This window comes from Odontesthes bonariensis, chromosome 10, assembly GCF_027942865.1.
Source record: "Odontesthes bonariensis isolate fOdoBon6 chromosome 10, fOdoBon6.hap1, whole genome shotgun sequence".
Classification (NCBI taxonomy): Eukaryota; Metazoa; Chordata; class Actinopteri; order Atheriniformes; family Atherinopsidae; genus Odontesthes; species Odontesthes bonariensis.
In genome coordinates, this window is record NC_134515.1 from 33,862,024 (window position 1) to 33,922,971 (window position 60,948).

Here is a 60,948-nt window from a genome sequence, read left to right on the forward strand (position 1 = left end):
GTTTGTTGTTGTGTATCGTCCACCTGGCCCCTATTCTGAGTTTCTGTCTGAATTCTCAGAGTTTTTATCCCAGTTAGTGCTGAGCACAGATAAAGTCATTGGAGTGGGTGACTTTAATATTCATGTAGATGTTGAAAATGACAGCCTAAATATTAACTTTAATTCTATATTAGACTCTATTGGATTTTCTCAGTCTTCACAGACCTACTCACTGCCTTAATCACACCCATGATCCTGTGCTAAATTATGGCATTGAGAGTGAACAGTTAACAGTGTTTCCTCTTATCTGACCATTATTTGATAACCTTTGAGTTTACATTACTTAACTATACGGCTTCTGAGAAGAAATTTACATATAGAAGGTTTCTACCAGAGGATGCTGTAACCAGATTTAAATAGTTAATTCCATCATCCTTTTCTTCACTGCCATGTGCAAATATTACAGAGGACGGCTGCCTGAATTTTACTCCAGCAACACTTGACTCTCTTGTTGACAGCACTATAGTTTCAATGGGTACAACACTGGACAATGTTGCCCCTCTGAAAAGGAAGGTAATCAGTCAGAAGAGGTTAGCTCCTTGGTATAATTCACAGCTGCGTGCTTTAAAGCAGGCTGCAAGAAAGCTGGAGAGACAGTGGCGTTCCTCTAATTTAGAGGAGACTCAATTAGTCTGGAAAGATAGTTTAATAATGTAACACTGTAGCCAGGCTGACAAAGAGTCCGAGCTCTGCTGAGCCAGTTATTCCTTTAACTCTCAGCAGTGATGATTTCATGAGCTTCTTTATTAATAAAATAGTTTCTATCAGAGAGAAGATTGATGGAATCCTTCCTACGATTATCAGTGATGTATCATCAAGTACAGCAGCTTTAGAGTTATCTTTAGAACCTGATTTGTATTTAGACGGCTTCTGTCCAGTTGATCTCTCTGAACTAACAACAGCAATAGTCTCTTCTAAACCATCAACTTGTGTTTTAGACCCAATCCCAACCAGACTGTTCAAGGAGGTTTTCCCATTAATTGACACTTCCATATTGGATTTGATCAATCTGTCTTTGTTGACAGGATATGTACCTCAGCCTTTTAAGGTTGCTGTAACCTTCGTAATATTGCGAAAATTAGGAACAGCCTGTCTCAGAGTGATGCAGAAAAACTAGTCCATGCATTTGTTACTTCAGGATTGGACTACTGTAATTCTTTATCATTGGGCTGTCCCACATATTCTCTGAAAAGCCTCCAGCTGATCCAAAATGCTGCAGCCAGAGTTCTGATGAGAACTAACAGGAGAGATCATATTTCTCCAGTTTTAGCTTCTCTTCATTGTCTCCCTGTTGAATTCAGAATAGAATTTAAGATTCTTCTCCTCACATATAAAGCTCTTAATGACCGAGCTCCATCATATCTTAAAGATCTCATTGTTAGATATTTTCCTAACAGAGCACTTTGCTCCCAAAATGCAGGTTTACTTGAGGTTCCCAGAGTTTCTAAAAGCAGAATGGGAGGCAGAGCCTTCAGTTATCAGGCCCCTCTCTTGTGGAATAAGCTGCCAGTAAATGTCCGGGAAGCAGACACCCTTTCCACTTTTAAGACCAGGCTTAAAACTTTCCTTTTTGATAAAGCTTATAGTTAGGGATGGCTCGGGTGATCCTGAAACATCCCATAGTTAAGCTGCTATAGGCTTGGACTGCTGGGGGGCCTCATCTGTCACACCTTTCCTCACTTTACTCTCTTTTTCCCCCGTTTAATTTCTCAAATGATATTATGTACATGTGACATTATTGTGGTCATTAACTTGTGTTTCCCTGTTGCAACAGATATCCTTTGAATGGTGTTACAGTGTTTGTTGTCCCCTCTTTTCTGTCTTCTCAAACCCCAATTGGTCGAGGAGGACGGCCACCCTTCCTGGTTCTGGTTCTTCCAGAGGTTTCTTCCTGTTAAAAGGGAGTCGTTCCTCTCCACAGTCGCCTCAGGCACGCTCAGGACGACAAGTTTTGGAGCAATCTGTAGGTTTCCTTAGCTAGGAAATTGTTTTTGAATTGGCTCTATATGAATAAATTGGATTATTTTTAAATTAATTAATTGGCTTTCATTGGATCATGAATGAACTCCAATTGGCTTGAATTGGACTATATTATTTAAGTGCCTTGAGATGACATTTGTTGTAATTTTGTGCTATATAAATAAAACTGAATTGAATTTAATTGAATCACAACAGGATGTACAAGGAGTGAAACTGGAAACATTTGGTGCACTAAGCGACAAAAATTACAACAAATGAGACCCAAAATTGGTGAACTGCTGAAATGGCAAAGTAAGCATGAAAGAGAAACACATCTCTTTTCAATATTAGAGCAACTGGTCGCTCGTCAATGATTTGGACAAACCTACTCATTTAAAATGAATGGGCAGCTGGTTTAACCACATTTTTAACCTGGAATATATATTTACAGTACTGGACAAAAGTCTTGAGCCACCCCTCATTTTATATTTTGCTTCAAAGAACCAGATATTCTTCTCATATTTTCTGGAGCAATATACCTCCAAACTTAAAGGATTTTCAAAGTTTTCCTTTGGGATGTTGGCTTCTTTTTAAGTGCAGTCCTTTCACCAAAGCATTTTCAGAGAAATGTGTTATTTTGTTTGTCAAGCTATTTAATGCTGACCCATAAATCATTTAATAAAACGGACACTTAACTCAAAGGAGGAATCATTATTGTGTAAACATAGCAAACAACTTAGAAAAAAAATAAAATAATTTTAAACAGATTTTTTAGGGACTTTCTCATCAGCGGGTTGTCGGAATGACACAAATTTTTTAGGTTGCATCTACAAATAATGCCAAATTACTGTTTGGCATTATGTGGCACAAGTTCAACAGACATAAAATACTGTTTTTACATCTACAAGGAGATTCCTTTACGCTCCATTGGACAGATGAGCCATGTCCACCAACGCGGGTGATGGTGGTGCGGTGAGTGAGTTTACTTTATTTGAGTTAGTTAGAGTTAGAGTTAGAGTTCTTTATTGTCCATTAAACTTACATGAAATGGAAATTTCTCTTTGGTAATGGCATAAAAACACACAAAGACAAACACATATCACACTCAACATAATAAATAAATAGATACGGGTAAGAATAAGATAAAAACTATAGAATAAAGACACATTACTCTGTCCATTTCACTCAAATATTAAAACCATATAAAAGTTACCATACTACTGCTGAAAGACTGTTTAAGGTGCACTTAGAGCTTATCTACACTATGTTACTTTAGAGGTAGATCTTCATTGAGAATGGCCACAGCTGATGGAACAAATGACCGCTTGTAACCATTCTTCCTTGTCATTGGGACTTTTAGTCTTCGTCCAGATGGTAACAGCTGGAGAGCACAGTTCAGAGGGTGAGTGGGGTCCTGATAGACTTGAAATGCCTTCTTTGTTAGGGCCTGTGTGTATAGATGTGAAAGTTGTAGTTGTTTGTGTCCAATGATCTTTCCAGCCTGGTTGACAATCTGTGCCAGTTTATTTTTTTGTTTGACAGAGAGGTGCCCATACCATGACACGATGTTAAATGTCAGCACACTCTCGGTCAGGGATTTGTAGACCATTGACATGGTGCGCTGACTGGTGTTGAGGCCCCTGAGTTTCCTCAGAAGAGCCAGGCGCTGTCTTCCTTTCTTGAATGTGTAGTCTACATGGTCTTGAAATTGTAGCTGACTATCTATGACTGTCCCAAGGTATTTGAACTGTGACACCTGCTCTACCTCTTGACCCTTCATGCTGATTGGCCTGAAGGTTTGCCCAGTGTCTTTATTGCCTCCCTTCTTGCTGCTTCCCAGCCACATCTCCTTGGTCTTGGAGATGTTAAGATCCAGGAAGCTGCTGTCAAACCATGCAGATAGGGTGTTGATGTACTGCAGGTAGGGGGAGCTGTCTGTGTCCCCTAGGCAGGCAATTAGGGCCATATCATCTGCATACTTGATGAGGGAGAGGTCATTGCTGTTGCATTGCAACTCATTTGTGTATATGGAAAAGAGCAGGGGTGATAGCACACATCCTTGAGAAACACCAGTGTTGAGGACTAGAGAGTCAGAGAGGCAGTTGTTGATGCACACACGCTGGGGCCGGTTTCTCAGGAAGTCCCTGATAAGGAGGACTAGGCCAGAACTGACTTTCATGTCACAAAGGCGCTGTAGGAGGAGGTGTGGTTGCACAGTGTTGAAGGCTGAGGAGAAATCCATAAAAAGAACACGGGCGTGAGTCTTTGGTTTATCCAAGTGAACATATATATTATTTAGGAGAGTGAGTGTGGCATCCTCCACCCCTCTGTTGGTTCGGTATGCAAATTGCATAGGGTCTAATTGACCTGCTACCTGGCGGGTCAGATCGTTGCGAATTAGACGCTCCATGCATTTGCTGAGGATGGGTGTGAGGGCAATGGGTCTGAAGTCATTATTGGTTTTGGCGTGGGGAGTTTTTGGTACAGGAATGATGGTTGCTGTCTTCCAGACTTTAGGGTAAAAGTTGCCATTTGTGTTAGTAAAATTGAGTAATAGATATTACTAATATCTATTGAGCTGATATTAGCTTGATTGGCTGCCGTTGGTTGAATTGAGACAGGGATCGATTGCTTCTCCCTGTTTACCCGGATGTTGAGTCTGGTTCTTTTTCCACTGAATTTTTAGATGTTGAATTTTTTTCCATCGAATTTTTTTAAGTTGATTTTTTTTCCACTGAATTTTTAGATGTAGAATTTTTTTGCACTGAATTTTTTTTTAGATGTTGAATTTTTTTACACTGATTTTTGTTTTTAGAAATTGATTTTTTTTTTTACACTGTTGGTTTTTCAAATTCAAAGTCTGATTTTGATGCTGTAAAAATTCAATATTAGAAATTCGTATTCAAAATCTGATGGCACAGAAAAACTTCCACAGTCATCCCTCTACACTGGATTAAATTCAACATCCTCAGCGACCTACAGGAGCCGCTTGACCTTCCACTGAAGCGCTCCCTCCGCGAGTCTCTATCGCGCATGTTTGTGCGTGGCTCGTCACGTGACTGAATGCATTACGGTTACACGCTGATTTAATTGCGATCAGCAGCATGCTCGAGTAAGTAAGTATCAATTTGCATATGGATTAGGTTGGGTCTTTTTTCGGCCTATCTGTGATTTCATTGGGAGGTGAGGCCGTCTCCAGCACCAGAGCTGTCCCTCTCTGACTGATGCTGCTGCCGCGTGAACTGGTGATGCTGCGTTGGAGCTGCTGACATCCTCCCTCTCTCTCTTACTCTGCGTGTATCTCTTACACAGTCCCTTCTTTTACACTCCCTCCTCGCTCCGCTCCTCCACACGCACAAAACGCTCTGTCATGGCGTCTTCCAACCATGTTACCCCCACCAACTGTAGCTGGTGGCCCATCTCTGCGATGGATGAAGACGGAAAAATTACAGATGGGGAGGAGTGTGATGAACCGACAGCAGAGCCCAAACCCTTCAACAAAGACAGGCTCGTTTTGTACCACTGGACGCAGTCTTTCACCTCCCAGAAGGTAAAAAAAAAAAGGAGCAGAGCTTGAAAATTGAGATGGCTCCCTGTCTGTTTGCATGATTTTACAATGTAAGGCTCACTTTGTTTGTTTGTTATGGCCGAAGCATGTGTGCATTCGTGCTGTTTCGTCCACATATAACTCAGGAATATGCAGATCTCCTTACGCTGCAGCAGGGCGCACAATTCCTCGACATGTAGCAAAATTTGCTTTTTCTATCCTGTCATGAATAGCCACATAAATCAGGCCTCGTGTCTTTTCTGCTTCCGCGTTAAATTCACATGCTCTATTTTCTGTTCTTACTGCCAGTGTGAGCACTGACACATGACATCCTGAATAATTGATTATAATATTGTGCAAAACAAACCAAAGGCCATCTTCTCCCTTCTGTAGCTGAATCACACCACATGGTGCTGTTTTAATGCCTTTCTGGGGCCCACCATTGATTGCCATGACATCTAACAAATAACCGAGGTTGTTCTGAGCATGTGTAACTAAGATGTTGTATTTTAGCCACCTAAAACTATGAAAAATACACGTTTATACTGCGGAGTAATAAGATGCATGCAGCTACAATACTGCTTTCACATGACATGAACGGTGGCATACATTAAAGGGATACTCCACCAATTTCACACATAACAATTAGTTGAATTGCATTCCTTTTGCAAGAGCTTTGTCAAGTTTGAGGATCACCCCTGTGATGTCAGTGTGATGTCACCAGGACTGTATGAGCTTGGAGACTTCAGATGATTTGTCACTGAAATTCAAGTTAGACCTCTACAAGGTTAGGCATGGAGATCCCCATGACTGAATAATCAAAAGAAAATGTTAATGAAAGCATCCTATAACATCTCCTCACCTCACTGTCATAACATTTAGGCAGAGGAGCTGAGGTTTGCATGTTTTGAGATAGCTTTAGCTGTCTGCCTTCTCAAAATATCAGATTAAACGTGATACGAGAACATCGTATATACATTTTTATAGCAAGAATCTAATTGGAAATTATATATTCAGAGTGAAAAAAGACAATAGGAGCAGCAAAAAGAGTTTTTGAATGTTATTGAAATCAATTCAGATTCCCAGATTCAATTCCCATATTTGAATCCTATAATGTGCTAAGAATTTTGAGAGCTTTGGTTGCTAAGCAGCATCTTTCACAGGTAAATAAAGTGTAAATGTCAGCGTGAATACCCTGAAGAATGATGATGACCATAAATGAAACCCACATAGTTATCACGTGATCCAGAAAACTCCCTTGTTTCCCTTATAGGCAGCTAAGAATATCATGTAAGGGAAAAAAAATCAAAGTTAGCATAGAATGTGAAAAATGCTTCCAGAGTTAGTGATCCATTTTGAATCCACATACTGCATTAAAGGTAGGTTCTAGTGTTTTTAAGAACTTACGACTCGTACTGTGGAGTAAAACTCAGGACATTTTGGCTTTTATTAGGCTTTTATTAGGCTTTTATGTGCTTTTATTATGTCTATTGTCACACAGCCAAATTTAAGTAGATCAAAAATTGAATTGCTGAACTTCCACTTTAAAAAATTTAGCTATTAATTGACAATCTGCATTGTTCACTGATCTCGACTTAAGGGTAATTTGAATCCATGAATTTCATGCTTGTGGCTGAAATCTTCCTCTAACAGAGGATTGAGAGTTAGGTTGATTTATACTGAGATTATTTGCATGCTTTTTGATTATCATTCAAACTGATGAAGTTCTATAGCTTTTCAAAAGTCAAAGGGACTTGATTTAAAAAAACAATCAAATGAGAACCATTGTGATACACCTAATGATTAATCAATTACGGCAAAAACTACTAATAAATAGAATAACTGATCATAAATGTATGGTTAAAGAGAGCTTTGCTTTGTTTGTAGTTTGATCTCCCAAAACATGAGCATTAGAGGTGATTAAACACATGCATCATCCCTACATATTACACAGTATGGAATCTCAGCTACAGCAATGTTTATGAACTTAGGTGTGGTGTCTCATCACTATTCCTCTCCACTGTAGCTCAACAACCTTGAGTTGAGGCTCAGTCTCAGGTCTGTGTGTCAGTTATAAGGCTAGATTGCTGGCTCCACAGCCACTTGCGTCTGAGCTGCTGATTATGCCGGTTGTCACTCAGCAGAGGGTAAACACCAGACTAACTGTCATGATTATCACCTCAATCTTTGAGCTGGAGTGACTCCATGATCATGTGTGACAGTGCTGTCAGTGAACTCACTACAACATGGGAATCCTTCTCAGAAAAAAAACACACCCAGAAATCAGCTTAACAGGAAACTTTTCTAGGAACCATGTTTCATTTCCTGCTCCCTCCATTTCAACTGCTGGAAAAAGGTGCTCAGCATAGTTCTGGGAGACAAATGTCAAATCCACAAGTGGCTGTGGTAGAGAGGTAATATTGTAGAGATTAACTGGAACCTTTGGGGTGGGGCTTGCAGTGTTGAATCCTTCTGATTGGTTAGATATTCCCAGCATTACATTTCTACCTTTCTTTTTGAGTCACTTCAGGTTTAATATCCAGCATATTACATTCCAGCATATAACGCTAAGCTGTACCACATGAATAGTTGTTACTGTTTGTGAACAAAACAGTCAAACTCAGCCATTCATGCCCTCTTTAATAAGATGAGGAAACGGTTGTGATGGTGGTCAAGCAGGCACCAGAATAAAAGATTGCTCTGAATGTCATAATGAAAGCAATCAAATCAGAACAATAAAACATTATTGTTTCACAGTGGTCATGCATTTAAGGAACAAATTAAAACACCCAAAAACCCATAGAATGTGTAACAAACACATTTTCAGCGAATGGAACTGAATCATATTTTGTTGTTAGGAAGCTATTGTTTTAAGCAGGACATCAACTACCCACCCAGAAACAGCAGAAGCAGCAGCAGTCATGATAACACAGAATTTTTTTTTTCTCACAATAAAACATCGCCAGCTAAATGCAACTAATTCAGTGCACTTCTAGTACACTTTCTGTACGGACTCAGCTCTGCAGTCCTGACACTCTGGTGAGTGCTGTTGAGGAGGAGCGAAATCTTTAACAGACTTAATCTGCTTAATCTATTACAGAAAAATACACCTCCTGCAAACTCAAGGCCCTCAGATTAGAGATTTGCATTTTCACTATTTAGACCAGGGGTCTCAAACTGATCCGTGAAAGGGCCAGTGTGGCTGCAGGTTTTTGTTCCAACCCTGCAGCAGCACAGCTGACTTGTTTCATTCAATCAACTGGCAGACAGTTCAGTTGTGAACGATGTGAAAATAGTCCTGCTTTTATAAACCCTTTATGAGTAAAAGTGCAGAGATACTGCAGAAAAGTGGAGTCATCCCAGCCACCTTTGGGTGGGAGACAGGATATGCCTTTAAGAGGTCACCAGACCACGCGTGGCCAAAACGGAGACAAAACAACTGTGCACACTCACACTCTTTGCAAGGGTCAATTGAGAATCACCAATTAACGTAACATGCATGTCTTTGGATTGTGTGAAGGAGCCAGATTGTCTGGAGAGAGCCTGGTTATGTACGGAGAGAACATGTATCTTCCACACAGAAAGTTCCCAGTCAAGGTTTAGACCAAAAGCCTTCTTCAGTCATGCGACAGTGCTAACCCCCTCACTGCCATGCAGGTGTGTTTGTGTAAAACTTTATCGAAAAAATAATGGTAAGTGTAATTCATTTCCAGAATTTGACTTCGGTGCAGCTGAACGGTGGTGTGGTGGTTAGCACTGTCGCCTCACAGCAAAGCAGGTTCCAGGTTCAACTCCCAGCTGGGGCTTTTCTGTGTGGAGTTTGCATGTTTTCCCATGTATGCGTGGGTTCTCTCCAGGTAGTCTGGCTTCCTTCCACTGTCCAAAAACATGCATTTTAGGTTAATTGGTGACTCTAAAATTGTCCTTAGGAGTGAGTGTGTGTGTGGTTGTTTGTCTCGTGTGTGGTTGTGTGTCTCGTTTGTCTCTGTGTGGCCCTGTGATGGACTGGCGACCTGTCCAGGGTGTACCCCGCCTCTCGCCCGATGACCCCTGGGATAGGCTCCAGCCCCCCCGCGACCCGACCAACGGATTCAGCGGGTATAGAAAATGGATGGATGGATGGACTTTGGTGCAGTACTCATCTCTGTCTCATACATATTTAAGATAGCTGTAGCACACACACAAAAGGCAGTTGACTTGTGAGATGTCTTTTTGGACGAGTGGCATTAAGCAAAAGTCTCAAAACATGAACTTCCCCTAATTCTTGCCAGGCGGGACTGTCTCCTGGGTAAAAGTTTTAGGTCTTAGGGATCGGTGTCTTTCTCACTAATTTTACTGGATGTGTAAGCATTCAGGAGGCCATATAGTTTTTGCCTGTTGGGAGCTGGTAATGAACTGTTTTATTAATTGTATAATTGCAGTTTTGCTGACATTAGCTGTTTGTTTATCTCCTTAGATAGCCATGTCAGCAGTGTAGTGTCAAGAATTGTATCACTAAGCCCTATAAGTTAAAATAATATGCTTAAAAGAAGACTTCTTTATGAGCTGCGACTTTTATAAATTACAGCTACTGTAGACATATTGTACGAAACTCGTGACAGCTGAGACCGGGCCAGTAGTACACCTCCACAATCTTTTTCTGTTCGTAACAAAGCAATGCAAACCCTCTGAATATTGAACATTTTCCTTTGGGCAGATGGCTCCACCTAGGAACTTGACTCTGCCAGACACACCTTTGTTCTGGCCCCCTAGATGTACATAAGGATACCTCCATTAAGGCAAATCACAGAAACCCATCTATAAAACCACTGCTTCGTAAGAAAAGCCATGTTACAATTTTCTAACTTTCATGATGAAAGAAGTGTTTTGAAGTGTTTTTGAGCTACTGACCTTGTTAGTTACTAAATATTTGTCTAAGAGGCTGGGTTTCCACCTACTGTATCATGTTGGGTAAGAGCAGCTTACTTTTTGCAGCCTAAGCAGCTGGACTTCAGGGCATCATCACCAGGGAGTGACTACTATTATTACATACCAAAGTCTTGTTGCAACAGTGAGAGTTTTATTTGTGGGCATCATAGTGGGTCGCCCCAGCAGTATAAAACAGTGACCTGAGATATTGCACAGCTTAGAAAGAATTGGTTAACCTGTGCTGATAGAGACGTTAAGATGTTATATTCTTTGACAGTGCAGCTGACTTGATTTGTTCCAGCTGTCTAAACCACTGGTCCTACCTTAATTACTGTACTTGAGTTACAAAGTCATGCAGTTTTGTTCATCTCCTCCATGTCATCCCATTTCTTTTCATTAAACTCAGTGGCGGCTCCTGACATTTTTTTTAGGTAGTGCAATTTGCAGTCTGTGAAAGCTGCATCAGAGTGTGCTGTGCGAAGCTGAACCGATTGCACTGATGCAAACCTGTTATGCTCCCACACATGAAATAAAATGTCCAATCGTCCAGAAACTCCTTGTCTTCCTTAAATAAACACAACGCAGAGTCGAGGGGTTATTTGGTCTTCCAAATAACCAAAGTGACTGCAATTTCCCCCGTTATGTCCATAAGTACCATAAAAGTCCATAGGACTGAGGTATATTTGTCTAGGTAGCAGAATTTATTGTAATAATTTTAAATATTTTTTTGTTATTTTTTGCATAATTTGCCAATCAGTTAATATTACACCTTAACCATTATTTATTTATTTTCCTCATATTGTTCCAGGATTCTATGAAATAAGTAAACACATAAGCTCTTAATGATAAGATTCATTCAATTTTCATTCTAAAGAATGTAATTAAAATGACAGCATATAAATCCAAGTCAAGTGTTTATTGAAGTTTTGGAAAATATGACTTAGAAAAGCATAACCAGTTGTCAAACATGGTTAAGTGCAGCTTACTTATGTGAGATTTCTCTCTTTTTTAAATATAATACTGCACCATTAACAATGAATGTGTCATTATACAGTCTGCTATCATTGTCAACATTATATAAAAGATTTAAATCATTACAAGTCAATGATTGAACACAAAAGGGTAAGTTATTTAGCTACATCAAATACTACCTGGAAAAATAGCAGGGTTGGTGGAGCCCTGGGTTTCATCTTTGCCTCGCAAGGCGAGCCCGAAAATCCTGCAAAATTCTTCCAAACTTCCTTCTCCGCATTAGTACGACGACTAAAGGGTACTTCTGTCAGAAACACTACCGTATTGTTGCACTCGACACTCACCATCTTCTTCATAGAATGTTTTTTTTTTTTTTTTTTTTTTATTGAAAACCACAATGTTACAACAACAAGTAGAATGTTCATGGTCCCGCGCAACAGACATATGACGAAAGCACGTTGTGCGTCGTTTGTGCGAGCACATAAACTCTCATAGAGAATGCATTGGGAGCAGGATTTTTGAAAAAAACCGAGGTCCCATTCATGTCAATGGGAGCTTCCTGGTGCAAATTCGACCCTGACAGAAATCGCACAAAATGGGCGTAGCAACACCAGGCGCGACCTTAATCTGATTGGACAATGACATATACAACCAGTTTGCCTACAGCAGATCAGTCCCACCTTAGCAACTAGATTAAAAAAAAAAAAAAAAAACTCCGTGTTTGGTAGTGCGTCGCACAAATCGCCCCTATGGAGGAGCCGCCACTGATTAAACTTATTCTAATTGATATCTTTTTGTGTACCTTCACTCCCTTTTAAACACTGTAAAGGGTCTGATTTGATTGGTCACTCTTCTCATCAAGAGCCGTTGCCAGATTCGTTATGCAGTATTTTCAATCTACTCCAGATAAAAAAGAACTTCCTTTTGTATTTTCTTTACCCTTTGGAGAAAGTTTTGACATTGACAAACTCCTCTTAATTTCAACCTGCATATAACCTGCATATATTGCAATTTATATGAAAAGTTTGATATTTTCTTGTGATTTTTAGGTACGTTTAGTCATTAATGAGAAGGGTCTGGTCTGTGACGAGAGAGATGTGAGTATGCCGCTGCAGGAGCACAAAGAGCCTTGGTTCATGAGGCTGAACCTGGGAGAGGAGGTACCTGTGTTCCTCCATGGAGAGGCCATCATCAGTGACTACAACCAGATCATAGATTACCTGGAAAAAAACTTTGTGGGAGGTAAGGCGCACAAATGCTAAGGCTTCTGCATGACAACGTGGTCTCCCCGTTTTCTCTTTACTTTCCCAGCATAAATAGATAGACCTGCTGTGGAACTCTGCAGCAGAAATAAGTTGTTGGACCTCCACTGCCTGTTTATGAAACAATTGCTGAGGAGACAATCATTATTCAGCAACCTGAACAAATTTGAAATTTTATTTCACTTTGAAACAATGTGTATGTTGGTGTGATGAAGCCTTGTTCACATGTACAAGTCCGTAAAAATATTTCTGAAACAAAAACACCTTTGCCCTGAAGAGCATTTTGGCATCAGTAGTCCAGGCAAGCATAGAATAATATCAAGTAAATATCTTTTCATTAATGACATTGAAAGTTGACAAAATTACTCATCCCCACTGCATGGATGATATTTTAATCATTTTGCTGGTGACAGTACGCGTTTTATCCCACACCATTATGCATTCCTTGTACCTTAGGTGTAGAAACTGCAAAGTTACTGCCATTTCTTATTTTGAAATGGTTCATTATGAGTGAAAAACCCTGCCTGATTTACCTACATGCAAAATCATGTACACACTATGTAACATTATATACCATTTCAGTTGATAATCTCCTTAGTAGAAGATTCTGAAAATAAATCTACAGTTGCATCTTGTAGAGATCTGGGCCTGCTTTTCCCTGTCACTGAGCTACAGAAATATAAGGCCACATTTATGGGGTTCGTTAAAGCTGAAGCAACAGAGACTATTGGAATACGTTCAAGGCCATCTGTCATGCTTGTGTGGAGTGTGTCACTGTGTACTACAATGTGACACTATGCTATTGTAACTAAGTTGTTGTAACCATGTTTTTGTGCCAAGATTAATTTTTATTAGATTAGACACAACTGGAAACCCAGAACAAAATCTTTAAGTCACACACATACACAAACACAGGGGATGCTGATTACTTAGCATGGAATTGTCATTAAAACATTGAGTCCAACTTGATTGGCATACTTGATTTGGTGTGGGACAAACAGCGAGCTCAATAGAAAAGCATACAGAGGAGAGTATCTGTGGAGACGCTGAGGCAATGACTTTGATTAAAACATAACAGGCATGCAGTTCCAAGTAAATGTGAAGATGCACACACAGAATCTTATCTTCTGTATTGGTATCTATGGTGCTTTGGCCTAAAGGACTGTTAGCTGAGACATTATGTAACATGCATGCAGTCCCAGAGAGGCCTGAGGCATGATTTGTGGGCACCAAATTATTATTATTATTATTATTATTCAGATCCATTAGGTTTAACCATTCAATGGTTTGTTACATACTGGCGAGTTATTTAGTAATTAGTTAGTAGTTTGTAATTAATTCTTTGCATCACATTGACCCTTTTATCATATCTAAGACATGGAAACTTGGCTTGAAAGTTTTTGTTAAATACTTATGTTATGGCCTTTTTATTTTCAGTTGGCTCTGGCTCTGAGTCTGATGCTATCTATAGCCCCTTTCACACTGCGACCCGCTACCTTAGCGGGTCCAAATTGCACCTTCGACCCGCGTCGAGCAGTGTGAACGCTTGGCGTGTTGGTGACCCGTGTCGCCTGAAGCCGAGTTCAGGGGGCGTTGCCTAGTGGCAGAGCGTCACACGAAACACATAAAATGCTGGGCGTGTACAATGACGTAGGCACAAGCCATGCGTCGGAGGTAGGGTTAAATACACCTTGAGGACTCGTTTTTGCAATTGTATATGCAGTTCATGGAGATGTTATTTTACGGGGTGTGGATGGTTACAACGTGGGATGCCGCCGAAGAACATATGCGGAGAATACAAGAGCACTATAGTGCCCGAAATGTGGCGGTAAATAACGTCCTCTGCTCGGAGGCTGAGGAGCTCGCGGACCTCCTTGTCTCCCCAGTTGGCCATATTAAAAAAATGTCTCGAACTTGATGTAGGCTAAAACAGAGTAAAACTTGTCCTCACCTGTCGCTGTTGTTCTGAATCAGCTGTCCATTCTGTCTTTCAAACTCCTCACGTCACGCCACGCCCACGTCCGACCCGCGTCGATTGCGTTCACATCAAACTCGACTCGGCAAAAAGACTAGGGTCCGACGCGGGTCGAAAGGCGAGTCGAGTTGACGTGGCAGCCCGGGTCGGCAGTGTGAACGCAACAGCGGACACGCTAAATTTGCAGATTAAACGCGGGTTATTCGGCAGTGTGAAAGGGGCTTATGTTGTTGTTTTTCTTAAAGGCCATCTTTCGCTGGAAACCACTTTTGTGTCACTCATTTTAAAATGTGGTAGGTCACAACAAGTCATATGAGTATGCGCCGCGCCAAAGTGTAATTCGATCTACTTGGGCTGCACTGGTCATTGAAGGGTCAACCCACTTAGAGACACAGACAAATGAGCACGTGAGAGAAGGCGAAACTTTGATTCGTCACTCGGTCGTAAGCCTCGCCCATAGCCTTGTATGGCATGGCCACAGCTACGTTATCTTTTTATTCACTCACAGGGTCAGATGGACGTTCCGGCTACAGCTGAAACGTCTGTCTGACCCTGCAATGAGTGAATAAAAAAGAAAAGAGAGAAGAAACTTGAGTGCGATCCATTCCCTACTTGTTTGATTACTTCAGAGACGCACCAACAATAAGGAAGAGCGCGGTGTGTGAAAGATAAATTAACGTTATCTGACTGATGAGAATGAGATTAGTAGCCTATGCACGGTTGGTGGACACATATTTAGCTGAATGTTAACCCTATGAATTCGCATTATAATGCTAATTCAGCAATCTGACAGCAATCTGCCAGACTACAGTGACTGACAGCATAAAGATAGGATCATTGCTAATATCTTTGTCAACGTTAATTGCAATTTCATGCACGATAATGATGGAGAGTTTAGGGAGAGATCAATTAATTACCATTGGGATACGGTCATTGACAAACGAGGAGACATTTGTTGTTGTTGTTGCTCGTCGTCTTCTTCGTCCTCGTCCGATTCAGGGTTGTAAATGTAGGGTTGTATCTCCGAAGACATGATTTTATCCGCCAACTTTCACAAATTCACAGCAATGATTGCCAATCGTTGCAGTACAGCAAGAAACTCCGGGCACAGTTCAAACATAGCGCGCTGCGGGCTGGCAGTGGCACAGCTCAGCTGGAGGTCTAGGGGGTGTGCCCCGTGACGTTTTTTTTTTTAGAAACCAATCAGAGGTGCCTTATTGTCACGTCGCGGATATTCATGAGGAAAACCGGAAAAGCCAGTCGTTTGCCACACAGGCCAATTCTAGCTCACACAAAACAAGCTTGAAACAAGGAGACAAGGACGATATTTTTGACAGAAACGATGCACAATGCATTCAATCATAGTGGTGACCACAGTAATATGTATATTTGTAAATGAAATAAAGATGGAAGTGGATCTTTAACAAAAAACAGTCCACATTTCTCTTCAGGGTTAGTTACTGGTGGGTAGGATGTCTTTTCATGTAATGCAATAGCTCCCATTTCAAGTCTGTCTTTAAAGAACTGTTCTTAACAATCAGTCTGAGCGGATGGAGCGAGCCACTCAACTGTTTGTTCGCTCGTTTGTTTCTTCCTCCTATCGAATTAAAAAAAAAATGATGATAAGACGGGCTGCTTATGTGGGCCACATTTCATCACTTTGTTTCCAGAATGGTGAGATCACCTTTGCGCTGCAGATGGTACATTCAAAGACACATGAGAACTGTAAATGTCCAATTTTAGACTGAAAAAAGCATTATTGGCTAATTGCTTTCTTGAGTAAACTATATAACTGCTGATCAGAATTTGCTGTTAAAAGAAATTAATTAGTTTTCTTTTCTTTTTAAATTAGGGCAGTGTGAACTACTTATAAAATTCAGTGGCTTATATAAGGTAACAACTATTCAAAACAGAAACACTTGAACAACAAATTTGAAAAAACTCAAAACTAAAATAAAAACTTCATAGCTGTTTTAGCAAATGCTTAATATGATGATTTTCTTTCTGCATAACTTTGGCATCAGACAGTTGTTTGTCACTATTTTCTCAGCCAAAGAACATCTGCACACCTATAGGTGCCAGTGATCGGCTGGGATTTGTGGTTCTGCAGGTCAAATCCCAAAGTTGCATCTATGGCAAAGTAAAAAAACAGTAAAACCTGGAAAACAACAAACATTAACTATCTTTTAAATCTTTGCAAAAGTAATATCCAGTAGAAGGTGAAGCAGCGCAGTGACTGCAGCATGATGACATGAAGTAGAAGTTGGATTGAGATAAAGATTGGGGGGTGGGTAATTCTATTCTGAGCTGGGTATGTGACAAAATATTACCAGGCAAATCTGAATGGCTCACTGAATGACATATTTTCAGATCAAGGCACCCCCAAACTAAGGGGCAGGGATTTTTTCAGTGGTTTTATCAGTTGGTAATCCCTTCAGTCACCCAAATATAAACTCTGAAACACAGAATAAATATATATATATATATATATATTATTATAATGTTCCCTTTAAACAGTAATGGTCTGTAAAATGTTGAAAAAATCAATCATATTGTAAAGCCAGGCCCCTAACTGGATATGTTTTTATACAGAAGTCAGTCTGGGTTATAAAGCAGGCATGCTGTTCCTCTGCATTCAAATCTCTAATATAAACTGGCATTGTGGGCTGCAGCTTGACTGTAAGGTACAGCTCATAGAAGAGATTCTACAGCAGTAGAGCACAGCAGTATAAGATGCCACAAAGGCTGCAAAAGCTTTTTTGCCAACTGGTGGCAATTGAACAATTTGTGCATCCATTGCTGTAAAAGTCATTCAAATGTTTCTTAAGTGCCTTGCTGTCACCCTACAAGCAGACAAAAACCTGCAATGTTATGCTGACATGCCTCCCACTAAATGCAGAATGTCAGCAACATGTCAACCCTCCCGCCCCAAAAGTTAGGCGAAAAAGAATTGAAAGGATACTTGATGCATAATTGCATAACCATGTATTTATCTTTGTTAGTGGGTGTCTTAATGTCCAATTAAACATCAGAATCTCTTAATAATAGATGTTTAACTTCTAACTTAAACTGTCAAATAAATGTACAAAGAAGAAAATTTCCCCCTAAAATGAAGGAGTATAAGTATAAATTAGCATAAAACTGAAAATGACAGTTTCACAGAACTTTTATTGTGTGTCCTACTCCTGTACCGCAATGAAAAGTGTTGTTAAGGGTATATGCAGGTATACCCCGCTTACTTTTGATTTCAATCCAATTCATTATAAGCCAGTTCTGTCCAATCGATTAGGATCCAATTCAACCCAGGTTAGCCCAGTTTGTTATTCATACAATGCCAGTTCATGAAAAAGTTAGTGACAGCTAGAGTGGCATATACATAGATAGAGAAAAGTAAAGAGCAGGGTGGGGAAAGATATTTCATGAATCTCCTCGGATGCCCTGCTCAAAGTCTCATGAAACCAAACAGAAGAGTTTGATGTCACTGCGTTAAACACGGGGGTTTTATCCTTTACTCTACAGGCTATTTGAAAAAAACTAAAGCTACTGCTCATAGCTCACACTCAGTGCTCCTTTAAGAGAAAGTTGTTGAATGAAAGTGGCACTAAACATTTCCAGCTCTTTTAGAAAATACTTAAGCAAATAGGAAAAGGCCAGCAGGGAATTGGCACAACAGGCTTTGTAAATGTGTCCTAATTAACCTGCCTCCAACGAGTGGCCTCATGTGAGTGCTCAAATTGTGTCTTTATGTCCTTTATGGTCCTTTAAATTAATCTCATTAGGTTATGATATATAGAAGGTTTTTCCAATATGAATTCTCAGATGCTTGTTAGTTTGCAGGAGTTGTTTTTTTTCCCCCAGATTGTTCCAGTTTAATTTGAATGCAAGGATTTTTAATATAGGGACATCATCTGTTACATCTTACAGATGTTCAGGAGATGAAAACATATCATATAAAGTTAGTGTTATGTTATACTAGATTTGTTGATTTAGTACAGTAAAATTCTTTTCACCATTTCACTTTTATGCTACCCTCACACAGAGACAGTGGCTCAGCTGATTCCGGATGTGGACTCGCCTCTCCACGAGCGTGTGCAGCAGTATCGTCAGTTACTGGATGGTCTACCCATGGACGCTTACACACATGGCTGCATCCTCCATCCAGAGCTCACCACTGACTCCATGATCCCAAAGTACGCCACCGCAGAAATACGTAGTAAGTGATGCCAACTTACTGCACGGTGTAACTGTAAATGTGCACAACTGCATTCATTACAAGAAGAAAAACAGATGTCTGGAGGTTCCACTTCATGAAGACATGGCCCAACATTTGTTTTTAAACCTACTATAGTTTGAATGTTGATACCAGGAAATTAAAACTAAGATGTATATATTTTGGTTAACAGCTACGATAAGAATTGTTAGTGTTGAAATATCCACAGACCTTACAAAGAATAATAACTTCTGCCTATTTTGTGAATCTCTCCTCTAAAAATCTGAATTTTAAAATACTTCACAAATAATAGATTTTTTTGTTTTATCTTTGACTTTCAGTGATAAATGCAAATTTCAATCACAAATGCTTGCCTGCCTGGTGACCTCTGGGTCTGCAGCCAGCCATCTAAACTTACTCAGATAGTCTTATGCTGCTTTTCAACCTTTCCACAAACTCTGGTACTGCCCCCCCCCCGACACACAAGTAGATCGAAGTCCAGACCGTTACCATTTGTGGTTTCATGATGGTTGAACGAGTTACCACATGCTATCAGAAGAGGGACACCTTCAAAGAGCTCTGGAATACTCATCTCTTTTGAGAACATCTCCTCTCCTATTACTTAACACACTACCCTGCCTAACTTGTATTGACTTTGCAATTTTGCACCTGTTCTGCTTATATTCTATCCTTTAAGTAGATTTAGATAGATTAAGTCATGGGCTTCTTCTTGTGCTGAAGCTTGAATGTTGTTATTCACCTGAAAGTCGCTTTGCATAAAAGTGTTTGCTTCATAACTGAATGTAGATATATTATAAATAGAGATATAACAGAGTTCTATAGATGTATTGGTGAGCCCATGATCCATGGCTGAGCTGCTGGCTGACACTGCAGAGGTGTGACAGGGAGGCTGTGGGTCCAGGGAGGGTAGCCTCTGATCTCTTTTTAGCTGGAGGCAGGGGAGGAGAATATCGGGCATTGTTCTGAACTAAACTTATTCAAGAACACGGTCAGTCTTTGGGTCTGTCCAGATTTTCATTGATCTGATTCCTAAAGCCTAAAGCCTTTTTTCATCCGTGGTCACACATCCCTCACAATGTCCTCCTGAAAGCTCGTTTTCAAGCTTGACTGTTTACACCTTTTGTCACGTCCATGGGGTTTTCCCCATGTTTTTAGTTTTATGTTTTATCATGTTTTAGGTTGTTTCATGTCTTGGTTTTTGAGTTCATGTTTAGTTAGGTTTTGCCATTGGTTTTCCCCTCAGTCCCCATGTTCTGTTCATTAGTTTCACTCACGTCACCTGCATTCATTGTCCCCAGCTGCACTCATTTGTCAATCACTTCCAGTTCAGTATTTAGTTTCCAGGCTCCCCTTTCAGTTTGTGATTTCTTTCCCCGATTTCAAAATTCCCTTCTTGCCACGCCACTTATCTTAAAGGTGGGGTCTGTGATGTTTTCTGGAGCATTTTTTATCATATTGTCTGAAAACCTCCTCACGACCCCATTGCACCCACTAAAATAGAATGTTTGAAAAAAAAACGAAATCTTTTAGTCCATTGTAGAGGGTGTAGCAAGAGGAAATGTCTGACCAATAGAAGTAATGATGAGAGTTACTTCTATTGGATTCTGACACGCCAATCAACCGTCAGATTCCCCCCCCCCCGCGCGCGCGTTCACAGACTCGTGACTCTTTCATGTGTTTTGAAGGCGTAGTTTCAAGGGGTGGGCTGAAGGGAGAGGCAAGGTTGTGTATTTTCAAAAATATAGCTTGCAGGAACCGTTTTTCCAAGATCTCAGACCCCACCTTTAAGATAAGTGTTTTTTCATGCCATGCCAAGTCTTTTGTTTTTCTTGTCACACTTATATTCATGTTTTTGATCCCACAGTTTAGTGTTGTCTCAGCCGCGCCTTTTGTTGAACCCTGTTTTGTGAATAAACCCAGTTTGCTTTACACCTCTGGAGTCCGCATCCGTGTCCTGTCAACACCAAACCTGACACCTTTCTACTTTCTCTTTTCTTATATTTTAGATGTTTCAGTGCACACTTCAGTAGCTACCTGTCCCTCTTCTTAAAGGCTTTCTTCTTTATGTTCAGCAGCTTTTTCAGGTCTCTGGTGATCCAGGACATGTTACGGAGGAAGTGCCATACGGTCTTTTGGGGCATTATAGTCTCCATATAGAAGTTGTTAAAGCCTGTCCTACACTCAGTCATAGCACTGATGCTATGACTGAGTTTTACATAGGTTGCCACTGAACAATGGATGTATTGTTGGAGGTGAGGAGAACCAGATTGGGGTCTAATTTTCCTAAAGGAGGACGGGCATAGGAGCCATATGCATTTTTCACATTTACTTTGAAGAATCTTTTTTTATTTTCTCTGCTGGAGCATTCAATAATCTGTTAGAAATTTTGGAAGTGTAGCAGAGAGGGAGAAATTATTGAAATCTCTAGACATACATGCTCCTACAGCCATGTCTTGGTAAAACCCACAATACTGCATTCTCAATATTCCTGTCCTCATGAGCGCTCCAACTTTGTTTCCAAATTTTATTTGCTGGTGATCTCACATTCCCCATGAGAATCGAGGGAGAAGAAGGTTTAAATTTCCGACACCTCTTTCTCTATCTTGCTCCTGCTTTTCCTCTTTCAATTGCCAGGTACTTAAGGTTGTTTTCATAGCACTAGTCGGTCTTTGGAAAGCTCAGGCTGTTTGTAGATAACTCTTAATTGGTCATAATGACTTGTCTTAACAAACGCTAAAAAGATCAGAAGTATGAGGAGAAACTACTCGAGCAGCTTAGCTTCTAAACCAGCACAGAACAATCTCTTGAAAGTGAATTGATTTGCAGATAAAATTAACGATATAAATCAATTTTAGTGCATTAATAAGGACTTGCACTCATGCTGCAGAACAATGTGCTTCAGCTTTGGAACCAACAAGTGTTGTGGAACAACAGCTGCAGACTTTAGTCATTTTGAATGTGAAGTTATTTATTTTCCCGACAGTATTATCCACAGAGCCCCTTATTATGTTCACAGGCGGGTTTTTTTTTTTTTTTTTTTAGCATATTGTCAAATCCCAAACCCTGAACACAGCACTTTGTAGTGATGCCAGGTTCATAACAGCTGACATCAGCACTCCCAGTCTAAACCGGGGCTTTCCATACATCAGGTCATTAAAATGGCATTTAAATCAAAGCAACAGGCTGGATGAGAAGGAATTATGCAGCAGAATTCATTATCCTATGAAATCCTGGTCAGTTTTTGCTTAACAAATAAAATCAACTTGATTTGTATTTATGTATTAGAACATGTATTATAAACCATAATACCTGTTGTAATTTTTTTAATTATCAGAAGTTCTTAAATCAAAGACAAAAAACAGCAAAGTGTCAGTCTGTCTGTGTTTTATTGCTGTCTGACTCCTTCAAATCTTTCAAAAAGAGGTTGGCAATGACGATTTGGCAAAAATGATTAAAACACAACATTTTCTGAGCCTATTTTTTTTTAAGCCTATTTTAAGCGATGGAATATTACAGCTGTTACGTTCTACGCAGACTATGTATGTTTGTGATTCTGAAAATAAACTACAGCGCGATTCAATGCAGAGGTTTTGGACACGCATACTGACATATTCAGCAGGCTTGAGGATGTAAGTTAACAATGTATGAACCACAGGTGTAGACATGAGTGTTTTTGAGGGCAGCAGATGCTAAAGAAAGTTCAGAAAACTTCACTGAGCTATAATAAAATTATTTTTCCTCACTGAATAACAGGATAACAGGCAAATTGTATATCCTGTTGTGTGTGTGTGTAATTGTGTGTAACTTCAGGACACTTGGCTAATGCTGCAACGGAGCTCATGAAGTTGGATCATGAGGAGCCTCAGCTTACAGAACCGTACCTGTCCAAGCAGAAGAAGCTAATGGTGGGTTTGATTTAATATTTTATTTCACGACAGGAGTCATCTTAGGACACTTTACAGAGAAAGTAAACAAGTTCACTCCAGTCCAGTTAGATACGGTGCAACTCAATCCAATAAGTTCAGTTCAGTTCAACTCATTGCATTAAATGAATTGAGTAAGCCGGGGCAGCTGTTTCTCAGGGGGAAGAGCAGTTCTGCTAATAGGACGCACCAGCAGGTCCAGAGACAGTTTCTTCAAATACTTTGAATACTTTACACAATTATTGTACACATCGTACTCGCACCCCCTGCATTACAGCCACATCACTTTTTGTACTCTGATACATATACTTTTGCATTTATTTAATCTACCTCTCTGTGTGTATATATATATATATATATATATATATAAATATATATATATGTGTAAATGTACATACACACATATATATTTTTAAAGTTTATTTAATCACCAGTAATGATGTCCCATTGTTACCTGTATATGACAATAAAACTTAAAACAATAGGAAGAGTGGCAGTTTGATTCCCGGCTTCCCCACAACACATGCCCAAGTGTCCTTGGGCAAGACACTGAATCCCATGTGGCCTCTAACGCATCCGTCAGTGTGTGAATGTGTGCCATAGAGAAAAGAGCACCATGTCAGCTTGTAACACTATATAGACTCTGACTGTGTGTGTGAATGTGGCTTGTAGTGTAGAAGCGCTTTGAGTGGCCAAATAGACTAGAAAAGCGCCACATAAGTAATGTCCTTTTAGCATTTAATAACTTTTGTACATTTCAAAGGGAATTTTACGCTGTTCGAATTCCAATAGTATAGTAAGTACAGACAATAAATGTATTCAAATATGATTAATCTGAGCAAAACATTTCGGTTCCAACTAGACGTGTGTGAGAAAATAGAAATATGAAGAATTAGATCTTAAAGGGATAGTTTGCCTCTTGACATGAAGCTGTATGACCTCCCATATTAGCAATATCATTTAAGAACATTTTGTTACCCCCCCACTGCGTCCTGTGAGCCGAGTTCCAGCCTCGTTTTGGCATTGACGAAGGTAGTCCGGCTAGTTGGCTGGGGGCACAAAAATAAAGCGTTTTGCTTCTCAAAACAATATGAGTTCAAAAGAGTAATACATTTGCATCACAAAATCGTTCATCCAGAAAAAGTTAGACTTCACAATCGCTTGGCGCTATTTTCTCTTGCTAATATGGGATGTCATACAGCTTCATGTCAAAAGAGGCAAACTATCCCTTTAATTCAGTTCAAATCCATAGTGCAAGTCAACATACAATTGTCAACAAATGTTGGAGAAGCGTTTGTGGTAAGCAGATCGATTTTTCTTGACTAATTTTTAAATGTTGTAATTCAACATGGCGTTAAAATCATGTTATGCTCTTTAAATATTGTTTTCCCCTTTCCAGAAAAGTTCAGAAATTTAAAAAAATGCAATAGAATGTAAATCCGTAAACATGTACAAAGGGTATGACACATGTGCAAAGGGGAGGATTTTAGTGTCATCACTGGCCAACTTTAATATATTTAGAAAATATAAACAAATTGGACACCAGGAATTTATTCTGGGAATACCTTGGAGGGATAGTGAGTAGGACGTTGGCAGTTCACTTCTGAACCTGCTGCCTCTGCGACCTGACCGGATAAGCAGAAGGAGTTTTACAGGTGGATGAAAATTCCAGCGTACGCCTCTGCATTAATGGTACCCGGCACATATGCAGATAACGGATGCTGTAGACACTCAGTGGGGTTACATGGCACTGAAAGGATCGGATTATTGGCTAAATTACAATAAGACTGAGTTGCTCCTTATTTGAGCAAGGGTAATTATCCTTGGATATATGGCGGTGAATGAATCGAATCATTGGCACAAAGCTGTCATACTCTGATACGATAGGTGGCGCTGTACCCATTTCAACTATTGCTAATAGAGCCACTTGACCTCTTCACCACCACCAACAACAAACTCAGGTATTCGAGAAAGATGGCGAACGAAGAGCAAGATGAAGCTAAGTCCCTCTACGTTTCGTCTGTGATGAGCTGCTTGTCGCACAAACGCGATGCACAACGGCGCATTCTCCATCGTGTTGTTTGTTTCTTTCCGATATCGTCTCTTCCGACTTCCGGTTCACGAGCCCGGAAAAAAAATCTCGAGCATGCACAGAACGCAAAGTCTAATTCACCACGTGCTTCACCGTCTACAAGCACGTTTAGTGTGACTTTCAACTAAGTTATCTCGGGGTCTTAATCTGATCGCAAGTAATCTGATCCGATCCAATTTCTTGTCCAATTAAGGTGTCTTCATGAACTTAATAACTCAGTCTTATTGTAATTTAGCCAATAATCCGATCCTTTCATTGCCATGTAACCCCACTGACTGATGTACTCCCATACCAGTTTACATGTTGGCTTGTGCACCTCTCTCTGATGCTTTTTCTCATCTTTGGAAAGTACTGTGGAACCAGAAGTTGTTGCTGAAACCGGGACTAAACTGCCTACCGAACATCTGTTCACTGTCTTTGTGTCCATCTAAGATGAGCTGAAGTCCAGAGAACTTGATGCCATTCCTGGTGTCCGTTTCACAAAGCAGGTTCAATAAACTCTGAGTCTATTCCTGAACTCTGAGTTGATCTACGCTGATTTGAGTTAGTTTAATCAAGTCTGAGTAGGTTCACCTTGAGTTTTGCGTGTGCGCCACAACTTTAAAAAGCCAGCATCAATGGAACCCCGATTCGACGAGTCACCATGGCAACGGGAAAGAGGAGGGGCTACGTTTTTCACCAACCTCGAATTGGAAATCTTAATGCGCTCATACGGCGAGTTTCAACACGTTTTTAGAAATAAGTGCATTGCTGCAGCAGCAAAAGCATCAATTTAAATGTAGTCCTTTGCAATCTCAATAATATTACAGGGGAAAACTGCTTGAATGGTAGCCTATTCATTTATTTCATTTAGGTGCAATCCCGCAGGGGAGAAACGCACTTGGAAGCAGTTTAAGATGAAATATAAAAACGTTGTTCAAACAGGTGAGACCTCGGCATGGAAGTACCTCATTTTGATCATGTTTTACACTGTAAAGTAAATATTAAGTGGCTATTTCACTGTGCAGTTATTTTATCCCCAACATAATGCGGTTTTCACACACAGAAATGTCTTCTCATCTATATCATGTTCTCATCCTGAGTCCACCCCCAAGACATAAGTGTCTTTATAAAATATAATAGGCCTATATATATCTTTTTTAAGCCTATTCATACACATATTTATTTGTCTTTATGTCTTTTTTTTCTTTTGTCACAACAAAATTCTGATGGTGCCGCTCAAAAAGATAATTGTCTGTAAATGCTAAAACATCTATCTGATAACCATCTCCCAACGAATATTTAATTCTCTGCGCAGTAATGCTGCACCTTCATCCACGGGATCGTTGTCAGAAGGACATGTTGGTGAAAAAAGTCGTCTCCTACTGTGCCTAATGGACTTCTAGAAGTAGAAGAATTCGCTCTGCTGGCTGAATGAATGAGGAAATCAAATGGCGTGTGTGGCTGAAAGAGGGCGGAGACAGAGAGAAACTCGAGGTTCCTTGAGTAAAACCTGGTCCCGACCAGGTTAGGTTCATAGAGTCTGTTACTACGGTAACTGACCGAGAGCTTAAGTTACCTCTCTCTGTGAAACAGGCTAGAGTTACCCCTCTTTCTCGGGGTTGAGTTACCTCCCTTTGTGAAACGGAACACTCAGAGTTTCCCTCATTTCAGGGTAAATAAACTCAGAGTTTTCACTAAACCTGCTTTGTGAAACGGACCTCTGCACTGTGTTGACATATGACTTCCTCCTCGTGTGAACAGTTTCAGTGGGGGACTGTTTTGAGTGGCAGTGTTTTTCTAAGATACTCCTGAGACCATGTGGCTGTACTGATGATGTTTCTCACACAGTTCTACCTGAGGATCAGAAGGCCACATTTAAAAGGATCCTTGAACAATCCTTCACAATATCATGGTCTGTAGATGTTGAGGACCAATTTTCTCCGTGATCTTGCATTGAGAAAAATATGTTTGGAACATAGTGCTGATTCTCTGAGTCTCAGTGGCACAGTGGTGAACCATGTCACATCCTGGCTTGGAAGAACTTAGCCTTGGAAGTTCCTTTTATACCCAACCCTGACTCCCGCACCGGTCACCTTCCACAACAGCATTACTTGTATATCCTAAAAACAGTTTCTTCTCTTCTTTATTTCGTCTCTTTCCCAGCTTTTTGTTTTAGTGCGTTGCTGTCATCAAATTTAGATTTTTTTCATATTTTCCAAATACAATGAAGTTGGTCAGTGAAGACATTGAAAATAATTTCCTTTGGAGTCTGTCTGTTTGATAAAAGTTCAAACAAATGAACAAACTACAGATTTAAGTTTTTATTGCATTAGAAAAATACAACTCCTAAACTCTCTGGAGACAGGGGGTTCAAGAAAAATATTGTTTATATCTAATACCAGCTCATCAGAAGATTTTGAAGAAAAGAAAAGAAAACACCATTCAGGACTTTAGTCTCTGTATAAGTAAGCATTTTCAAGGATACAACTGATTTTCAAATGGGTTTCAGGCAAAAATCTTAGACCATGATAATGTGAACTACCTGAAGAAAATTCTGGGGGAGTTAGCCATGGTTCTTGATCAAGTGGAGGCTGAGCTGGAGAAAAGGAAACTAGAGTATCAAGGTACAGTATGTTCAAATAATACTGATCAAAACGTATTTCAAAAGTTTGCAGCTGTGCCGTTAGTAATTTCATTTTGTTTATTTGTCTCGCAGGTCAGAAGTGTGAGTTGTGGCTTTGTGGACCTGAATTTACACTAGCTGATATCTGCCTTGGAGCCTTGTTGCACAGGCTCAAGTTCTTGGGACTTTCTAAGAAATATTGGGAGGATGGCAGCCGACCCAACCTGCAGTTCTTTTTTGTGCTTGTGCAAAAACGCTACGCTTTTCGAAAGGTCTTGGGTGACATCCACACGACCCTCCTGTCGGCCGTCCTACCTAACGCCTTCCGGATGGTAAAAAAGAAGCCGCCATCTTTCTTCGGGGCCTCTTTTCTCATGGGTTCGCTGGGCGGGATGGGCTACTTTGCCTACTGGTATTTAAAAAAGAAATACATGTAGTGAATGCTCTCTTGTTGTGTTAAATGTATGTGTATTTGTGTGATGTTTCAATTTTTCTGTAATGTTTTATGACTGCAGGAAAACATAATTAATCTATATAGATAACACTATTACTTACCGAGTGAACAAATACATATTAAAACATTCCATAGTAAGAAATTCCTGACAGCACATTTTCTGGTGGAAACGGCCTCCATGAAGTTTCATTTCTGGAAACTTGCAGCACTTGTGCTTGCAAGTCATCATTTAACTTTTTGTGAAGGCATGCAGGTCCACTTTCACGAGAATCTTAAAGTAAAAAGCCAGTTAAAAATGGAACACAATAACACCGACGAGGGTTAAACAACCTCCGCATGCCACTATCATATTGATACCTGCTTTTTGATTATTTTCCATTTGCCTGGGGTTGAACCAGTAAAACCACAGGGAAACACGTGACACAAACTTTCTGATAAGTGCTGTGCTGCAAATAACTGCCAGATAAAATATTGAGAAGATGGAGACAAAGTTTAAAGGTTTAAACATTTTGCTTTCTAGTTTAGGTGTGGTGGGAATCTCAGAAACACTTGTTTGTGCACACCAAGTATGAAGCTACAGAAAGGAGATGGCTTATGCAGCCTGGGATAAAGACTGGAAAAAAAGAGAGAAAAGCCAGCCTGGCTCTGTCAAAAACTAAAATTCACCAAAACAGCATCTCTGAAGCTCATTAATGAATGAGCTTATGTGTATGTTAACTGTACAATATGATACAATATATGAAATAATATATAATAACAACTTTTGAGTTACAGAGAGGCTGGCTGTCAGATTTTTTTACCCTTTGACAGAGTTAGATTCGCTGTTTCCATGACTGCAGATTGTACTTCTCATGCATCACATTACTAAATATCTCTTCCAAAAAAAAGATACATATCCGTTCACCTAGAAAACTACAGAGCTTTGCTTTAACAACACACAGCACTGTTATGAGACAAGAGGCAGCAAACCACTTTCTCAAATACTGTTAAATGTAAAAGTTACAATGAACCATCTCACGGTTCCTGTAATTTCGAAGCCAGATAGCTGCAAACAACGTGTGCCCATGCTCCTTTTGAGAAACAGGCAAACTACTGACACAGTTTGCATGTCTTTTTAAGATTAGAATAAAATGTTTAATTTATTTTTACATTCTGCTAGCTTAGCAAGGATATATGTTATTTTCAGCTATTGTACTCTCAAAGTGAAAACAGATGTAACAAGAACCTTGTTTTTTTTGTGCAGCAGTTCGAGTGTTTTTTTATTTTTATTTCTGATATACAAACCTTGTTGAACAATGATTCAATGGTTAATGTTTGAGTGTGGTCTTTCAAAAGACCACAAAAAGTTTGAAAGGGGGGGACAGTCATTGGAAGACACTCTTATTGTTTACATATGTAAAAAAAAAAAAAAGAGCGAGAGAGAAAAGGACAACTGTTTCCTAACATCCACATGCATCCTATCACTGTGTGAAAGGAGTGCAAGCTTTGGCATGTTAGTTTTGTTCTGGAAATAGTCAGTCGTTACCCCATATCTGGTGTCAAAAATGTGTGTGGTTGGGGATTTACGGAGCTACTTTATGGCACATTACAACCAGCACTCACTTTCTCCTGTTTTCAGCACCACAGACTACACAGCACACAACAATCCACTGTCATACTCTGCTGAGCAGGAGTTCAGACGTCACAGAAATTTGTTGTTTGAAAAATGACACTTAGATGTACACGATAAATTCTGCATCAGCGGCACAAATGTCTTGCATCAGATTCAGGATGTATGTTTCACTGGATGGGAATTGGTATTTTCCGTGTGGGAGGACACAGATAGGTTTTTGTGTTGTCCAAAAGCAGAATTCAGATTTCAAAATGTTGAAGTGCTAAGTGCAGCCTTTGAAGCACCTGTACTGTTCAGCGTGCTGGTGGTTGTCTCTCTGCAATACCGATCAGCAAGAGATCAGCACTGGATTTTACTGTTGTTTGTCACTTAGTCCTGCTAATAGATATTTTTGTTTAAAAATTGTCTTATTTCCCCAAAATGATTTTTTTTTATGAGCTAAGAGGTTATATGAAGGGTATGAGAAAAGAAAACAGCTGACTGTCAGTCTAGAGTCATCCAGGTCATGGTAATTCCAAGAACTTGAATAAGGGCAACTGGACTTCTTCTTGGTTCTTGATACGTTTCTCATCTCATCCAAAAGGTTGCTATAGTTCTAAACCAGTTGATGGAGAGTACCGGCTTCTAACTCGTAGAGGGGCCGTTCACACTTGGCAGGTAGTTGCGGTCACGTGTGGTCCGTGAGTGTCCTTACTGAGGCTTATGGAAAACAAAAGATATACCTCAAGAAAGCCCTTCAAACTTGTGGATGCCCAAAGTGGGTCTTGATCTTAATCTTGGGCCAAATCAGTAAAGACATCTGGACCAAACAACACTGGGACGGTACAGAAGCCAAGAATAACAGGCGCATACATATTGTAACTCCATATGTGGCAGGTGTGGTGTCTGAGAAACTTAGAAGGATCTTCGCCAGAAGGATTCCTGTTTATTTCAAACCCAAGAACACTTAGAACAAAACACCTCAACAAACACAGAGTGGTGAGAAGTGTACAGATCTTTATTTAGGAGAGACCAAACAACAGCTTCACAAGCACATGGCACAGCACGGGTCAAGACTCAGCAGCTCCTTTACACCTTCAGGAGAAGGGACACTCTGAGGACAGTAATGCCCACATTCTGGACAGAGAGGACAGGTGGTTCAAAGGAGAAGTCAAGGAAGACATCTATATTAAACTGGAAAAAAAAATCTTTGAACAAAGGAGGTGGTCTCAGGTATCACCTTCCCAGCACCTGCAATGCAGTTTTGTCTCTGCTCTCCAGGCAGTTTCACAATCATTCAAACTTTGGATGCTGTGACCAAAACATGCTCTTTCAAACAGATAAACAACTTATGGGCGGGTGAGAATGACTTGAACAACCACACCTTGGTCAGGTGACTTATTAACACACGTAACTGTAACGACCTGCCAAGTGTGATCGGCCCCTCTGCTGCTTATAAGCCAATACTCCCCACCAACTACGGTAGTTTAGAACTGAAGAAGCCTTTCGGCTGAGAAGTGAAACATCTTCAAGAACCAAGACGTCCAGTTGCCCTTATTCAAGCTCTCAGGAAAAGGCTGTTCAAGTTGGATTGGCTAAAAAATGAGGGTTTGCAGACAGGAAAAAAAACAAAAACGATTTTTTTTTTTTTTTGCCAGTGTTTGTTGATGGAGTCAACTTTTCCTGTTGATCCTTAATGGGAGCCTGATATAAACATGCTCTTTAACTGTGCCCTCTCTGGATAATGTCTGGAGTTGTGAGCTCCGTCTGGCTTTATGGCTGCTTAGACAGATGCTCTCGCTGAAAGGACAGTGCACTGTTCCATTCTGACCTTGGGTGGCATTATTTTAACATCATAAGCCTTGGAAAAAAAAAAAAAAGATTTCCCAGATGTCTAGTTTCAGCTGCCAGAGAAACTCAACTCCGCAGGTGGCGATCATCAGCCCGCTGCAGCCGGGGCAGAAAGTGCCCCGAAGAACATGGTGATCCAAAGATGATGACCAATTCTTTTCTTTTAAGGGCAGCGTGTTCAGAAGAAGCTCATTGTGTCCAGTTTCAGTTTTTTTTATAAAGAGGGCAGGGAGCCATTTAGACCCATTAATCAAAGCGTTCCTTTAATGCAAAAAGGGTGCATGGAAAAAAGAAGCTGGGAAATATGCACATGTAAAGTGCTATTTGTGGTTGCAAATGAATCATAAAAATAGCTTAACAGTGTTTTGCCATTTTTTTATTATTTGAACAATTTTTTTATGCCTATTCCCTTTTTTTTTATTAATTGATAAACAGCAGATGACACTGAGGGGGTAATCATGAAATGTCATAACCAGCCAACGACTGTGAGCACAGCTAGAAGCAGTCTTTCTTTCTCTGACTGAACTCATGCTACCTGAGAGGTTGGACACGTACTTGTTGGATTACACAAAATTAGAAACATAATCCTAATTGTGATTTGTGGCCATTATATTTCACTAAAATATATTTTACTTTTTATATTACCATACATGTTTATGGTGCTTTTTATGATGTTTGTTCATAAGCCTTAATTTATTCAGTTGCCATCAATGAAAAATAAATAATGAAAATGGAATCTACAGAAATTGTTTTTTTTATTTTTTTTATTTTCCCAAAAACACTGTGAGCTTCCTGCAATGTAAGAAGCCACACACAATCCGTACATCACAATCAACGTATGAACACTGAATCTAAGTTTACAGAAAGAAAATATCCCTCATTACTTTTAAATTTCATCTGAGCCTAAAAATAAAGTTTGAAAGTAATATAAGGCAGCGGGAAGCTCTGGGGTCACAAATGTTTGTTTTTAAAGGGGTGTACAGTGTATTTGTATGGGAACGATTCCAGACATGAAGCAATACAACTCATCCGTAGAGGTGAGTGTTTCCAGCAACGAGCATTAGGAATGGAACAAAAACTGTACTTAAATTAAAAGCCTTTTTGGACAACAGAACCAAATGGCACAGCGGATTTAGACTTTCCCAGACATGACAATCGATTTTATGAGAGTAAATTCTTCTTCTGGACTTTTCATAAAGAAAGGAAGAACGTAAACAATCATAGGATCAACAGAGTAGCTAGTTTGAGGTAAATGATGACAAACTATTTAAGCACTAAAGACAATTAATGTGCATTTTCAGCTCCATTTTCCATGGGTGATACTTTGTTGTCTTTTTCTGTCCCTTGTACACATCTCAGAGGACTGTTGGGTTTTACAAAGCATTTTACCAACTACTTTTTGGCCCTTCACAGACCAAACAATTATCTAAAAAAAAAAAAAAAAAGATAAAGTGACATGAAGTAAAACAATTAAGCAACTCCTTTAAATCCAACATGTAGGATGAAAAGAGGATCCACTAAGTTAGTATCTTATCTGAAGGTAGTTGCCAACATGCAACAAACATTTGCATTCTCTGCAAAAAACACACATAACTGGGGCTGTAAACATCCTCAAGTGTTCCCAGTCATAAAAACTCCAATTACTCAGTGATCAGTGGAGCATTACAAGGCAGATAAACAGTTTAATAAAAGCCACAGAGGCTGCAGCTGGAGGGGTGCACCACGAAGCCACGCTTTCTCTGAGGGATCTGGCTTGACAAAACCTAAAACTCCAGAGATGTAATGAGTGTCATGACAGAGATTCTCAACTCTCCTTGTTAAGCCTGCCTTTCTTCTTCAGACTCTTTACATGCTTCCCATGAAACTGTCATTTGATGCCTCTTCTGCACAAAATATGTTTAAAAGTGAAGAACATAAAAAAAAAAAATGGCACAAAGAAACATTGCAGCTCAGGCAATGCAGAAAAATGTAAAATATCAAGTAACACTAATAAAAGCGTTATTTAAACAATAAATACACTCCTAAAGCTTGTTGCCTTATTTTCTTACATGATAGCCACAAATTAGGGCTATATAATTGAAAACTAATACAATGACTTTAAAAGTGATAATTGTCGTGTTCATTCAATACAGTGATGGTTTCAAAATGTTTCATTTTAGCTTAAATCCACAGCAGATAAGTTTTTTAGAAGAATTATGCGTCACCAATCTATTTTGGTTCAATCTGACTGTTTAGCATCAGTCACAACAAGCACTTTAAATTTGAACAAATTTTTAAAAAAGACTGACTTTCGGCTTCTTGGCAACTCATTCATCTCTCTCCGTAGTACACCCTTTTGGATAGCAGAGCAGTCTTGCTTTTATCTCGGATTACCAAAAGTAATTCTGGATCAGCAGCTGTTAAACACCACGAAGGGCAACATGTCGGTCATCCGTACAAAGAGACCTTTCTGTGAGGAGGTAATAACTCAAAATAGCTTCAAGTATCATGACCAGCTTGGACCCGGATACAGATATTGTCATTTATAGTGTGTTGTTTTGAGCATGGCTGTAAATTTAGCAACCATCTACAGAGGGTAGCACTGGTTTTAGCTTAGGCCTGTTGTTTCTGTTTTTTTGGTTGGCGCTGAGGGGGTTGCCCTGGAGACCATGACTTTAGATACCAAAACCGATACGTCGCATACCATCCCAACACGCCACACATGGTCCCTAGCAACTTGTGTGACGGATCATGGAAGTAAACAGAGGTGCAGGCAAACATCCAAACCCATATAATTATAATCATATTCAAGGCCACATACAGCAGATTGAGGACCATCCTGGGTAGTACTGACAGACTGGTTGTCCTCAAGAAGACCATTGGGGTAGTTTCCTCCATGATGAGGAGGGCAGAGAAGGTCAAGATGAAGGAGTGTCCTGAGATGTCGTACCCCTCCCAGTGGAAGCCGGCCTGCCTGCAGGTGGCTTTGGAGATGAACTCTTTGTTGACAACAGTCGAGGCGACATTTTCAAAACAAGTGCCGGTCATATCCTCGATGTGAAAGAAGGTCTCTGTGCAGACATACCAAATAAATGTTGCCACTACCAGAGACAGCAGTCGCCATCCAAGGAAAGAAACACTCCTGCTGAAGGTGGAGTTGGAGAGGAGGAGGAAGGGTGTCAGTAGCAGCAGCGTCCAACCCCAGGACACTTTGACAAAATACCTGAAAAAGTAACAGTGCAGAGATGTTAGCACTCTGCTATCAGGGACTTGCTTGGGCCTTGATTCTTTCAATTCTCAGCACTACAATGCTGAACCAGATCTAAAGAAATTCTGTGAGCAAAATATCTTTTCTTTGTCATTTTGAATAAACGCATTGATCTTAAATACTTCACCTAAAGATATGATTGTTTTTCTTCATTAATGCTTCATCCTTTACAGAATCCACAGTCAGCTCTCAGAAGTGCCTTTTCACACCAATTTGCAGACAAAAAGTCTACCTGATAAAAATATTTAGTTTATTATCAGCATGAATCAGCTATTTGAAAATGTTGCTTAAAGATTTTTTTTAACCCTATGTTTTTATTCTTTATTTATACTTTATTCGTGCTCCTAGACCGTTAGAAATTATGTCCCTGGCAATCAAGTAAACAATTAATCAATGCACTGTAGTTCCAAATAAGATATTTAGAATATTTCTGTCCCAAACTCTGCAAGAAAACAATCAATCAATCAGGGAATGTTATTGTTCAGTTTATTCTGTCTGATTAAAAAAAAAAGAAAAGAAAAGAAAAGAAATGTCTTTACCTGAATCTTAAATAACTTTCATTTATCCCCTAAATTTAAATGGAATAAATCATGTGACTTACAAAGGCCAGTGCATCTGTACATGCCTAAACCATGTGGATAATAGTTATTTGACAACCTAGTTACAATTATTTCAGATACATGTACCTTAATTTAGTCAAAGATCAAACTAAAACACTGTGGGTCAGACGCGTTTCTTTTGTAAAAACTGGCCTTAAACTCATTACAGTCTACATCATCTCAAACCAAAGACATAGTGAGGTAACAAACTGAACAATAAACTCATTTCTTCAATTTCTGAAATGTCCGAAAACTAATTTTTTTACTGGGCTAGATGATAGAAGGTACTTTAATAGTGTTTTCCTGAATATGGTTTCTTTAAATCATTGTATTTATTATTTATTGTTGAACTGTTCAAACTGAAATCGGCCACAGCACAGCAAACAATGACAGTTTACCCTTAACCTACATCTTTCAAGCGCTGCTGACATTATTATACACGGTGAAGAAAAGAAAAGGACTATTGTTTCACGTCTTTTTCAACATCAGGTCACCAGTTAGACAGGAGCCACTAGCTTAATAAATGAATTCTGGAGACTATATTAGTTTGGTGACGACGTACCACTCACTGACTCTACTTACACATTTACGACGTTTTTGCTGCTGCTGAAATAAGTCTGCGGGACGAGCTCCAGCTCTTTCAAAATTGACCCCACCACCGAAATGACTAAAAACATCCAGGGAAATTTCTGTCGGACACCGGGGTTCCTCCATAGTACCACCAACTTGTCCACAATGACATCTATCGCCGCCATATTGACGCTGCAGATCTGACAGGGTAGGGAGGTCTCTCTGACGTCACGAGAGCTCAACCAATCTTCTTCTTCTTCTTCTTCTTCTTCTTCTTTTTCTTCTTCTTCTTCTTCTTCTTCTTCTTCTTCTTCTTCTTCTTCTTCTTGTTTTATGGCGGTTGGCAACTAGCTTCTTGGTGCATTACCGCCACCATCTGGACTGGAGTGTGGATCAAAGGTCAGTCTACTACACTATCCTAAATTCTTTTTAATAGCCCAGTTTCCTTCAAAAACAAAAACAAAAACTTAAAACAAATGTCATTAGACTCTTTTTGAAATAGAGAGTGTATATTCAGTGTCTCTTGATAATCCCCAAGCTGTGTAACTAATCTTTGTCTGGCGTGATGGTACTTAGAACAGTACATAATGACATGCTCTATGGACTCTTGACTATCGCAGTATTCACATTTTCCATCAACATGCTTTTTCATTATAAATAAAGTTCTATTTAGACCTGTATGTCCTAGCCTCATTCTGGATACCACATCTTCTTCCTGTTTACTCCTGTTTGTATTCCTACTCCTCCCCACCTTTCCTTGAATATTATACAGATGTCTCCCAGACTGACCATTATCCCATAAGACCTGCCATTTTCCAATAATTTTAGCTTTAATTATACTTTTGACTTCAGTTTTGCTGTATTTAACCTTCATATCTATAACAGATTTTCTTGCTGCTTCTTTTGCACATCTGTCCGCCAGTTCATTACCTCCTACACCTATATGGGCTGGAACCCATAGAAGTGTAGTACTGCTACCAGACCTTAATAGGTTGTTGGCTAGTTGCATTATTTCATAAACTATGTCCAGTCTCAGAGTGAAGGTTCTTCAGGCTTATCAACGCTGAACTAGAGTCTGAAGCTATTACTGCTTGCTTAGGCCTATTACTCTGTACCCACAACAGGGCCATCCATATTGCCAACAATTCTGCTGTATAAACAGCCAAGTCATCATTAATTCTTCTAAAGGATTTGAGTTTTAGTTGAGGGATAACATAGGCAATTCCCACTTTCTTGTCAGTCTGTTTAGATGCATCAGTATACAAAATTAGTGTTTCTTTATACTTATTTGCTATATAATTTTTGACACTATAAAGGTCTAGTTCATTATGCTTTTTTTCATCCAGCAAACCCAAGTCAATAGGAACATCTGCCAGTAACCATGGGGGAACACCTGAATAAGCCACTGTAGGGCTTATTTCCAGAGCACCGATTCCTATTGTGGAAGTCTTCTGCCTTATTGTCCAACCTAAGCTTTTAATTAGGCCATTCTCTCTCTCTTGGCATTGCCATAAAACTGACTGGCTCATGTGTTTAGCAGTATGGCCTCTTAAGTTTGCCCAGTACACAAGAGATAGCTGGTCTCTTCTAAGATGAAGAGGCATCTCCCCCATCTCCACCTGAACCGCTGCCACTGGCGTGGTCTTAATTGCCCCACAGCAAAGTTTCAAACCTTGATTCTGGATAACATCTAGTTTTTTATGAGACCTCTTCTTCTTCTTCATCTTCTTCTTTTTGTTGGGACAACTGAAATCCAGTCGAGCCTATGTACATTACTGCCACCAAACTGCTGGGACAGAGTTGTTTTTTAAATTGAGTTCAGGTTATAAAAAGTTACCTGTATAATTCTATTGTGCTTCAAAGTTTGTTCAGACAAAACGCCCTTGATGTCCCTTTGTTCCATGATTCACATGAACCTCAATGATGTATCTGTAAATATCAAAGTAAATGTTTTATATGTCTTCCATCAACTATTTCTTATCAATTTCCCTTTCGATTATTTCTAAAAAATCTTAGCACACAGAGTGAAATAACAACGGAAGAGGCACTGGCTAAGGGGCTGTGCATTATATATTTTTTCAAAATGTTTTCACCTGGCCTGCTCCAGTTTCACCCTATCCTCTCTTATCTTTATATATCACCTTCGTCTTCCTCTTGGCAAACTTAAATCCTCATGAATATGTCCATCTCTCAGCCAACCTTAACTGTCTCATGTATCTTTATACACATTACTGTTAATTCTTTCCCTGCTATTTTAGGCCCTTTTATTATGATATACCGTCAACGCTTATCATCAACCATGAAAGAATTCAATTCAATTAATTTTAATTCAGTTCAGTCTTTCTATATAGCGCCAAATCACAACAAATGTCATCTCAAGGCACTACAATGATTTAGTCCAATTCAAGCCAATTAGAGTTCAGTTCATTGTAATCAAATGCAATTAATTAAATTAATCCTGTGGCCTTTCTGTGTGGAGTTTGCATGTTCTCCCTGTGTATGCATGGGTTCTCTCCAGGTACTCTGGCTTCCTCCCACTGTCCAAAAACATGCATGTTAGGTTAACTGGTGTCTCTAAAATTGTCCTTAGGAGTGAGTGTGAGCATGTGGTTGTTTGTCTTGTTTGCCTCTGTGTGGCCCTGTGATGGACTGGCAACCTGTCCAGGGTGTACCCCGCCTCTCGCCCGATGACCGCTAGGATAGGCTCTAGCCCCCCCGCGACCCGACCAACGGATTAAGCGGGTATAGAAAATGGATGGATGGACTTTGCTTTCAGTCAGTTGGTTAGACACAGGCATACAAATATATTATGTTTAGACATAAGTATACTTAAGGTTAGGGGTGAAAAACATCTAGTTTGACCTTGTTGTGGAAGTCTTGTTGGGGCACTTTGGGGGACACATTTTCTTTTGAGACTGGACGGGGCCAGAAGACACAAGGTGAAACTGTCCCTCACATCAACCAATTTGAACCACTTTTTGAATCTCCAGTACTTCATGTTTTGGCCAGCCATATGTTCTTGGGCAGTTATTTTAAGCACATAATCACTAGAGCATGTAAGACAGGCATTGCCATGAAAACATTAGAGTCTCTAAGGATATTCAAGAGTATTTCCAACTACTGCGCAGTTACTTAGATGGAGCTGAAACCAGAAAACCTGTGAATTTACTGTCTGACTGCATCACTTGACCTTCTCCTTTCCTTTTAATATTTGATAATCTTCCCCACTCAAACATTCTGTTCTACTCTGCTGTCTGTCTGCTCACCTTTAAAAGTCTGATGCATCTATTTTATATGGCTGCCAGCATTTCTACTCTCTTGCAAAGATATAGGTATATCAACTATGTGACAGAACTGACATGTATGTGGCCATTGCTAAATTTAGATGCTGGATACCGCAAAGACTTCATCTTCAACTTCAACAGGTTAAGTGATGCTCAAACTCATCCATCATCCAGTCAGTAACTCTGATCCGCCTCAGAAGAATATAACTCTGTTGTATCAAACTGTTGGAGCTTAAATTAAATAAGTGATTGGAATTATTACAAATGGCAGAAACCCATAAAAACTGAGAAGCATTGCATCTTCATCAGAGAAAAAGTTGTTAAATAAACAACAAGAGGTAAGGATGACCTGTGCAAAAGGTCCTCTTTTCCTCTTTGATGATGCAATCAGTCTCTTTTACACACAAAGTCTGTGTGGAAGCATGAGGCCAGCCTTTGAAGGTTCTGCTTCAGAGAGCTCACCTGGGTCAGGGGTTCCCAAACTTTTCCATGCCAAGGCCCGCCAAACAGTATTAGCTTCTGGCCGGGGACCCCCTTTGCAAACCACAGACAATGCTACAAAATATGTAAAGAAACATCAACTTTTAGAACGTATTTTCTTTCTTTTATTCACGGACAGTAGCTTGCCGTGTGAATGCAGCCTGACTAAATGCTCTTCTTTACGTCGAAGAAGTCAACCGTTTTTTCGGACTCTGACGGATGTTTTTGTATCAAGTGACACTCAAGTTTCGAAGGTTTTGAACATTCATTTGAGAGGGTCTCCAGACAGAGGACGCATTTCGGGCAATCGTGGCCATTTTTCTGTATGGCTGTAAAGCCAAACTTAATGTATGCTGCCTCATACTTTCTGATTTTAGTCGGCCAGTTCTATCAGTCTCTTCCAAGTCAAAAATCTGTCCATTTTGGCTAGCTACCTACACGCTAGCTTGAGGAGCAGAGCAGCTTCAGAATAGGCTCAAACCGCCAGGTCTACGATGTTTTGACTGGCAGCCAATCAGAAAGACAAGCATGGCAAATAACATTTCGATATGATATATTATTATAAATTGTATTTTACAATACTGATTAAAAAAATGTGACAATTTTTTATAATGATGTTTAAAAAAAATTGAATTCTATTTTTGCATTTTTTTCTTATCTTCACTCCAATTTTCTGAGGCCCCCCTAGCGCCCCCTGGCGGCCCCCACTTTGAAAACCACTGAGCTAGGTGACACAGAAGAAACTTCAGAGTGGTACAGTGTTCTTTTGGGTTGTTTCAATCTCTTGTTAAACACATATGAAGACCAGGAAACAATCTAGGGCCAAATGATTAAAAGCAGACTTTGTGGATTATCTGTGAATCTAATGATACTCTTAAATAATGAGAGTAATAATGAGAGTTACGTAACGTTAAATACGTTACGTTACGTTACGTTACGTTACGTTACGTTACGTTACGTTACGTTACGTTACGGTCATTCTGCAGACGCTTTTATCCAAAGCGACTTACAATAAGTGTGTTCCACATCGGTAGGCAAAAGAACTTCAGGTCACAAGAAATTATAAGGGCATTTCCTTCCAAAACCAAACAGCTAAGAGCATAACTAGTGCTAGAGTAAGTGCGGAAAGTTAGGTACCTAGTTAGGGTGTTTTGTTTTGTTATTGACAAATGTCAAATAACTACAAATAACAAAACTAACTTCCTCCAGACACACACGTGACAGTGCTTATGCCCCTGCAGGGGTTAAAGCTCTGTTTCATGCTTCCTTGACATTGTTGAATTTTACAGGCATTTCCTGTGGTTTTCCACACTGTGTAAAGCTTGATGGTTTGAGTGAAAATACTGCAAACTTTGTAAATGACATTTGCAGCTGATTTTCATATGTAGACTGTGAACTCCCAAACAGCAAAAGTTCTTGGTTCGAAGCTGTTTTTCTAACGAGAGTTTGCATGTTCTCTATGTGCCTGTCCCAGTCTAAAGTCATTTTAAGGTATCTCGTTATTCTGAATTGGCTTTTGGTGTAATTTAGTTTAGCACTTGTCAGGTATGTTGCGTTAGGGTTGTACCACCCCAGTGTTCACCCAAGCTTTCTGGAAAAGCATAAAGAGCTTTGAGGTGACTGAATAAATGATGTATGATTAGTGGATTAGGAACTTAACTTTCAGTCACATTATAACCAAAGTTTCCTTTCAGGCCCTACAGTGGTCATGCCTCAGTGGTCCCGATGACCCCAAGGGTGCACAGGCAGGTCTGTCATCACATTAGATAACTGGAATGCTGCACAAATATTTACTTAATACATCTTATTTGGTTTATGTTATATTATGATGAGTGCTAACTAATATATGTACCTCAAATGATAAACAGAGAGCTTTCATTGTTGTGGATGTCTCCCATAAAATAGCTCAGACATGATTCTGACTCCAGTGGCTTGTTTAAAATTTCCTGATTTAGATTTAGGATGTGAAAAACACATTTGACTTTCCTCAAAGTAAGGAGACAGAAAGAAAAAAAGGAGTAAGAAGCATAGAGGAGGGTTTGTGTGTGTGAAACTGTCTCTGGCTCTGTTGAAACACCCTGCCACAAATGACAAACGACAAACGACCATGTTTGCAAAGCCTCATACTGAGGTGAGGGTCTCCGCTGCCACTTGTATGGCTCTGATCTGCGAAAGGACGTACAAGTGAAGGTAAGAGGCATGGATGTTTTGTTGCATTATGTTGCATATTAGGAACATCAACGCATTACATAACATTGTTTAGATTAATCATGTATTTATACTGTGACTGTATGTTGAAACATTTAGTTTATTTCTATTCATTAAAGAGGGTTTGAGCGATAATTCCACTTAATTAGGCAGTTTAGCTTCTGTGCAATCTGGTAAAAAATGAACCAAATGAAATCCAGAACATTGAAAAATTTATAATAATGAAGAAAATGTGTTCCTTTATTTGTGTTGTAATAACATGTAATAAAATGTACTTTTCTAGTTAATGCATCATTTATGTTCATCGGCAACTTTGCTTTTCTTTTTTCTAGAAAAGTTGGGAAGTTTTCTAGAATGCAATGAAAACCTTAATCTGAAATTTGCTAATTCATTTGAAGCACAAAATAAACATTTTCATTGTATTCACTGAATTTTCTCATTGTTTTTAGAAAGTCTAAACAAATGTGTGTGTGCCAGCACATATTTATAAGTGGCAAAGAAAGGCAGAAACGTTTATAGAATATTCAGGTAACATGGTTCTGGAATATGGGTGTCAGGGTTGGATGTAAAAGGTTTAATCTTTTTAAGCCATGTTCTGGGGAATTCTCATTGCTTAAAGGTCAAGGATGGAAGTAGGAGCCCTCATTTGAGCAGCAGATATGTAAAACCTGAAATAGAAATGTAAACTGAAAGTATATTACGAAGGTAGGAAGCTATATGAACAGAAACACTTACTCTGCTCATCTCAGATGGACAGAAAGACAGTGGTCTAAAAGTCCATGTCTACACTAATTTTGGGAAACACAGACATTGGGTGACAAAGAGATGTAAGACAATTCAGGCAGTTATCAGCAAATGTTTGATACTATTTATGCAGAGGTATAAAATAGAACTACGGAAAGATATTTTCATGCTTCAAGATTATGTCTTTTTTCAGGAGGTCCATGGTTATTTCAGCAGGATAGTGTGATGGACTTGTGACCCATCCAGGGTGTACCCTGCCTCTTGCTCAATGACAGCTGGGATAGATTAAATGTAATCAAACAAAGAGGTGAACAGGTAAACATGCCTCTCTCTCAACTTTTTAAAAGGCCGTTGCCAACATCAAATTTTGTTTTTACTAAGCACAAAAGAGTTTGGTCCGTGAAGACACTGAATCCTTTCCTTTGTAAATGTTTCTATGAATAAAATCGACAAATTACAGATTTAGGTTTTCTGAAGATAGGTTTTTCATTTGCTTAAAGCTCCCTTCACAGATCTCCCTTGTCAAACTAAAGATGGTCTTATCTACTCCCTTCCTCAGAGGTGCCACAGCTTTCTCTTCCTCCTCCTCGTCCTCTTCTGCAGGACTCAGATGGCTGCTGCCGGTGCTCAGGTCCTGCTGGCTGCCACCCTGTGGATGATGCCTCACATGGAAGCTGCTGCCACTGTCCTGTCAAGTTACCCCGAGCTGTTCAACAAAACCAGAGCTGCAGCGGATACTCACCTCTTCGTGCTGAGTGGAGCCTCTGGTGTGTCTCATGGAAGACCGAAGCGAGCCATTTCACCCAGAGAAATGAAAACCCTGCTGGACTACCACAACCGTGTCCGCTCGCAGGTCTTCCCTGCTGCTGCTGACATGGAGTACATGGTGAGATACTGCGTGGTGTATAAGACCAGGCAGACAGGTTACTCTTCTGTCTGAGATGAGCTTATTTTTCTTATGTTTTGTTTTTTTGTGTGTGCCCTGAACAAAGAATATCTTGGGGTGTCCTGGAGAGTCTGGTACTCAGACTTTAGCCATCGATCACATGAACTCAGTAGGTTGTGATGTGGGATCCTTGTGGATTGGGCTTGTTTCACACAGATGACGTCAGATTGGTATCTCCGGCGTTTGAAAGTCAGATGTACACGTCAGACTTTTTGTAGTATTTTTCTAAACCCTTTCTAATCAAGTTTTCCTGCTCGGGGGGGTGGGGTGGGTGGGGGGGTGCTGTTATGTGGAAGCCTTCAGGTTTTTAAAGGTGCTTAGTTAGGGCACAAGTGTGCCAGTAGTATCTGTATGAATGCCACTCTGCAGGTCCTACAGGAGAGCATAGTATCAAGATGAGCAGAGTTGCTTTACCTGTCAGTGATCTCAGTGTCATGGCTGATTTGTATGGAGTAGGTGAGAAAAGATACAGAAATAGGATCTCAAAGATTACACAAACTCAGCATGAATTGCAAAGCTGAAATGCATAAACAAACTGACGAGAAATGTTATTTGGTCTTCATATAAAACAACTTCTTCTTTATTATTTATCAGCTATACATAGTTCTGGTGTATTTCAGTGTGTCAGCCCAGTCCCACAAGATAAAGAGTGATCTATCTGTGCACATTTGCAAATCATAGTATTGTCACAAGTCAAAACAAAAAATCATGAGATGGCAAACACTTTAAAATGTGCAGTCACAATATTGTGTACTTTCTAACCCTATCCATCAATTTAGCATCAAAAGCTAACGTCATTTTCACCTTCACTATGTATCTTCAACTCCTAATCCTAACCATTGGCAGGTGAGAGGGAATTAGAACAGTCAGGACTGAGCAGGATGAGTGGCAAACTATTGATGTCATACATGAGGGTTGACGGGCTGTCATATAGCAACACACAAAGGTAAATGATGGCATCATAAAGCGACACATGGTAGTTGAATGTTATCCCACAACATTAAAGTAGGTAGTCGCTACATGCATGCAGCATGGCATAAGCTACACCTCTATAAACAAAGGGAAATATATATATATGAATGTATCGTGAAATTACTCTTAATATCTATTTCACAAAAGGTTTTTGTGAATTCAATTTTTTGACATTTCTTTAAAAATGGGTCTTCAAATAAACCAAAAAGACATATAGAATAAGTAGAATCAGCTCCATTACGTTTAAGTAACACATTATAAAGTAATGTGCCTGATTGACTCTACAAGTTTGTGAAACTCAATGAGATGGAATTCCCTTTTTTTGGTGCTTTGTTGGTCTGATTAGCTGTTCAAATTGTTTGAAATCTGCAGACTGTGATGGTCATAGCACAAAATTCGCTAAATTTTGATCATCAGCTGTTCTTTACTCCTCCTGTGTCACGCCCAGAGACTCTCATTTTTAGTTTTCATGTTTAGGTTATGCTTTTGTTTTCAGTCCATGTTTAGTTTTGTGTCATGCCTTAGTTTCCCTGCACTCTGTTTATTAGTTCACTCACTTTACCTGTGTTTTTTCCCTCAGCTGCACTCACTCCCCAATAACTCTCACTCCCTATTTAGTTTCCTGCTCTCCTGTCAGTTTTGCCGGATATTTGTTGTTGTTTGTTGCCATCCATGTTCCACGAACCCCGAGAAGCTATGTATTTATTATTTTTATTTATTATTTATAAATCTACTTTATTTTTTGAAGTCCGCATCCGTGTCCTCCCTAAAACCCACATCCTGACATCCTGACTTTTGGATGTGTGACATCATTGAGATCATTCCCCACTGGATACACATCTATAATCATGAAATAAACATTATCACTCGGAACGACTTTATATTAATTTCCAGTAATATTCCTCTCTGAGGGGACTTTTCCCCCACTATTGGGGAATTCAGGTCTTTTTTGCACATATTGTCATCTTTCTGTCTCCATAGATATTGTGGTGTTGCTACCCTCTGTGTCTGCTTCAGTCATTTTTATCAAAAGGAGTAGAAGATATGTTATTGCTTATTTTGCTTCTTGCTGTGTGAAATTAAAAAACTCCATTTTTCCGTCTTTTCTGTCACTCCTACAGCTTTGGGACGAGGGCCTTGCTAAATTAGCCGACTCCTGGGCTTCAAAATGCATTTGGGATCATGGGCCGACGAATGCCATGAAATACATTGGCCAAAACATGTCAATAACTTCAGGACGGTAGTGCAGATTTTTGTATTCAGAATGAGCTTTTTAGTCTTCCAAAGTTATTTTGCACCGCGTGCACTGTATGTCGATGAACATTCTGATGTGTGACGGATGTGACAGGTACCAGTCCATTGCAGAACTCATCAGGTCTTGGCATGATGAGAGGCATCATTTCTCCTACCCGAACAGATGCAGTGGATCTGTGTGCTCTCACTACACTCAGGTATAGTCTTCATGTTTTCAAGGAGGAACATTTAACGTGATGTTCCCTCTCTGGAAGGTTGTGTCTTAATGAGATATCTTCTAAAACTATGTTTTTTTTTTTCAAAGCTCTGAAAATAAAACCTATATCAGCTTTCTGACAGTAGATGTCTTGGCAAAAGTTTACTATAGCACTTTGCTGGTAGGTTGACCCAGCATCTTGTTCCAGTCCTGCGCTCTACGTACTCTCTCTCTCCGTTTCTCGTCCTTTCACATAATCCATAAGCCATAAGCCATCTGCTGCAGGACTCTTTGTTCCTCGGGCGGCTGAAGAGAGGTCCTCATATCTGTGGCTGCATGTTTGGGGTCTTTGTTTTGCTTCAGAATGTTTTGGGTCTGTTAAAAGAACATTATTTCTCTTATTTTTGGAACAGGTGAGTTCACTGCAATTACCTACACTAAGAACATGTGTTTTTCCCTATATATTGTACACGGTTCATCATTTTGTGATCATTTTATTAAGGGATTTTATGGAAATCATTTAGTTGGAGGAGGATAGTAATGAAGACAGAATTCAATTCAATTCAATTCATTTTTATTTATATAGCACCAAATACAACAAATGTCATCTCAAGGCACTTAAATGATAAAGTCCAATTCAAGCCAATTGGAATTCAATTAATTGTAATCATGATTATTTATAAAATAATCCAATTCATTCATATAGAGCATATATAATTGTCTGAATCTTTGAGAGAAGATCCTTTTGAATCCTTTCAAATGATATATCTTCAGTGTGTTTAGGAGTGGGTGTTAAGTATATCAGGCTAAAACATAATATATCATTCAGAATCTAAAGGTGAGCTGAAATTATTTAGGTGAGCTGAACTTTTTTATACGCACCCAGAGAGCTGCTGACTGAGGTGACTTCACTCATTCATTGATTGAACGGCTGTTTATTTAGCAGCTCTTAATACAAAACTCAGTGGCTCAAACATTTTTATGGTTGCCATAAATCGGAGGAAAATGCTGTCTCAGACAAACAAAAACTTTTTCCTTCACTGCCTTGCCCCATAATCTATTTTCAAGAGCTGAAACTTCAAACCCCTTGTTACTGTGTTGTTTCAGTTTGTGCTCCTGAAAATAAGCATATGTTTACTGTTTTTCACAGATGGTCTGGGCAAGCAGCAACAGAGTGGGATGTGCCGTCAGGAAGTGCTTGAACATGCATGTGTTTGGAAGCACCTGGAAGGAAGCCATGCTATTGGTCTGCAACTACTCAATAAAGTAAGAGCAACAGAAAAGTTTAGCTTGACATTTTCAAATATGCCTCGTTGCACTGATTAACACTGGGAATTTGTTATTTGTTATTCATATTTCTCATATTTTAGCCAAAAAATCAAAACAATTAGACAAAACATTCACGCAACACAGAAAAACAAGAAAACTAATCTGTGTCTAAAACCTAGAAATAACTCTGACGTTATGTCACAATTTAATATTGTTAATTTAAAAATCCTAGTGGAAACAGTTCGGCATCTGAAATCAACAACTTGTTCTCTGGACATAATACCATCCGACTTTTTAAAAACTGTTTTTACCTCAGTAGAAAGTGATCTCCTACAAATAGTTAACAGCTCACTGGCATCAGGCATTTTTCCCAAGTCACTAAAGACAGCTGCCATTAAGCCACTCCTAAAGAAGAGAACTCTAGACGCCTCTATGATGAACAACTACAGACCTGTCTCTAATCTCTCTTTTATATCTAAGATTATTGAGAAAGTTGTATTTAACCAGCTCAACGACTTTCTGAATGAAAGTGGAAGTCTTGATAACTTTCAATCAGGCTTCAGACGTCATCACAGCACTGAAACAGCTCTGGTCAAAGTGTTAAACGACATCAGGTTGAATACTGATTCTGGTAATGTTTCAGTCCTGGTCCTGTTGGACCTCAGCGCTGCGTTTGATACTGTAGATCACAGAATCCTGTTGCACAGGCTGGAAAACTGGGTTGGACTTTCTGGAGCGGTCCTTAACTGGTTCAGGTCCTACTTAGAAGGCCGGAGTTATTTTGTTACAATTGGCAGCTATGAATCTGAGCGAGTGGCCATGACTTGTGGAGTCCCCCAGGGGTCAATTCTTGGACCTCTTCTGTTTAACTTGTATATGCTCCCTTTGGGTCAGATATTGCAGAACTTTAACATCAATTATCACAGTTATGCAGACGATACACAACTTTATGTGTCTCTGTCACCGGACGACTGCAGCCCAGCAGACGTACTGTGTCAGTGTCTGGAGGAAGTAAACACCTGGATGAGAGAGAATTTTCTACAATTAAATGAAGACAAAACTGAGATCATTCTGTTTGGTAGCAAAGAGAAGAGGGTCAGCGTTGGTAAATATCTTGAGACTCGGAACCTTACAATCACTGACCAGGTTCGTAACCTCGGAGTGTTGATAGACTCAGATCTGACTTTCAGCAGCCACATCAAAGCTGTCACCAAGGCAGCTTTTTACCACCTCAGAAACATCAACAGAATTAAAGGTTTCCTCTCCCAAAAAGACCAGGAGAAACTCATCCATGCATTCATCTCCAGTAGACTCGATTACTGTAATGCTCTTTTAACTGGACTTCCCAAAAAGAGCATTAAACATCTGCAGCTCATCCAGAACGCTGCTGCTAGAGTTTTAACCCGGACTAAGAGATCTGAACACATCACACCAGTTTTAATATCTTTACACTGGCTTCCAGTCAGTCACAGAATAGATTTTAAAAGCCTGCTGATGGTTTACAAATCCCAGAACGGTTTAGGCCCAAAATACATCTGTGATATGTTCAGAGAATATAAACCCAGCAGAGCTCTTAGATCCAAGGACTCAGGTCAGCTGGTTCAGTCCAGAGTCCAGACTAAACATGGAGAAGCAGCATTTAGCTGTTATGCTGCTAACAAGTGGAACAAACTGCCAGTGGAGTGGAGTGGAACTTTCAGCAAATGTAGACATTTTTAAATCCAGGTTAAAGACATTTCTGTTCTCATGTGTCTATGCATGAAATATCTTTTAACTTATCTAGACTGTTGCCTGTTTTTAAATTCATTTAAATGATTTTATTTGTTTCTTTTTATATTCTTTTATGTATTTTTAATGCTTCTTGCACTCCCTGCTGCAATGCTTTTATTTTATGTAAAGCACTTTGAACTGTTTGTACATGAAATGTGCTATATAAATAAATAATAATTTGATTTGATTTGATATTGAATTATTCACTTTCAGTCCAAATCAATTCAGAATTCTTTCTTTTTAATTCAAAGATTCACTTTGTGACCTGCTTATAAAGATTTGCATTTTTAGAATGAAGTGGTGAAGTGAGGCAGAGTAGAGAAAGAGAATGGATAACTTCTACGGTTGTCTTTGATGAAACAGTAATCTTACACATTTTGATAAAGTGTGACAGTTTTTGAGTCTTCATAGTGAAAGTCATGCTTTGTTTGTACTGTGGCCCAATGTAGCTATCACACATCCTGGAGTGAGAATGTGTTGACTGATAAATGTAGAAACTAGGGATGGGCAACGATTAAAATTTTAAATCTAATTAATCACATGATTTCCCTGATTAATCACAATTAATCGCATTTGTATGCAAAATCCAAAAATGAATTCAAAAGTAGCGTATAGCTTTTAGCATTTAGTTTTATTTTAAATGTACTGCCATATGAATGAAAGTGCCATAACATTTGTTGTGCAAACACACTTTTAATATCAGCATTTTCATGTAGTTTTTATGTAGAAGCCTCGCTCCACTGTCTGTTTCCCTGAACGACTTGCTGGTATCGGTTGTGTGTTTTGCCTTTAAGTATTATTTTAGAATGGAACTACTACGGTGAGAAGACAATTCAACTTGGCAGTGTTTACAGATGACTTTGGTTCTGTCGACTCCGCCGTCTGGAAGAACTTTAAAATGAAAATGGCCGAGTAAAAGTTCCGTACCCTTCTCCATGTTTGGTGGATCCGCCGATTACTTTCTTTTCCGGTTCCGCAGCAGACAGCGACAGACTTTTACAAAATAAAAGCCTGTGACCAACAGACTTTTACAATAATAAAATAAATAATAAAACAGGGCTGGTCCGTGGCGTAGTGGGTTGAGCAGGCGCCCCATGTACAAGAGGCTATAGTCCTCGCTGCAGCTGGCCCCAGTTCGAGTCCCACATCAGATGGCCCTGTGCTGCGTGTCGTTCCCCCTCTCTCTAATAATTAATGAGTTAACGCGATAATAATGAGTTAACTCGCCCAGCCCAGTCTTTTTCATTGGATCTGATAACAATAGGAAAATGTTATAATCTACTCCGTATCATCCTCTTTAACAAGACCTCTTGCAGTTGTAATAGCACTATCTGCTTCCTTATGTTTCAGGGGAAACTGGGTTGGAGAGGCTCCTTATAAGACAGGAAAGCCTTGTTTTGTCTGTCCATCCAGCTACAGAGGCTCCTGTCGGAGGAACCAGTGCTCATCAAATACAAAAACCGGGAGACTTTAATCCAAGGCGTTAACACAGCACAGTGTTTTAAATGTGTTTTTATTGAAGAAAAAAAGAATCAATGTGAAGTTTGACTTTAAATAGCATGATGGTTGTATAAATAGACAATTTTTATTAACAGCAACTGATGCTGTACAACAGTGTATACTTCTAAGTATCACCTAATATAGTTTCACACATACTGTGCTTATCCATATCTTAAATGAAATGAACTACTATCAAAAATTTAAATAATGATAAATTTTACACAGGAAATTGTTTCCAATTTTACCCTCTCAAGTTTTTGCACTGTTACATATTCATTTTTAGTTTTGAGTGATTATTGAATGGCATTAACATAAAGAAATCAAGCACTTTTCTTGTACAAATTATATAGTACTTCCCCTTACATGGGTTATTAGCTATCTTTTCAACTTGATAAGTCAAATGTCTTTGTTTAGCCAGTATGAATATATATTGTGTGATTCTTACAGTAAACAATGTGTTTCATTCATGGTTCTCTGTTTGTCTTACTGACCATTAATTTATATATAAATAATGGATGATTCTGAACACCCATACAAGTAATCTAATGTTTACAAGTTGTGTTTGTTCACTGCTGCAGCCGGAAATTTTCTGTCCTGCATTTCACCTCATTACATCTCACAATTTACCCGATGGAGGCTTTCTATGTCATAAAACAAGACACTAATGCAGCTTTTATGGTTAAAAACCTGAGAGTATTTGCTTCCACAAGCAGGAAATGTATAAGGACATATACTGTAGAAACCAGTCTTACCTAAAAGAAATGTTCAGACAAACAAGTATATAAAGAGCAATAATGAGTTCAGCAATTGTTTATTTAATGGCTATGGCAGTTGGTTGTTAAAGCAGAGTGAAGCATAAAACTGTGAACCCAAATAAACTAGAGCTGCGTAATCCCCTGGAATAAAATGTTCAAAAATAATCCCTGAGATGGTGACTTTTTTTTGGAAGAGGGGGAATCAGAAATGGGCAGATATAACTCACGAGTTATACTATTAATTTTATTCAAATAAAATCAAACAATTAACTATGTAAACTGAAATACTTGTACTTTGCTATAATTTCTGGTACTCCACTATATTTCAGAGGAAACTACCCTACTTAATTCACCTAACTGCCTAAGAAAGTGCTTTTTTAAATAAGATATTGACATAAGAAATGCATGGACATTATACATTATTAAACAATCAGTTGAAGATTAAATCTAATTAGAAGCTGAGCCAAAATACTTTATTTCATCTTATAAGAAACTATAATGAGATAAAAATGTATTTGCATTTTGACATTTAACAGAACAACATTTTAAATAGTGAACTTGCTGCCATATCTTTAATTACTTTTGTTCAGTTAGAGGGTTGGATGGAGCAAATATTTTTGATTATCTTCAGTCATCATTTTTTTAAACATTTTTTAATCAGAAAAATTGATAATCAAAGTTACAACGTGACATAAATTAGCAATAATGATAAGCTTAGCCTTTATATGTTATAGTGGGACATTTCTTCATTCTATTTACATCATTATAATATTGAAATAACATAAAAGTGTAACTGAAGGAAAACTTGTTCAGTGTCGGTTTAGCTTCAGTAAAGTGTCTGAGTACTTCTTCCACCACTTTGAAATGTAGACCTTTAGGTAAGACTGACCTGACTGACTGGCACTGCAGATTGCGTTTACATGGCATATTTACATGATGTGAGAAAATGACAAATAATTGAGTTTTTCAAACCAAAAGCAGACTTTAATAACTGCATGTAGACATGTCAGTGTGATCGAAATGAACAAAATCGAACTTTTCAAAGCTGAACTTACATGCCCAAATAACTCCTGCATGTATACACTAAAGTGGCTCTGGACACGCCATACATGCAATAAAGTTAGATCTTTTTGCATCTTTTTGTAAAAGCAGTTAACTGTATATTAATGCAGCCCAATTTGCAATAAAGTTGCTCTCGTTCACATTTTTCCAGTTTCTTTTGTCAGATGACTAAACATGTCAGAAATTGCGACTGTGTTTTTGCAATATTGTGTTACTTTGCAAAAAAATGTATACTCACTACTTGGATATCTCAGTCAGGACCGACTCTTTTACAATGGCTGGATCAGATAATAGACTTTTTAACAATTGAAGAAAGTATAAGTACACAACACTTAAAGCAGCTGGATGTCAGGTCTACATGGTCATTAGTACATAAGTACATAGACACAGTAAAACTTACTAATTAAACCTCTCTGCGAAATAGGTAGGAACTTTTTATGTATTTTCTTTTTTCCCTTTTTTTTTTTTTTGTTGTTGTTTTCCCCTGTCTTGTGGACAAGTGCTGTCCACCTTGTGTGTGATGTATGTGTGATATGTGCAAAACTGTAAAGAAAAACCAAGAAAAAAAAAAAAGAAATTGCGACTGAAAAATAGCCCATTAGGACTACATGTCGCTCCGCTCTGATAAAATCCTGATTTTACAACTGCAGGTTCATCAGACAAAATCACCTTTCAAGTAACTTACAAGACAAAGTATGTGCATTGGTTTTGGCTAGACTTGGTTGAATACAATTGAAACTATACTAAACCTTGGAAGACAAGGAATTTCAGTGTTTCAGTTCATTCTACTTTTGGACAGTAGGGAACGCATACATATACTGTAACGAATTGCTGTATATTTACGGTGGATTTACAACAGTATCCGACTGTATTTGACAATAATTGTAAAATACTGTTGAATATTCATCCCTCACATGTAAATTAACAGTTAAATCAGTCATTTAACAATACCAGTAGATAACTGTAATTTAACAGCATAAAACAGTATTTGTAATGAATTGCTGTCCAAATCCAAAATACGTTATTATACTGTTAAATAAATTACGGTAGATGCGCTGTAAAATTACTAAAACACAGTTATCCTACCGTCATGTACTGTAATCCAAAAAACAGCATTATACTGTTTGATAAATAACAGTAGTTGCACTGTAAAATAACTACAACACCTACCATTATTCTACGGTCATATACTGTAATCCAAAAACCGGTAATATACTGTTAAAATAAATACCAGTAGTTGCACTGTAAAATAACAGTAAAATACTAGCGTCCCTGCTGCCTGTATTTTACAGGGAAATTCTTTACAGTACTGTATATGCATATGTATATGTATATGTATACAGTGGGGAAAAAAAGTATTTAGTCAGTCACCAATTGTGCAAGTTCTCCCACTTAAAAAGATGACAGAGGCCTGTAATTGACATCATAGGTAGACCTCAACTATGAGAGACATAATGAGAAAAAAAATTCTGATTTTTAAAGAATTTATTTGCAAATAAGGGTGGAAAATAAGTATTTGGTCACCTACAAAAGTTAATCTCAATACTTTGTACTACATCCTTTGTTGGCAATGACAGAGGTCAAACGGTTTCTGTAAGTCTTCACAAGGTGGGCACACACCATTGCTGGAATGTTGGCCCATTCTTCCAAGCAGATCTCCTCTAAAGCATTGATGTTCTGGGGCTGGCGGCGGGCAACACAGACTTTCAACTCCCTCCAAAGGTTTTCGATGGGGTTGAGATCTGGAGACTGGCTAGGCCACTCCAGGACCTTGAAATGCTTCTTACGAAGCCACGCCTTTGTTGCCCTGGCAGTGTGCTTGGGATCATTGTCATGCTGAAAGACCCAGCCACGTTTCATCTTCAATGCCCTTGCTGATGGAAGGAGGTTTGCACTCAAAATCTCACAATACATGGCCCCATTCATTATTCCATGTACACGGACCAGTCGTCCTGGTCCCTTTGCAGAGAAACAGCCCCAAAGCATGATGTTGCCACCCCCATGCTTCACAGTTGGTATGGTGTTCTTTGGATGCAACTCAGCATTCACTCTCCTCCAAACACGACGAGTTGTGTTTATACCAAACAGTTCTACTTTGGTTTAATCTGACCATATGACATTCTCCCAATACTCCTCTGGAACATCCAAATGCTCTCTAGCAAACTTCAGACGCGCCCGGATATGTACTGGCTTAAGCAGGGGGACACGTCTGGCACTGCAGGATCTGAGTCCCTGGCGGCGTAGTGTGTTACTGACGGTAGCCTTTGTAACTTTGATCCCAGCTTCCTGCAGGTCATTCACTAGGTCCCCCCGTGTGGTTCTGGGATTTTTGCTCACCATTCTTGTGATCATTCTGACCCCACGGGCTAAGATCTTGCGTGGAGCCCCTGATCGAGGGAGATTAGCAGTGGTCTTGTAGGTCTTCCACTTTCTGATTATCGCTCCCACAGTAGATTTCTCAACACCAAGCTGCTTGCCTATTGCAGATTCAGTCTTCCCAGCCTGATGCAGGTCTATAATTCTGCTTCTGGTGTCCTTCGACAGCTCTTTGGTCTTCACCATAGTGGAACTTGGAGTGTAACTGTTTGAGGTTGTGGGCAGGTGTCTTTTATACTGTTAACGAGTTCAAACAGGTACCATTGATACAGGTTATGAGTGGAGGACAGAGGAGCCTCTTAAGGAAGAAGTTACAGGTCTGTGACAGCCAGAAATCTTGCTTGTTTGTAGGTGACCAAATACTTATTTTCCACCCTTATTTGCAAATAAATTCTTTAAAAATCAGACAATGTGATTTTCAGAATTTATTTTCTCATTTTGTCTCTCATGGTTGAGGTCTACCTATGATGTCAATTACAGGCCTCTCTCATCTTTTTAAGTGGGAGAACTTGCACAATTGGTGACTGACTAAATACTTTTTTTCCCCACTGTATATATATATATATAGATATACATACAATAAGTTTATCTGTGCAGCAACCATAGATGTAGTGGACACATGGTTAAATTAAAAGCATGTTGCATTCCACCATAGTTATTGATTTTATTGTTCTTTTTAAACTGTGCACTGCTTTATCTACATGAATGGATGAAGTGGAGTCACTTTATCTTTCCTCATAAATGAGGAAAGTTCTGATTTGTTTGTGAAAGAAATTTGTCCTTGAACTGCATGTTTGCACATGTTTGTTGAGAAGATTAACACTACTTTATTGCCTGCACTGAGAAGTTAACTTAGCTTAGCATAAACTCATTAAACTGAGGTAAATGGTAGCTTTCAACCTGAGATACAAGATGTGAAATCATCCTATGAAATGTAGCATGATGATATCATATACTGTGGGAATAACCATTAGATTTAAGAGGGTCTCTTCACATCCAGACAATTTAGGCTTCAATACGTAACAGCCAAGCATGAAACTTTTCCCATCAGTCAAAACAAAACTGATGACGTCACCCATCATACAGAGTTTGTTCACTGCCACCTTCAGTACATTTTCCACTCCTCTCTGTCTTCAAAGTTCCTCCCCACCTTCCTGCTTCAATCTTTTGAACCACCTCCTGTTCAGCACTCTTATTTTAAATCTAAATCTGGAAAAATATTTTTTTGTTATTGAAGGAGGGGGAAAGCACATCATAACTATGTCTATTTGAGTTTCTATCATTATGTTGCTATAGTTACAGCTGCTATATAGATTGGTGTCCATATGAGCCTGGTTACTGTTTAACCTCCCCACCCACATTTGCCCAGATTAGGAAAATCAATAAGATAACAGCGGCAACACCGGCCTTACCTTGCACCAACAACACCCTTCTCACAGTGCGGCGCGCGGTGCAAAACTCCTACATTTTACACCTTATGGTAAGGAAGAAAAAAGTGGATTTATATCATATGCTCTAAAGGAAGTAGAGGACGACATGGTCAATGTAAACACCCAAGTCAGTTCAAGTATGGAACCTCCGTTTGGTGAGTACACAGTTCTCTTTTTATCCACCCGGCCTGTTGATTTCAGCACAAAGAAAAAAGGCTCAAGAGTGGCAGCTTCTGTTTTTTTCTTTCTTTTTCAGTGGTCTGTGCAGCAGTTATTTAGCTCGAAAGCACTGTTGGATCACAAGTGATTCACAATGGAAATATCATCGCCATATGTGTCTGGCTTTTTCACACAGCTGTAATCCAGGAGGTGTGTCTAAGATAGGTAGGTTGTTAAAAACAGCATGGGAGCTGAGAATGACAGAGAAGAAGGTTCAGAGATGATGGGATGTCAAAGGACCAAGAGTGCCATAAATCTGAGGGGATCAAATCTTTATTTTGAACTGGGAAGTGCACTGAGAACACACTTCCTATTGAGATTTACAATCTACAAAAAGAATGAAACATTGAACAAAAATTGAACTTTGATAAATATTTGTATTGTTATTTGATGCTGCGCTAACACAAACACAGAGGGTTTCCAATTTCCTGTATGGTTATGTTGAGCTGCTCAGCTTGGGCAGTTAATTGTACTTCTCTTCTTTGTCCTGGTATAAATGCCTGAGAGGGGACTTCATTTATTGAGCAAAGTATGTCAGACTTTGCGACTCTAGGCTGTGTAAGTAAACGGAAAAGTAGTTTTGTCACTTCTAACTTTCAATGTGGAAGATCATCATGGCTGTTTGTATGGTCGAAATCACAGCACGTATGTCTTTAGGCTACTGTACCGGTGATTTTATCAAATGACACTCCTGTTATAAAACCAGGATTTCATTAGAGCTGAGCAACAGTCTCAACATCCTTCAACTGACTGCCAGTTGACTCATAGTTATGGGTTAATGGCTTTTTTATACAGTCACATTTTTTGTCATGTTTAGCCATTTGACAAAATAATTAGAATTGCGTTTTAGAGTGGCATATTGGGAAATCAGCTGTATTAATATATACTTAAACTTTACCATTTTTACAAAAGAAGCACGCTATCTTTTGTGGTTATTCTTTGTTGTTACTGGCTTCTTCTTCTTCTGTGTACCAGATGGAAACCATGGAGCATGCACAGAGTGCCAAGGCCAGTTTGAGTCCAGTGGAGCGCAAACATAGTAAATAGCTCACTGTGTTAGTCCAGCAATGAGAAGTTTTTATTTTGTGAAACTGAAATATGTGCATTCTAAAAGTCCAGTTTTGGTTGGACTAGCTTTTTCTTGTGTCATGCATACATCTCAGTCACGCAAAAGTCCTCTCTGTGCAGCCTTTCACATCTTTCAGTTGGTGGGGAGTTTTACATGAACTGCCATGGTCATTCATTGAACAATTTGCATGTCACAGTGGGATGTGGAGATGCAAATCCATTTTCATAAAGCTCTGAACAAAAGATGAAAAAAGACGTAATGCATGATGTATTCCTGAATTGTGAGTACTGTGTGATCCATCTTTATGTTCTGAGAGCAACAAACACCACAGTGTTTCTGTTCATTTTCTGAAAAACCTGCACAGCATTGCCCAGTGGACCCGTTTCTTTTTCCTGTCATACCTCTGCATCAGTCCAATATGCAATAGTATCCTGCCAACAAAGGAGTCAATAATGCACAATAATGGGACAAAGTGAAAGTGTAAATGTGAAAAACTGTCGGTCAGTTGGAGAAACTTTGGGACATAGCATCTACTTATGGGCTAATTCATAAATCACTTTAAGTGATGAGCAAACCACTTAAGGTTGCATACTAGAAACTGCAAAATCAGTTCCCCAAGCTACCATGGAGTTTCTATGGAATGTTCTTTCACTTTCCTTAAAGTGGATAAATGAATCAATATATCATATTATGTTTTCCCTGTTTTTGTCGTGGAGGGGGTTGCTTAAGCCCCCGTGTAGTCATTTCAGAAACTACATATTTACTGTATATATATGTATATATATTTAGATATGTGTGTGTGTATATATAAGCTGACTTGCCTGTTTCTTAGAAAACTTAATGCACATCACAGCGAATGAAATCAACTTTACAAATGTCTTCTGGTCTGGCAAAGATTAAAATAACACAACTCGCCAGCTGTTTTCGGTTTGAGCCAGCAAACAAACTCACATGGCTGATAGGTATCTTACAAGATATGATACAATATCTCAGATTTTTATAGCTTCAGATTTGTTCTGCCAGTGAGTTGAAACCAGGCAAGAGAGTCTGTAATGGAACCACAGCGTTAAAAAGAGAATAATTAAATAGTGAAACAATTCAACACATCAACGTTGTGACTGATGATGCAACACATCATGAAGAGGCATTGCTGATTCAAAATGAAGAAAGAATAAAAATCCGGTCCGACGCTGACTTCGGTATGAAGGAATCTGTTGGACGTGGCCACAAATATCGACACTTGGAAATATGAGTGCTCTAAATCTACGCCCTGCGTGTAAATAACTATGACGGTGATAAAATGTGTGTGTGGGAGTGTTTCTGAGCTTTTTGTTGGCCTTTTACTTTGAGATGCTACTAAATAATCGTTGATAGTTCCAGTTCAATGACTTTGTTGTTAATTTTGAATATGTTATTCAGTGAGTTACTGCCTCAATGTCACTAAGAGTACAAAACCAAACTGTTTTGTTGTAGGCAATAAGTAAGTGAATTTTTTTTTTAACATTCATATTGAGGTCATTTTTTTGATGCCCACTTTGGTGGTGTCCACAGAGACTTTGACATCAGAATATTGATTTTTGGATCAGAACTCTTGGAGATATTGATTCTAGCCACTTGTTGTCTTCCAGTAAGGAATAATCCATAAGGTTAAGAGTGTGCCCAAATCACATTACTAATGTAATATAGAGTTTGTTGATTTTGCACCAAAAAATAACCACGTTGAATAGCCTTGGCCTTTATTTGTAAAGAAAAATTAAACATACAGCACATATGAAAGTTACATAGCTATAAAGCTGACTGATTCATTGCTTGACATGGTACTAATTTAATAGTATCTTACTACTATTACTAGTTTAATGGTAGTAAGATAATAGAAATAGAAAAAGTTGAATACTAACAAGCTGAAAAGGTGTATATTGTGAAATATTGAATGAATAAAATACATTTATTCATAAGAGAAAAGACTAAAGAATTGTCCCTCTGAAAAAATGCTTATAATTTGACAATGATTACATATACTGCAAAAACATCTCTTGCTAACATGCACTGAACTTGTATCAAACATATGTCTAACCTTTTTGTGTCATTAAGTACCATGAAGACACACACATTGGTTTATTCTTACCTAATCCCAGATGAATTGTCATTGTGCCCAAAATTGTCACCAAATGCGGATTAATTCCCCACTCTAATTAGTCCCTTGTTCTTTGGCTAAAAACTATAGCACTTAGTTGTTTTATTTATACAGTCGAAGGCAGGCTAGAGGAATACTCAGTGCTGGTGGATGAACTGAAACATTGCTGGATTTGGTCTTTTGATGGAATTTGAATTCTTAACTTTTAAGATATATAAAATTAAAAAAAAGGAAACTATCACAGAGAGTATTGGTCTTTCATTTACAAGGCCAGGAAACATTGTATGGGTCAGAAAATACTGGTTTGTTTGAAGAACTTTAAATGGATACAGAAATGTGTTTCACATTAGGCTGGATTACTGAGTTGCACTGTTTTGTACAATAGCAACATTTTTCTAAAAGGATTTGTTTACAGTATAGGCTTAACAAATCTTCCAAAACCAGGACATTTATATTACAAATACATTCTTTGGCAGCTACCAAACCTAAGCTCCTTTTTGACTGAGATCGGTTTATACTCCTTTGTCTAAAGAAGTTACAAACCATAGCTCAGTTCACTTGCACTTGTAAAATGTCTCCAGGAAGCAATTCACGTGTAACATCTTGCACAGGCATTTTGTTTATGTTTCTTTTTGCAGATTTATCATGATGAGAAAAAGCAAGTATGAAAGATATCTGGAACCATCTGATATAGTTAAAAATAGATGATGTGTTTGGCACAATTTCTCAAAAAATTTCCAGCAATTTCACTCCTCAACACTCAACTGTTTAGACAAGCCAACAAGTCTTTATCTTAACAGTGTTACCTATAGTTCATGAGATATACTTTGTTTGTGTCTGACACGTGAGATTAACAGCTTAACGGTCACGGCCTGGACAAACTCCCAAGCTCCGCTGTTGGCTGAATCACTTGGTGAGTGTAAACATGACAACAGCCGTTGAACAGCCCATCAGTAGATATCTGTTTGCCTACAAAGCTGAATGACTTGTCGAAAGAGCACAGAGAGGCCTGGCCTCTTAATGTATGCTGTCAAAGTTAAACACATAAGCAGAGCATTGTCTAACATGAAAGTCTCACAGCAAAGTTTAAAAGGCACTGACTGTAAAAAGAATGTTTTGGGGAATATTTGTTTAATTGCAGGTGCTGTGTAATAATGCCATGAAGGAACCCAGACAGGATGGTAAAGCAAAAACAGCACTGCAGTGCAATTCTTAAACTTAAACTAAAACTAGAACATTTAGAATTGTTACAATTGTTACAAAACAATCACATTACAATTAGAAGTATTATATTTGTAATTTTGCTGAAATACTGATCACCATCACTAAAGTAAATTTACGATGCTCTCAACCACAAGTAGTCTATGCATGATATGAAGTCAATTTTAATGACAGACATAGTAACACTTAAGCAGTAATTTTACAGTTATATTAGAGAGGTTTTATTTATAAAAA

At 39.0% G+C, this 60,948-nt stretch overlaps 3 protein-coding genes across 3 annotated transcripts; 2 read left to right on the forward strand and 1 right to left on the reverse strand.

Moving 5' to 3' along the window:
* The first annotated feature begins 5,088 nt into the window (after window positions 1-5,088).
* Window positions 5,089-32,145, forward strand: gdap1l1 (ganglioside induced differentiation associated protein 1-like 1). The gene is made up of 6 exons (XM_075475332.1): window positions 5,089-5,548; window positions 12,475-12,667; window positions 18,702-18,875; window positions 22,704-22,798; window positions 27,400-27,514; window positions 27,607-32,145. The coding sequence occupies exons 1-6, from the start codon at window positions 5,369-5,371 to the stop codon at window positions 27,948-27,950; spliced, it is 1,101 nt and encodes a 366-aa protein (XP_075331447.1). The 5' UTR covers window positions 5,089-5,368; the 3' UTR covers window positions 27,951-32,145.
* On the reverse strand, window positions 30,627-36,150 carry fitm2 (fat storage inducing transmembrane protein 2). The gene is made up of 2 exons (XM_075475333.1): window positions 35,838-36,150; window positions 30,627-34,611 (listed from the first exon to the last, which is right to left on the reverse strand). Exons 1-2 carry the CDS (start codon window positions 36,008-36,010, stop codon window positions 34,002-34,004), a joined length of 783 nt encoding a protein of 260 aa, XP_075331448.1. The 5' UTR covers window positions 36,011-36,150; the 3' UTR covers window positions 30,627-34,001.
* A 7,001-nt stretch (window positions 36,151-43,151) lies between these two features.
* Window positions 43,152-50,422, forward strand: r3hdml (R3H domain containing-like). The gene is made up of 5 exons (XM_075475842.1): window positions 43,152-43,427; window positions 45,581-45,699; window positions 45,808-45,910; window positions 47,060-47,175; window positions 50,299-50,422. Exons 1-5 carry the CDS (start codon window positions 43,152-43,154, stop codon window positions 50,420-50,422), a joined length of 738 nt encoding a protein of 245 aa, XP_075331957.1.
* The last annotated feature ends 10,526 nt before the right edge of the window (window positions 50,423-60,948 follow it).

Bases quoted from the DNA above. Each gene is read 5' to 3' on its own strand.
- r3hdml (XM_075475842.1), top strand. From the start codon at position 43,152: ATGGCTGCTGCCGGTGCTCAGGTCCTGCTGGCTGCCACCCTGTGGATG. The intron at 43,428-45,580 runs GTGAGATACTGC...TCACTCCTACAG, and splicing joins CTGCTGACATGGAGTACATG to CTTTGGGACGAGGGCCTTGC. The intron at 45,700-45,807 runs GTAGTGCAGATT...CGGATGTGACAG, and splicing joins ATGTCAATAACTTCAGGACG to GTACCAGTCCATTGCAGAAC.
- fitm2 (XM_075475333.1), bottom strand. From the start codon at position 36,010: ATGGCGGCGATAGATGTCATTGTGGACAAGTTGGTGGTACTATGGAGG. The intron at 34,612-35,837 runs GTAAGTAGAGTC...TTACTTTTTCAG, and splicing joins AGCAAAAACGTCGTAAATGT to GTATTTTGTCAAAGTGTCCT.
- gdap1l1 (XM_075475332.1), top strand. From the start codon at position 5,369: ATGGCGTCTTCCAACCATGTTACCCCCACCAACTGTAGCTGGTGGCCC. The intron at 18,876-22,703 runs GTAAGTGATGCC...GTGTAACTTCAG, and splicing joins CGCCACCGCAGAAATACGTA to GACACTTGGCTAATGCTGCA. The intron at 27,515-27,606 runs GTACAGTATGTT...TTTGTCTCGCAG, and splicing joins AAGGAAACTAGAGTATCAAG to GTCAGAAGTGTGAGTTGTGG.